Here is a 72,089-nt window from a genome sequence, read left to right on the forward strand (position 1 = left end):
CTGTACCACTGCTTGAAGAAGGTGTCTTCCAGAAACTGGCAGTAGGACTGGGAGTTGAGCTTGACTCCATCCTCAACCCGAAAAGGCCCCACAAGCTCATCTTTAATGATACCAGCCCAAACCAGTACTCCACCTCCACCTTGCTGGCGTCTGAGTCGGACTGGAGCTCTCTGCCCTTTACCAATCCAGCCACGGGCCCATCCATCTGGCCCATCAAGACTCACTCTCATTTCATCAGTCCATAAAACCTTAGAAAAATCAGTCTTGAGATATTTCTTGGCCCAGTCTTGACGTTTCAGCTTGTGTGTCTTGTTCAGTGGTGGTCGTCTTTCAGCCTTTCTTACCTTGGCCATGTCTCTGAGTATTGCACACCTTGTGCTTTTGGGCACTGCAGTGATGTTGCAGCTCTGAAATATGGGCAAACTGGTGGCAAGTGGCATCTTGGCAGCTGCACGCTTGACTTTTCTCAGTTCATGGGCAGTTATTTTGCGCCTTGGTTTCTCCACACGCTTCTTGCGACCCTGTTGACTATTTTGAATGAAACGCTTGATTGTTTGATGATCACGCTTCAGAAGCTTTGCAATTTTAAGAGTGCTGCATCCCTCTGCAAGATATCTTGCTATTTTTAACTTTTCTGAGCCTGTCAAGTCCTTCTTTTGACCCATTTTGCCAAAGGAAAGGAAGTTGCCTAATAATTATGCACACCTGATATAGGGTGTTGATGTCATTAGACCACACCCCTTCTCATTACAGAGATGCACATCACCTAATATGCTTAATTGGTAGTAGGCTTTCGAGCCTATACAGCTTGGAGTAAGACAACATGCATAAAGAGGATGATGTGGTCAAAATACTAATTTGCCTAATAATTCTGCACTCCCTGTATCAAGATACGCTTATGACATTACTCTTTTTTCATTTTTATTTTACGTATATTTGTAAAACATGTATAATAAATTATAAGTTAATTAAAACATCTGATTAGCATATTAAACATATATAATACTATATCATTTAATTACAAGTGTATTTTGGTATTAATATATAGATTAATACCACAATACAGTAAGAATTAAATTATACATGTATTATTTATGTATAATATGCTAACCAGGTGTTGTAATTAAAGGAACACTATAGTCACCTAAATTACTTTAGCTAAATAAAGCAGTTTTAGTGTATAGATCATTCCCCAGCAATTTCAAGGCTCAATTCACTGTCATTTAGGAGTTAAATCACGTTGTTTCTGTTTATGCAGCCCTAGCCACACCTCCCCTGGCTATTATTGACAGAGCCTGCATGAAAAAAAAAACTGGTTTCACTTTCAAACAGATGTAATTTACCTTAGATAAGTGTATCTCAATCTCTAAATTGAACTTTAATCACATACAGGAGGCTCTTGCAGGGTCTAGCAAGCTATTAACATAGCAGGGATAAGAAAATCTTAATTAAACAGAACTTGCAATAAAGAAAGCCTAAATAGGGCTCTCTTTACAGGAAGTGTTTATGGAAGGCTGTGCAAGTCACATGCAGGGAGGTGTGACTAGGGTTCATAAACAAAGGGATTTAACTCCTAAATGGCAGAGGATTGAGCAGTGAGTCTGCAGAGGTATGTTCTATACACCAAAACTGCTTCATTAAGCTGATATATAGTGTCCCTTTAACTTACAATATATTATACATGTATAATACATGTATAATATATTATGGTAATGTGTGATTTTAACCGTTTTTTTTTTGTTGTTGTTTTTTTTTACTTTTAGGCACTAGGGGGACTGCCTGAATACTCAGGCAGCCCCCCTGCAGGCAGTCTCATAGACTGCTTTGTGACCATGTGATTGTGACCTCCGTGGAGGGCCGAAATGGAAGCAGGGGGACTGCCTGTCTCGAGAGGCAGTCTCCCCGGACTGGAAACGCCGCGGATCGCCGGTCCAGGAAAGTCTGCAGGGACTGGGAGCTAACGATCGTTAGGGCATACTATGCCGCCCTGACAGCATTTAGGCTCATTAAATGTGGGGTGGCATAGTACGCCCTAACAGTGTTAAGGGGTTAATTGGCTGTCCTCTAACATCAATCACAAAAATTTGCTTATTTCATTGGACAGGGAATATTGAAACTGGATTGGGCAAGCAAGCATTACATTGCACAAAAGGAATTAGCTTATTGGTCAAGACTTCTGTCATCATTCACATAATTTTTCCTCCCTCTCTCTTGTTTTGCCACGTTTCAGAAATTTGAATCACTTTGGCACTGCAGAGCTGCGGAGCTTCGGCACTTCCGAACTACCGAACTTCGTCACTTCGGTGCTTCAGAACCTCGGCACTTCTGAACTGCGGTGCTTCAGAACCTTGGCACTTCGGACATTCATAAGCATCCAAATGCCTGAATGGCATGACATTTGTAGGAATGTACATTCGTAATGAAACAAATTGCACATGTCTATTTGCTGTAGCTTGTTCACCAATAAAGACAACCTTTGTGGGAAACTCATCTGTTTGTCTGGGTTCTCTCTCCTAATAACTAGTTTGGGGATTCACCTTCACTTCCTGGGGCACCCTTGTATAAAAACCCACAGCTTTGAATGTGTCAAAGATTGGGGCTGTCATTACTTGGAGGCTTTTTTCTCATATAATGGCACAGAAGCTATTAATTGCATTCTGTAAAAGTAAACACAATAAACTCCAAATGTTGTCTTATTTTGTGTAATAAAATGCATTATCACTTCTTTCGTAATATTGCGTAATATTTTTGCGTAATATTAGCACTTGTTTTACCCACATCCTTTTTACATGGAAAGGAATATAATCCCTGCTGGTCCAGCATCCCTGCTGGTTCAGTGGGAGAGTGTGCAGTCTTCCCCTCTGGTGGTAGGAGACCACATTAAATACTTTTTGGGCTCAGCACTCATGCATTGAGTCAGAGCGTTGCAACTGTTATCTGGCAGTAGCACTCTTTTTTTATTATTATTTACCAAGCGCCATCACTTAAATTTAAATTTAAGGGAACTTAAATGTACCGGGAACTTAAATTTAAGGGAACTTAAATGCACCCTGCAGTAATTTATTTGGTATTTGGCTTAACTGGCATTACCAAATAATGATTTTGCAAGCTCATCAGCTATTTGGCCTGGGCTCCATTGACAGATGGAATTCTAGGAATTTAATAGCAACTGCAGTTACCCTGATAGTTCAGCCACTGATGCTGTAGTTTGAAATGATGGGCTTTTCAATTGTTATTAGTAATTACATAGTTTTGCTTTTTATTGTACCAGTGTGAGTGTAAAATAAGATAAGAAGGGACCTGATAAGGGCCACTGTTATAGGCTGAGAGTATTCAGCTGACACTCCCTTCAAATATGAGTGGTCCTTCATGGTCCTGCGTAGCACACTGTGGCTATCTGATTTCTCATGACAATCTGGAGCAGGGCCGGTGCAGGGGGCAGGGCCGGTGCAGGGGGCAGGGCCTAGGGCTGGGACCTGTAGGGGGCGCCCACCGGGATATTTCCTGATGGGCTCCCCCTGTCTTGGGCCGCAGCGCTGGGTGAGCGGCTCTTGAGTCAGCACCCCAGCACCTGGTGGATCTGTCCAGGTGCCTGCAAATGGGAGGCGCCTGAAAATGGGAGGCGCCTGCAAAAAATAAAATTGTGTGAGTCTGTGTGTCAGTGAGTGTGTGAGTGTTTGACTGTCAGTGTGTGTGTGTCTGTCAGTGAGTGTTTGCCTGTGTTTGTGTCAGTGTGTGTGTATCTGTCAGTGAGTGAGTCTATTTATGTCAGTGAGTGTCTGTGTGTGCGTGTGTTTGTGTCTGTCAGTGAGTGTGTGTGTGTCTGTCAGTGAGTGTCTGTATGTATGTCAGTGAGTGTTTGTCTGTGCGTGTGTGTGTGTGTGTCTGTCAGTGAGTGAGTGTATGTCTGTCAGTGAGTATCTGTGTGTGTGTGTGTCTGTCAGTGAGTGAATGTATGGCAGTTAATGTATGTGTGTGTGTGTGTCTGTCAGTGTCTGTCAGTGAGTGTCTTCCTGTTTTTGTCAGAGCATGTCTGTCTATGTGTGTGCATGAATGTCAGTGAGTGTCTGTCTGTGTGTGTGTGTCTGTCAGTGAGTGTGTGAGTGTTTGACTGTCAGTGTCTGTGTGTGTGTGTGTGTCTGTCTGTCAGTGAGTGAGTGTACGTGTCAGTGAGTTTTTGTCTGTGTGTGTGTGTCTGTCAGTGAGTGAGTGTATGTCTGTCAGTGAATGTCTGTATGTGTGTATGTCTGTCAGTGAGTAAGTTTATGTCTGTCAGTGAGTGTCTGCGTGTATGTGTGTGTGTGTGTGTGTGTGTGTCTGTCAGTGAGTGAATGTATGTCAGTGAGTGTCTATCTGTGTGTGTGGGGGGGTCTGTCAGTGAGTGTGTGAGTGTTTGACTGTCAGTGTGTGTCTGTCAGTGAGTGAGTGTATGTCTGTCAGTGAGTTTCTGTGTGTGTCAGTGAGTGTATGTGTGTTAATGAGTGTGTGTCTCTGTGTGTCTGTCAGTGAGTGTGTGTGTCTGCCAGTGTGTGTCAGTCAGTGAGTGAGTGAGTGACATGAGGGGGCGGCAAAATGGATCTTTGCCTAGGGTGGCAGAAATCCTTGCACCGGCCCTGATCCGCAGGCATGGCTGAGGCCACGGTAGCCAGGTAAGTTGTCAAACCATTCATAAACAGCAGGATTATTTACACTGGGAGTGCATCATGACACTCCTGGCACCTTAACCACTGCAGAAGGCTGTTGCTTTGTTCCTTTAATGATAACACAAAATAATCACAGTACTATCCATAATGAAGCATAGTATTAAAAACCTCTTAAATGGCAGAGTAGAGAAATGTACTGTACACATAAAACTTGTGAAGAGACCAGGTACTTAACATTTTTCTCATGGGGACAGTCAATTTCGATCTAGTAAAAGAAAGAACTGACTATTATGCATCAGCTTTGGGTACTATTTCAGGCACTCCTCCAGTGTCCTGCATCTGTAAAGGTGGAAGCAAAACGGCAAGACACAGGTCCCAAGATTTCTCAGTGGGAATTGGTTACTTGTGTGGTTTACTACACTGTTGTGCTGGGAAAACAGAGAAAACAAGTTTTTATGTACACAAATTGAGGAATTATTTATTTCACAAGGGATTAAATGGTAGGAAAGATTTCAATTTCACTCATTACTTATGGCTGTAACCCAAGTTTCACTGTGGTGGTTTTGGAAAATCAATATTAAAGGAGCTAAAAGGGTTCCATGTATCAGAAGAAATAAAGCATGTTAGTAGAAATTCAATATTTGCATATCCCTTGTCAGACCATATACTTAGCAGCACAGGGATCTGACAATATTCACCATCATGTCCCTTCATTGGCTTTCCTTTCACAGCAGAATTCTCACCCTGACCTACAAAGACCTACTAATGCCACTACCCAATACCTGTTCTTTCTGATCAACAAATATACTCCAGCCCAACCTCCAAGATCTTACAATGACCAGCTCCTTGCATCTTTTGTTATCACCTCTTCTCATGGCAGACTACAGGACTTTTCTCATGCAGCACCAACCATCTGGAATTCACTTCCCCATGCTGTCAGACTTTTTCCTTGTTTATGTTCCTTTAAGTGATCCCCAAAGACATTCTTATACAGGGAAGCCTATCAATAACTAACGTATTCCGCTTAACCAATAAATGCGCTCTACTCACTCTGTATTAACATCATTCTCCCCTCTGTATTAACGTTTCTCATTCCTCCTATCCATGTAGATTGTAAATTCCCATGGGAATACAGCCTTCAACTCATCGTTATCTCAGATGTATTCTATAGTAAATAAAAAAAATAATTAAAAAATAAATAATATTAATGACTGAGGAAGTCATCCAGGGTGAAACACATTTCAGAAGATAATAGCTATTTAAGAAGTTGTTTTAGTTTCTTTTTAAATAATAATTATTAATACATTTTGTTTAAATAAAGTCTAAGTATTATCTCCCCATTGAGGACTTTCTTCACTACCAAAAGGTATCGTCTGCTGCTTAAAATCTTAAAATGTAGAGCCTATATGAAAAGGCTCTATTACATGTGAGTGTGATACTATTGTTACTTATAATATCTTTTAGTTGAACATATTACATTATATGTGCATTTCCATGTTATATTGCATATGCATAATGAAGATTACTTTTGACAAAGGGAAGAAGTCCCCCTATAAAGGACTCTAAGGCTAAAAAACTGAGCTATACCTTTGCCAGTAGTCTTATGAGTTAGCATTTTAGCAGAGTTTAGAACTTTATCTATCTCAGATTGTCTGCACTATTGTCTATTTTAAATGATTTTGTTTTTGAGGTGTCACCAATACACAAGAAATAATTGAGCAAGTTGTAAAGTATCAATTGTGTAACATAGTTTTATACTGATTTAAAGTAATACAACCACATTTTGCTTTTTTCACCTGCGGTTCCCAAACACGGGTGCCGCAGAATGTTTCTCCGGTGCTATGACTATAATGCTATGGCTATGACTATAGCACCGGAAAACATTACTGCTGAAAAGGGGCCGGTCGGGTGCCGTGGTCCTTTAAAACCGCGATCGTGCACCTGTAATGTCAGGCAGCTGGGAGCAAGTGGCAGCCTGCAGGGAGACAGCTTGGGAGGGAGAAGAGGCAGCTGCAGCATGAGGGGAGAGTAGCACGAAGAGCTCCAGACCCCTCACTCCCACCAGCCAGCAGGGCTCCAAGCCACCCTCCTGTGTGTGTATATGAGTGTGTATGTGTGTGTGTGTGAATGCATGAGTGTGTGTGTGTATGAGTGAGTGTGTTTGTATGAGTGTGTGTGTCAGGGTGTGTATCTGTGTGTGTTTTTGTGTCAGGGTGTGCATCTGTATGCGTCAGGTTGTGCATCTGTGTGTGTGTGTGTGTCAGGTTGTGCATCTGTGTGTGTGTGTATATATGTCAGTGTGCTTCTGTGTCAGTGTGTGTCTGTGTGTGCGCACGCATCTGTGTGTCAGGATATTGCATTTCTGTATGTGCATCTGTGTGTCATTGTGTGTGTTTTTATGTCAATGTGTGTATCTGTATCATAGTGTGTGAATGTATTAATGTTTGTATGTGTCAGTGTGTGTGCATGTGTTGGTGTGTATCTAAGTGTGTGCATGTGTTGGTGTCTATATGAATTTGTGTGTATGTATATCTGTGTATGTGTGTATGTATGTATGTATGTGGTAGTGTATGTGCATACATCAATGCATACACCAGTACAACGTACAAGCACACTCCTGCAATCTAACACAAATATTACATACAAACACACCCCTGCATTTAAACTCCAAAAGGATATAAAAACACACCCCTTCACTCAAACACAAATACTTCACACAAATGCACATCTGCATTTGAAAGTAAAAATTACATTTAAACACACCCCTGCAACCAAACGCAAACATTACATACAAACACATCCCTATATTAAAACACTAAAACTATATACAAGCACCTCTTCAAACACCACCACTGTACATTACACTAAAGCTCCAATAAATGCCGCAGCGCTGTACAGATTTACAACCTAGAAATTTTGACTTGGGGTGCCTTGTAAAAAATATTGAAAAATTAAGGGCGCCTTGAACCTAAATAGTTTGGGAACCACTGTTCTACACATTTGAGTTCTACTATAAGCATTGTAAGTTGCACCTTAAGAATTGTTATTAGGTAAACTGAAATTCTGAGGTTTGTTTTTTTTGGCCCTTTCATTGTGAATTTGCAGATTGTATGAAGAAGCAGTTTTCTTATTTATTTGGGAAACCACATGAGTTTTTATAAAATGTTATATTAAGCACTCCACCAACATAACATACATTTTACCCTTTTTTTTTTGTTACTGAAGGATAAACTTTAGATGTTTGAGCTGCTAACTCTAGCCATTGTAAACAGAAATATTAAAAACTATTTTTCTAAGTGCCTTTTGCACATTTAATCCAACCTTTTTATCATTATCACACTGCCTGAGAAAATGTTGGTATCCAATTGACATGTTTCACATGTATGTAATTAGATATGGGTAACAGTGAGGTCAATAAAAAGTTTAAATAGGGTGTGTGTGGGAGGGAGGGTAGTGGTTCTTGATTGGAAGGGTATGCGGAGCCACTGGGTCCCTTGTTGGAATGAAAACTAATTTATAACACAGTTAATTTGTTATTTAACAACCATTATTACAGTGTACTGAGCATCAAGGGGGGTTTAATAATCATTCGGCTGTTTTTACTTGTTTGTTTATTTTTCCCTTTGTTTGAACTACCCTGTTTAAAGAGCAAGGAGGAGTTGTGAATATATTACATTATCATGTGTTACTATATCAAGAATTTATCTTAAAGAGGCACTTAAAAAGATAACAAGTCAGTGCGACTGGGCCCCCTGTGTTCTGCCTGTCAGATGAAAGATTGAAATTGGTTGAGTCCATCTCTGTTTTTATAGCAAAATATCCTCAATGGAAGTACATATTTCCATCTGTTATTAAACTGCTTGGACAACATGTCAGATATTAATCAATTTAAAACTTTTGGATAAGCTTTTCATACGATTTATCTACAAAAATTTCCACAGAATTTAATGGTGACTTATGCAGCTAATTCGACCTCAATTTAATACGTTTTCTATTGGAAATATTTCCAAGTTATTTATTTGCAGAATTCCCCATTAGAGTCAATGGGATTTTTGTAGATAAATAATTTGGAAAGTTTTTCTAACAGTATTGAATTATTTGGGGAGCTTACTGAATCAAGGCTTTCTTAATTTGAAGAGATAATTCAAAATATTGAATCTGTGTCCATGGGCATCCGGAGGAATTTTCCGGGCTGGGGGGGAGGGGCATAATTGTAATGACATAAACGCTCAGACCCTTTTTGCAGGGGTGGACTGGGGATACAAAGCAGCCCTGGAAAATTAGCCAGCCCCATAAGTCATTGTTGCATGTAGTGTGTGTGTTTGTGTGTGTGTGTGTGTGTGTATATATACATCTTGAAAAAGGCCCTATAGGGGTCGAAACGTTGATTTACGATATTTTCACATGTAATTCACTTCTTAGAATAAAAGTAAGTTATTGAAAAAAGTCCTGTGAGTGCACCTTATTACAACATTGGAATATATATATATATATATATATATATATATATATATATATATATATATATATATATATATATATAAAGAGATAAACTTGGCACTTGGCACATCAAATTTTTTTTTCCAATATTCTTGCCTGGGTGCAAACCTCAACGTAGGTATAAATATTAAAATTTGTAATAAGGTGCACTCACAGGACTTCATCAATAACTTGCTTTTATTATTAGAAGTGAATTACATGTGAAGAAATATCATAGATCGACGTTTCGACCCATATAGGGTCTTTTTTCAAGATCATTGATCTTGAAAAAAGACCCTATATGGGTCGAAACGTCGATCTATGATATTTCTTCACATGTAATTCACTTCTAAGAATAAAAGCAAGTTATTGATGAAGTCCTGTGAGTGCACCTTATTACAAATTTGAATATATATATATATATATATATGTGTGTGTGTGCGTGTATATATATATATATATATATATATATATATATATATATTTATTATTGGTATGTATCATTTGCTGATTACAGACACACACACAAGCTAATTTACACACATGCACATGCTCCCTACAGACAATCTCACTGACACACACATGCTTACTACAGACAAACTCACTAACATATACACAAACTCACAACAGACAATCTGACTGACACACACACACACAAGCTCACTGACAAACATACTTACTACAGACAAGCTCACTGACACATATACACATGCTCACTACAGAAAAACTAGCTGACACACACATGCTCACTACAAACTCACACACACACAAGTTCACTACAGACAAGCTGACATTCACGCTCACTACGGACAAGCACACTGATGCAAACATGCTCACTACAAACTCACTGACACACACAAGCTCACTTACTATCAGGCACATACACACACACACACACACACACACAAAAGCTCACTCACTATCAGGCCCACACACACACAAGCTCACTCACTATCAGGCACACACACACACACACACACAAGCTCCCTCACTATCAGGCACACACACACTCACAAGCTCACTTACTATCAGGCCTATCAGGCAGACACACAAAAGCTCAATCACTATCAGGCACACACACAAGATCATTCACTATCACACACAGAAGCTCACTCACTATCAGATGCACACACACACAAGCTCACTCACTACCAGGCACACACACAAGCTCATTCTCTATCGGGCACACACACTGACACACACACACACACAAGCTCACTCACTATCAGGCTCACACAAACACATTGTCATGGAGTAACACTTCCGGGTTTGGCACTCAGCTGTGAGGAGCTGGACCCCGCCCCCCTCTGACACAGCTCTGATGGTATTTAGGGAGACTGGGCCAGAGGGAGGGTGCTTGGTGATTGATTGTTTGAGCTAATGTGTGAGCTGCCTCTGTGAGCTTCACAGGCTCAGCTACTGGGAACTGCTTCCACCAGACTTACCTCTCCACAAGCTCAGACAAGCCCTTCCAGCCTTTGAGCAAATGCAAGGATTGCTGCATGCCATAAAGGATTACTGGAGAAAGGATACTTTGCTACTTTACAAGTGGACCATATGTCTGGACTATTGGAGGACTACCCATATTAACCTTAAGTATATCTTTCACCTACTTGTCTACAATATCATTTATTAATGAACTATTGCTTGCTTACTCAAATCTTCATTGCTATGAAGGACAACTCCCATCATGCTTAACATGAAGGACAACTCCCATCATGCTTATTCACTATGAACTGTTCTTGCTTTGCAAATATCCTTAGCTAATTGATTATTGTTCCTATTGAAGATTATTCTCATGAACTAATGTTACTTAATGCATCTCTGAAGAAATACTTAATAATGAACTTTGTGTTGTTGATTACTTGCACTTCTTCTTATTGGATTATTGCCTAAATGCAATTCATTTAAGTTTAACACTTATTAAAACTCCGGTTGAATCAAGTTACCAGTGATTCTCTTTTTTCTTAAAGCTACAGTAATGATACTTAAGGATTCTCCATTTCTTCACTATTGTAATTAGGGAGTTTACAAGCTGCAGTTGAGTTCCAACCCAAATCACCCCTAGTAGCGTAACACACACACACACAAGCTCACTCACTATGAGGCACACACACACACACAAGCTCACTCACTATCAGGCACACACACACACACACACAATCAATCACTGTCATAGGCTGAAGCCTACCTGTCACAGAAGGCTGTGGGAGACTGGGAGGTGAAGTCTGTAAAGGAGGAGACTATATTTAAAATAAGAAAAACAACCACAATAAGAGGACATAGTCTTAAATTAGAGGGGCAAAGGTTTAAAAATAATATCATGAAGTATTACTTTACTGAGAGGGTAGTGGATGCATGGAATAGCCTTTTAGCTGAAGTGGTAGAGGTTAACGCAGTGAAGGAGTTAAGCATGCGTGGGATAGGCATAAGGTTATCCTAACTATACGATAAGGCCAGGGACTAATGAAAGTATTTAGAAAATTGGGAAGACTAGATGGGCCAAATGGTTCTTATCTGCCGTCACATTCTATGTAAACCAAACTAGCTAAGTTGGAATAATTCTCTAATTCCATTTTTGTTGTTGTTGTTGTTGTTATTTTGTTTTATCTGTTTGTTTATTTATTTATTTTCCCCAAACTTCACCATTTTAGCATACATTTTGCCATTCTTTTACTCTGTGGCAGTACTAGTATTATTTGATCTTATGTCATGAAATTTAGTAGTTTTTAAATATTAAATATTTCTTCTTTTTTTATTTTTTATTAAAGTTGGTAGGTTGGGGGGGGGGGGGGGGGAGCAAGTAGTTGGTGTTGCCTAGGGTGCCAAATAGTCTAGCACCAACCCTGGAGAAATGTGGAGTAGGGATAGACCAATTATCGGTTCCAATGATTATTAGAGTCGATATTTGCCATATTTCCAATTAATTATCAGTCTTGCAATTTACTGATATTACCAATCATTTACTCACTTGTCGTGCGCTTGGCCCCCTCTTCAATTTACTTGATAAAACCAGTGGCTTGGGACCGACATCCACAGAGGCACACCTGTGATACAATAGTACTGTTTCCTGGGATGACAGGTGAGTAGGTTACAGGAGCGGCCTGGCAACTTGTAGCCTGGGGGGGCAAAGACAATTTATTGTCCCATAGTGGAATTTTACCAACCCACCCGTTAACATCGGCACATCAGCGATAGACACAAGTATACACACAAAATAGATATGTTGATAAACTTGCGAGAGAATTAAATAGAAATAATTAAAGTGCTATGCACTTGTTCATTTGCATGTGAAAAGTGGTTATAGAGCAGCCTGGGAAACAATTGCTTTGCCACGTGACACTTGGACATCACTGATCAATAAGAGAGATCTCCCCAACCATGCAAGATTTTAATAAAAGGAGTTCTGAACGATTTTCCAGCAAGCGAATGTGATTGATGCATTAATTGCATAAACCATGTATATCAAGTCAATGAGCAGTAAATGCATATACTTGATATATCATGCCAATAAACAGTGCATGTGTGGGGGTGTAGTGTTTGTGTAGTGGATGCAGTGTGTGTAGCGGATGTAGTATGTTTGTTTGAAGGGGACACAGTGTGTGTGTGTGAAGGGAATGTAGTGTGCTTTTGCTTTTAACCCCTTAAGGACCAAACTTCTGGAATAAAAGGGAATCATGACGTGTCACACACGTCATGTGTCCTTAAGGGGTTAAAGGACTACTATAGGCACCCAGACCACTTCAGCTCAATGAAGTGGTCTGGGTGCCAGGTCCATCTAGGGTTAACCCTGAAGGTGTAAACATAGCAGTTTCAGAAAAACTGCTATGTTTACAATACGGTTAATCCAGCCTTTAGTGGCTGTCTCATTGACAGCCGCTAGAGGCACTTCCGCGCTTCTCACTGTGATTTTCACAGTGAGAAGACGCCAGCGTCCATAGGAAAGCATTGAGAAATGCTTTCCCATGGACTGACTGAATGCGCGCGTGCCGTGCATGCACATTCGTCGGAAGAAGGAGGAGAGTCCCCAGTGCCGAGGGAGCCCGGCGCTGGAGAAAGGTAAGTGTTTAACCCTTTCCTCCCCCTAGAGCCCGGCGGAAGGGGGGCCCTGAGGGTGGGGGGGACCTATTAACACAATAGTGCCAGGAAAACTATTTTTTTTTCCTGGCACTATAGAGGTCCTTTAATGCAGTCTGTGCCCTGGTGATGCCGTGTGTCTGTGTTGCATGAGATAGGGGATGCAATGTGTGTAGGCATGTATTGTGTGTGTGCTGCTGGTGCAGTGGGTGTCTAGGGGATGCAGTGTGTGTGCCCCATCTCGTTACACCTTTGTCAGACATTGTATTGGGATTTTGCGACTGTCGTGTTGCAGTCAAGTTTTTAATAAAGTATACAAAAAACCAACAAATAGGGTTTCAGCCGTTAATAAAGTAATGCAAGCATTGCGTGTCTAAATATCTCCTGGTTGGACAGCATTTATGTTTGCCACTTGGATTTTGTAGGTTTATTGTAGGTCTATGTTTCTGTAATGTGAGCACTTGTGCAGAGCAGATTCCATCACTGTATGTATAGGGGCCTTTGTGTGTATGGGAAGTACTGTGCGTGTATGTGGGGTGGTAGTGTGTTTGTGCTGGAGATGCAGTGTCTGTAAAGAATATATTGTGTATACTGATGATGCAGTGTGTGTTGGGGTATAGAATGTGATAGAAGATGTAGTGTGCGTGTAGGGAATGTATTATATTAGTGGTGGTGATGCAGTGTCTGTGTGAGTACTTTTGGATGTAGTGTCTGTGCTGGGGATGCAATGTGTCTGTGTGTGTGTCAGGGATGCAGTGTTTGTCACTGTGTGTGCACTGCAGCCAATTATGACACTTGCACTTGTTGTATCCATGGCGGCAAGGTAGTATCTCTTCTGGCTCAAGTGGAGTCTGAACTGACTCCTAGTGACTTCACTCCTCACGTCCCCACCACTGCTGGCTCAGTCCTAACACCTGACCTGCTCATGCCTGCCAACTCCTGCATCAAGTAGTTCTGTGTCCTGACGCCTGTAATGCCCAGTGGGTGGCCACTGCAGCACCCAGATAGTCAGATACAGGGGGAAATTCTGCATTCCAACCCGGGAGCCTGCCCTCAGCACTCCCACAAATGACTGAATGTAAAGTAGCACTGAAGTTCTGGCACACACAGAAATTAAGAAAGAGAGTCAGAAAGTTTTATTAGGAAATGTGTGCATTACCCTGAGTCCCCGGGTCAAGCCCAGGTTAGCATCCCTCTCCCGGTGCCACTAATTTTTTGTAAATTTTGGGCAGCGTCCCAGCCCTCCTCAACAGAGGGACTGATAGGGACTAACTTCCCCTAGGGGCGACAAAATGTAGCGTGTCAAAGTGCCTATGAATGGGCCGTCTCTGACTAGGAGTGTGATTTGTATCAGCATATTCAGTCAATTTCACATTTGTGTAAAAATAATGTTGCTTTTTCAAAACTTAAAATGTACAGAATATCAGCTCTGGAAATCAGCCTAAAAAGATGATCAATAATCAGCTCTGGAAAATTTATATTAGTTGATCCCTAGTGTGCAGCACTGAGCTGAGAATGAAAAATATTAAAATAAATCAAACTGGAAACATTCTCTTTTAACTATTTTATCAATTCAGCTATTTTAAAGTTACACACCAAGAACCATAACACTAAAGCGTGCTCCAACACTACTCCAACACTACTTCCTAGTAATGTTTGAGTAGTTTTGGAGCACTCCTGAGCTTACACTTGTTGCACAGGGCCAACTCATTGGCTGAGAGCATCAGCTGGTTGCTCTCACCAACTGAGCTAACCCCTGTACTACCAGGCTTAGCATTGGCAGAGAGCTTCTGGCTGGTCTGAAGGCTGTAGTGCAAGCAGGGATCAGCACCCATGTGTAAGAAGTCAAACAATACTAAACTAAAACTACTTACATTGGGGCAGTGGCGGAGGTACTTTTATCTGGTACAGAGTGCATTTGTCTGCAGTAGTAATGGTGCTTGGAGTCTTCCTTAAACTAAAAATGTACAAATCCCATGTCACTTGTTCACAATTCTTGACACAGTGTATTACCATAACTTTCAGGTGTTGGGGAGGCTTAAGCAAAAAAAAAAAACAAAAAAAAAACAACTGTCAACATTTTCAGCAAGGAAACAACCTAATACTAAAGAAGAGTATTGTGCATTTCAAGTACACTCAACTGCCATTTCAGTAAAACACTTGTTACATTTACTGAGCTGGAGCCTGATAGCCGAGTTTTAGATTTGACTTAAGTTGCAAGTGAGTTGGATCTGTTCCTTTGTATTGAGAGCCACTTCATATAACACCCCATACATTCATTCACACCTACTCTCCTGCATTCAAGCACATTCACTCTCCACTCATATACACCTCTGCATTTACAGGTCGAGCACACATGACCCTGCATTCATATACATATACCCCAGTGTTCACACACACTGACCCTCCACACTTACAAACCTGTGTTCACACACACAAACTACATGCAAATATGGCCCTGCATTTACACACACATACAAACCTCATTGATACAAACATGCCCCTGCATACACATACTGATGTCAGGGACATACTTGAATACTTAAAAACATGCACAAGCATTTAAGGTGTTTTGGAATGTTTAATACCTGATTAGTAATTCAAGACGCAAAATTTGGATGCCTGCATACCTTATACAAACACATTGCCCCAATTCACAAATACATACTGCCATGCTACACAAACACAGATAAAAAATACTACCCTATTTAAAAAATAAATAAATATACTTTGAATCCACAAATTCTGACACTACACAAATACATACATATATTCACTTCAATAGGTCCTCTCCCCTGTTGTCATTTTGGGCCCCCATCCGCCATTAATGGGTGGGGATTGGGAGGGGGGGTAACAATAGATCCTCCCCCCATTGTCACTTAGGGCTGCCACCTGCCGCTCATGGGTGGGGAACGAGCAGAGACAATGGGTCCTCCCACCCATTGACACTTGGGGCCCCCACCCGCCGCTCATGGGTGGGGGCTGGGGGGACAGTAGATCCTCCCCCCATTGTAACTTAGGGCTCCCACCCACCACTCATGGGTGCGGGCCGGGGAATGGAGGCAGTAGGTGCCCCCCCTTATTGTCACTATGTCCCTCTGTTAATTATTTTAAAAGGTGCCTCACCATGGTGCACTTTATTGGAGGGGAGACCTCAGGCTGCTTACTGTTTAGTAGACATGCCACTACTCGCGGCATAGCGAGTAGAGGCATTCGGGAGAATTACAAATACCTTTCAAAAAACAGCAGATGTTAATGGTTGCCTGCATTATGATAGTGCTCATCACCCCCAATGGAACAGTAATATTCTGTATGGTCAATCTTTACACCTAAGGTAAAACTGTATTTACATCTTTGACTTTAATAGGAAAGTTTTAGTCTCAGCCCATAAATTCTTGGAGAAAAGTTACACAGTTAGTTTTTTTCGAAAAGCTTGTTAATGCATGGAATAAGCTGACACAGTGGCAGAACTAACATGGTCACAGTCTGTCACTCCAGGGAGCCGGCCACCCTGACGGCTGCAACCATGGGCCACTGAGAGGAGCACAGTCACAGGGGGTCCACCTAGGGTACCCCTGAATCGCTGCTTGTACAGTGAGTCAGAGTAGGCACCTGCTTACCTGAATGGCAGGTGCCAACTCTGCCGATATATACCGAGGAGAGGACAGGAGGCAGGAGGCTTTCAGCGGCGAGAGAGCACTGATCTGCTCACGCGTCCTCTGTGATGCCAGGAACCGGAATATGACATAATTCCGTCCCTGGCATACTAAACAGTGCGCAGGAGGAGAGAGGAACTGTCACAGCACAGTCCCATGGAGATTACCCAGACCAGCTCTCCCAAAGGTAGGGTGGCTGGATGAGCCTCAAAAAAGTAAAATTAAGTGAGAGTGTGCAAGAATGTGTGTGTGAGTCTGTGTGTCTGTCAGTGTGTGTGTGTGTCTTTCAGTTTGTGTGTGTGTCAGTGTGCGTGTGTGTGTCAGTGTGTATGTGTGTCTGTCTGTCTGGTGTGTGTGTGTCTGTTAGTGCGTGTGTATCTGTCTGTGCCTTTCAGTGTGTGTGTGTGTGTCAGCGTATTTGTGTCTGTTAGTGTGTGTCTGTGTCTGTCTGTCAGTGTGTGTGTGTCTGTCAGCGTATGTGTGTCTGTTAGTGTGTGCCTCTCTGTTAGTGTGTGTGTGCCTGTCAGTTTGTGTGTATGTCTGTCAGTATGTGTGTGTGTGTCTGTCAGCAGTGTCTGTCAGTGTGTGTGTGTCTGTCAGTGTGTGTGTCTGTCACACACATGGGTTTTAGGTTGGGAAAGACACATAAGGGGCTGGGAGAAGGGAGAGACACGTGGGATTGGAGATTGGATTGGATTGGAGGGTCTGGGGGGGAATGATACACGTAACGGGGCTAGAGGGAGAATGAGACATGTGGAGGGGCTGAGGGGCATGAAGCACGTGGAGGAACTGGGGGGGATGAGACACGTGAAGAGCTGGTGGGGGGAATTAGACAGTGGAGAGGCAGGCGGGGGGATGAGACACATGGAGTGGCTGGCGGGGAGGGGAATGAGAGAAGGAGACACATGGTGTGGCAGGGGGGAGTGAGGGGGTGAGACACATGAGGGGGCCCCAGGGCAATTTTCGCAACGGGGCCCAGTGGTTTCTAGTTACGCCTCTGAGCAATGAGTTTCAATGTGACCACTTTAATAAAAATTTCAGAGATTTAGATATGGCTGAACACAGGACCATCTTTAATATTGAGTGGGCCCTGGGCAAGCATTGCATGGGATCCCCTGACCCCCACTCCCTGACATGCAATCACGCTCTCCACTTCCCAACGCAGTAGCGGAACCATTTTCCCATGCTTGCAGAGTTGTATTTAGCACTGAGCTGTGTTTGAATGGAAGCATGTTTTTGTATGGAGTATGTTTGTGTAAATGTAGGGGTGTGTTTGTATGTGGTGTTGGTGTTTGAATGCAAACATGCATTTTTTTTAATGCTGGGGTGTGTTTAGATATTTTTGGCGTTTAACACAAAGTTGTGTTTGTATGTATTGTTGACATTTCAATGCAGGACTGTGTTTGTATTTAGTGTTGAAGGTTGAATGCAGGAGTGTACTTGTGTGTAGTGTTGACAATTTTAATGATGAGATGTATGAAAATGTACACATACACTGCCACACACACACACTGTTATACACTGCCACACACATACTGTGATACACATACACACAGATACACACACACACACTGAAACACATGCAGATATAAACACTGACACTCAGACTAAGAAACATGCAGATACAGACTGACACAGATACACACACTAACACATACAGACACACAGATACACAACCTGACACACAAACAGAGACATATATACAAACACTGACACATATGGGTACTCAGACACACTGATGCAAATACTGACACACATGCAGATACACAGATAAAAACACTGACTACATACAGATGCACACACAGATATACACACGCAGGTACACACACTGATACACAAATACATACAATGATAACATACAGATACACACACTGACACAAATACAGACACGCAGATACACAACCTGACACACATGCAGATACAGATACACACAGACCACATAGAGAAACATAGATATACTAAATACAGATACACAGATATACACACTGACACACACAGATATACATACTGACAACATAGAGATACACACTGACAGATATACAGACACACTGACATAGTGACACACACTGACACACACTGACAGACATAATGATACACACACAGACGCACACACACACAGACACCCTAACAGACATACATACACATATTTGACTCACGGCAGTCCCTTTTTCCCAGCCTGCTGCCGTAAAACAAGGGGCCAGGTCGCGCTGTTAAAGGGCCGACCGGGCCCTCTTAGTGTGTGGTCTCCCGGTGCAGCTGGGGAGAAAAAATATTTATGCGGACAGCGGGGCCCACAGGGTAGCTGTTTTGGGACACCCAGGAGTAACTGTACCCAGGGCAGCTGCCTTATTTGCACCGCTTTAAAGGAACACTATAGTCACCTAAATTACTTCAGCTAAATAAAGCAGTTTTAGTGTATAGATCATTCCCTTGCAAGTTCACAGCTCAATTCACTGTCATTTAGGAGTTAAATGACAGTGTTTCTGTTTATGCAGCCCTAGCCACACCTCCCCTGGCTTTGATTGACAGAGCCTGCATGAAAAAAAAAACTGGTTTCACTTTCAAACAGATGTAATTTACCTTAAATAATTTTATCTCAATCTCTAAATTGAACTTTAATCACATACAGGAGGCTCTTGCAGGGTCTAGCAAACTATTAACATAGCAGGGGATAAGAAAATCTTAATTAAACAGAACTTGCAATAAAGAAAGCCTAAATAGGGCTCTCTACAGGAAGTGTTTATGGAAGGCTGTGCAAGTCACATGCAGGGAGGTGTGACTAGGGTTTATAAACAAAGGGATTTAACTCCTAAATGGCAGAGGATTGAGCAGTGAGTCTGCAGAGGTATGTTCTATACACCAAAACTGCTTCATTAAGCTAAAGTTGTTTAGGTGACTATAGTGTCCGTTTAAAGACGGCCCTGGGTGAACAATTACCAGAAAATATATTAACCACCTTACTAAAAAGGGGAGGAAATTAATTCTCAACTAATAATACATAAATAATAATAATTTATTATTAATACATTGTTAATTAATAAAAAATAAATTACATTAAAATAGAAACAACAAGGTAAAACTGGACATAGAATAACGGACAAGGACCTAACATGTAATAATATGGGACCAGTGTTTGTGACAAAGTTCAACATCCAATGTGGATGTATTTTGGATACTTTTTACAAATACTGACCGATACTTAAAGGGACACTCCAGGCACCCAGACCACTTCTGCCCATTGGAGTGGTCTGGGTGCCAACTCCCACTACTCCTAACCCTGCAACTGTAATTATTGCAGTTTTTTATAAACTGCAATAATTACCTTGCAGGGTTAACTCCACCTCTAGTGGCTGTCTACTAGACAGCCACTAGAGGTCACATTCTCCTTCATAGCACAGGAAACCTGTGCTAGAGCGTCGCTCATTTCCCCAGAGGAAAGCATTGAAATAATTTTTCAACGCTTTCCTATGGGGAGCGCTAATGCGCATGCGCGGCATTGCCATTTTCCTGGCACTGGGGTTTCCCTTTAAGAGGGATCCTTGGCTAGGCCATAGTCTTCCATATCTATTACTATTTAACTTTTTAGATGTTACTATGTTTTAAGTTGTTTGTTTAATAAATGTGCATATATTTGTTACATTGAGATTTGATATACAGTACTATTTTGTGCTACTCCCTCTGCTTTCTGCAGTGTTTGTTTTTGGTTCTCATTCAGTTAGTCACCATGTTTTGGAGTGGAGTTTTATTTGCACAGAAGTAGCATCTAATTTATGTCACTATAATATATTATTTATTATTAATTATTATTTTTGTCTTCCTGGTGGTATAATTATTTTTTGTTTGTTCTTTTACCAAAACACTGCACATTCAGACTTCAGACACCATGACCACTTCAAGTCACTGAACTGGTTAAGGGAATAACCCTTGAAATGCACATTACTGTGAGTATATTTGCTGTGGAGCTCTATTATTCACCCAACAATATATCGCTCCTAAACAGGGACAGTAGAATCAGGGCCGGTGAAAGGATTTTTGGGTACACAGGCGAAGATGATTTTGGCGCCCCCCACCCACCCAACCAAAGCATCCTCACCTGTGTGCCCCTTAACCCAGCTTTTGTTTATTATACCCCCTTTTAAATGTCTTACCCCTTTTAGTGTATTTTATCCCCTATTTTGTGTTTTACACCTCCCTTGTTTATCTCTTACTCCTCCCATCCCCTTTGTGTGTCCTTCTCTCCCAGCCCCTTTGTGTCTTTTAGTCTTACCAGCTCCTTTGTGTGTCTCTTTTTCCTCTTCTCCAGTCCCTCTGTGTCTCTCTCACCCCGAGCCCCTTTGTATTTCCACACCTAGCCCCTTCTATGTGGCGCTTTCATCCCAAGCCCCTCTGTGAACTTTCTCCCCCCAGTCCCATCTGTGTGTCTTTCTCCCCACTCAGCCCCCCCCCCCCGTGTTCCTCTCTCCTCCCCTCCATGTCCATTAGTGTTCCTCTCCCCCCTTACCTGTCTCTTGGTGCCCCCCATTCCCCTTGATGTTCCTCTCCCTTCTCTTTTAGTTGTAGCCCCTACCACAGTGTTCCTTTTCCTTTCCCACCCCTGTAACTTAGTGCCTAGTGCTTAGTGTTCCTCTTTCTCCACCCCAGTGTTCCGCTCCCCTCCCTCTTTTTATTTTTCTTTGCCCCCCATTCCATAGTGTTCTTTCCCCCCTCCCTCATAGTGTTCATTCCCCCTTCCCCTGTCCCATAGTGTAATTTCCCCCTCTAACCTGTCCCATAGTGTTCTTTCCCCCTTTCCCTGTCCCATAGTGTTATTCCCCGTCCCATAGTGTTCTTTCCCCCTGTCCCCTGTCCCGTAGTGTTCTTTCCCTGCCTCCCCTGTCCCATAGCGTTATTACCACCTCCCCTGTCCCATAGTGTTCTTTCCACCCCCTCCGCTGTCCCATAATGTTCTTTTCCCCCTTCTCCTGTCCCAGAGTGTTCTTTCATAGTGTTCTCCCCCCCACCCTGTCCCATAATGTTCTTTATCCCACTCCCTTGTCCCATACTGTTCTTTCCCCCTCCCCATCCCATATTGTTCTTTCCCCCCTCCCCTGTCCCATAGTGTTCTTCCACCCCCTCCCCTGTCCAATAGTGTTAATTACCACCCCACCTCCCCTGTCCCGTAGTGTTCTTTCGCCCCTCCCCTGTCCCATAGTGTTCTTTTCCTTCTTCCCTGTCCCATAATGTCCTCCCCCCCGTCCGATAGTGTTCTTTCCCCCTCCCCTATCCCATAGTGTTCTTTCCCCCTCCCCTATCCCATAGTGTTCTTCCCCCCACCCTGTCCCATAGTGTTCTTCCACCCCCTCCCCTGTCCCATAGTGTTCTTCCACCCACCTCCCCTGTCCCATAGTGTTCCTTAACACCCCCCTCCCCTGTCCCATAGTGTTTCTTAACACCCCTCTTCCCATGCCCCATAGTGGTACTTACCACCCCCCCCCTTGTCCCCCACCCACACCCCTCCCCTGTCCCATAGTGTTCTTACCCCCACCCCCTGTCCCATAGTGTTCCTTACCACCCCTCCCCCCATCCCTTAGTGCCCCTCTCTCCCCCCCCCCCTTGGTCCCCAGTAAGTCTCCTACCTTTATTGTAGCGTGGCCGAGCGGAGCAGACCACGGTACAGTAACTTTTGTTTCCTGTACCTGGCCTGACTGACAGGAAGTGCTCTCTCAGTGAACACTTCCTTTCAGTCTGGCCAGGTACAGGAAAATAGAAAATTTAATTCATACTTACCGATATTTTTTTTTTACAGCACTACAGACTTCCCAAAAGGCTCATGAATTCTCTGGACGTCACTGACTTGACTTCTATAAGATGGAGAATTTTCTGTTGGTTCCTTAAACCCCTTTCCATAGACAGTGACACTGTCGCTTTGATTGTATCAAACCTTGCTTCTAGATATATCATATTCTGGAATGGCAAAAGCTCACTTTTTTGCGATTGATGATCCATCCGAACTTTTGAAGTAGCCGAAGAACTCTGTCTTGGTGAGAAACAAGAAGATTCTTGTTGTTCGAAGGAACCAAGATAGCGTCCAGATAATGGAAAATGGAGATACCTTCTAGACGAATGAAAGCAATGAGGGATACCTACATTTTTGTAAAGGTTCTTGAGGTCGTGCAGAGACCGAAGGGGAGTGCCCGAAATTGAAAATGATGATCCTCTATTGCAACCCTCAGGAATTTTTGGTGAGGGATTGCAATTGGGACATGGAAATAGGCATCTTGAAGGTCTATAGATATCATCCAGTCTCCTGGAGATATGACCTTTATGATGGAGCTGATGGATTTCATTTTGAATTTTCTCACAGATAAGTGCTCATTGAGGTCATGAAGATCCAAGATCGGTCGCCATCTCCCGAAGCCTTTGGGGTTCAGAAGAAGCCCCAAACCTTTTTCTTCTTTGGGAACCTGGCAGATTACGCCTTCTGCAAGAAGGAGAAAGAGAGAAGAGCTTTTGCCTTTTCCAGGTCTTGTGGGATCCGGTTAGGAAGGAATCGTGGATGAGGAACAGTGGTAAATTCCAAGAAATAACCTGCTTGGATGATTTTTAGAACCCATTTATTTTGAGCCCAGACTCTGGAGAATTTTAGGAGTCTGGCTCCTACCCCCAAAAACTGGACTGGTGTCCCATCAGAACTGCTTTGAATGTCTGGATGATTCACCTCTGCCACAAGGAGAGGCCTGGAGGGAAAACGTAACTCTTCAAATAGGCCCCGCGTTCCATCTGCCATCAAGACCCAGGAGGCCGCCAACAGAGAGGAAAACTGAACAAAAGGTACCTGACACATACACCCGATCAGGGGCGGACTGACTGGTCAGGCACTTCGGATATGGTCCAAGGGCCCGGCCGGGAGGGGGGCCAGCCATCAGGGGGCCCGGCCGCCCCTTTAAATGCTGCAGCCGCCTGAGCGCTCTCTTAAGAGCCTCAGGCGACTGCAGCTTCTCACCTCCCCTCCCCTCCCCTGTAGCGTGGCCGAGCTGCTCTCCGGTCCGCGGTGCCGGCCGGAGTGATAGGAAGGTGCACACTGAGTGTGCACCTTCCTGTCAGTCCGGCCGGGTACATGAAACAGAAACTCCTGTTCCGCGCGGAACAGGAGTTTCTGTTTCCTGCACCCGGCCGGACTGACAGGAAGTGTGCACCTTCCTATCACTCCGGCCGGGCACCGCGGACCGGAGTGCAGCTCGGCCACGCTACAGGGGAGGGGGTAAGAACAAAGGGGGGGTTAAGAACAAAGAGGGGGGATAAGAACAAAGAGGTGGGGGGTAAGAACAAAGAGGAGGGGGGATAAGAACAAAGAGGGGGGGTAAGAACAAAGAGGGGGGTAAGAACAAAGAGGGGGGTAAGAACAAGGAGGGGGGTAAGAACAAGGAGGGGGGTGGTAAGAACAAAGAGGGAGGGGGGTGGTAAGAACAAAGAGGGGGGTAAGAACAAAGAGGGAGGGAGGGGGGGTAAGAACAAAGAGGGAGGGGGGTGGTAAGAACAAAGAGGGGGGTAAGAACAAAGAGGGAGGGAGGGGGTGGTGGTAAGAACAAAGAGGGAGGGGGGTAAGAACAAAGAGGGGGGGTAAGAATAAAGAGGGAGGGGGGTAAGAACAAAGAGGGATGGGGGTAAGAACAAAGAGGGATGGGGTAAGAACAAAGAGGGATGGGGGTAAGAACAAAGAGGGGGGTAAGAACAAAGAGGGAGGGGGGTAAGAACAGAGAGGGCTGGGGGGGTAAGAATAAGGAGGGAGGGGGTAAGAAGAGGGAGGGGGTAAGAAGAGGGAGGGGGTAAGAAGAAAGAGGGGGGTTAAGAAGAAAGAGGGGGGCAAGAAGAGAACGGGAGGGGGTTAAGAAGAAAAAGGGAGGGGGAGTAAGAAGAACGAGGGAGGGGGAGTAAGAAGAACGAGGGAGGGGGGTAAGAAGAAAGAGGGAGGGGGTAAGAAGAAAGAGGGAGGGGGGTAAGAAGAGAAAGGGAGGGGGGTAAGAAGAGAAAGGGAGGGGGGTAAGAAGAGAAAGGGAGGGGGGTAAGAAGAGAAAGGGAGGGGGTAAGAAGAGAAAGGGAGGGGTAAGAAGAGAGAGGGAGGGGAGTAAGAAGAGAGAGGGAGAGGGTTAAGAAGAGAAAGGGAGGGGGGTAAGAAGAGAAAGGGAGGGGGTAAGAAGAGAAAGGGAGGGGTAAGAAGAGAGAGGGAGGGGAGTAAGAAGAGAGAGGGAGAGGGTTAAGAAGAGAGAGGGAGGGGGTAAGAAGAGAGGGAGGGGGAGTAAGAAGAGAGGAGGGGTAAGAAGAGGGGGGAGTAAGAAAGGCGGGGGGGAGTAAAAAGAGGGAGGGGGGAGTAAGAAGAGGGGGGAGTAAGAAGAGGGGGAGGGGGGTGGGAAGGGGGGAGTAAGAAGAGGGGGTAGGGGGTAAGAAGAGGGGGAGGGGAGTAAGAAGAGGGGGGAGTAAGAAGAGGGGGGAGTAAGAAGAGAGGGTGGGGGGAGTAAGAAGAGGGGAAGAGTAAGAAGGGGGAGTATGAAGAGGGGGAGGGGAGAGTAAGAAGGGGGATAAGAAGAGAGTGAGGGGGGAGTAAGAAGGGGGGTATGAAGAGGGGGAGGGGGGAGTAAGAGGAGGGCAATTGCCCCCTCCCCTGTCCACAGGCACCGTGCGGGCAGGGGAGGGAGGAAGAGAGGACCCTGGAGCTCAGCCTTCAGCTCCTCTGGGTCCTTCTTGCGCGAGCACAGATCGTTGCCGCGGTTACCATGGCAACGTTATGGCTCTTGCGAGAGTAAACTCTAGCCCTGGAGCTACGGGCTAGAGTTCACTCTCAACACTGTGACCACCAGGGATTCCTGGTGGTCGCAGTGGTGAGAGTGAACTCTAGCCCCATAAACACACTGCCCCCACACACCATACACATTCACACACTGCCCCCATACACCCACACACCATACACATTCACACACTGCCCCATACACCCACACACATCATACACATTTACACACATTGCCTCACACACACACACACACATACACTGCCCACCCATACACACACAGCCCCCATACTAACATTGCCACACACATACACAGCCCCCTCATACACACATTGCCCCACACACCCTACACATTCACACACTACACCCCCTCACACACACTGAACCTTTCACACACACTGCACCCCTTACACATTGCACCACTGCTCCTATACCCTACTACAGCCTCATATCCCAGCAGACCCCAGGTAAGTTGTCAACTGTTCTTAAAGGGAAACTCCAGTGCCAGAAAAACGATCCGTTTTTCTGGCACTGGAGGGTCCCTCTCCCTCCCACCCACCAATCCCCGGTTACTGAAGGGGTGAAAACCCCTTCAGTCACTTACCTGGGACAGCGGCGATGTCCCTCGCCGCTGTCTCCGCGACGCTCCTCCCAGTGATTGCGTCGGCCCGTGGGCGAGACTGATCTCGCCCACCGGCCGAGGAGACGTAATGCGCATGCGCGAAAATGCCGCGCATGCGCATTACGTCTCCCCATAGGAAAGCATTGAAAAATCATTTCAATGCTTTCCTATGTGGTTTTGAGCGACGCTGGAGGTCCTCACACAGCGTGAGGACGTCCAGCGACGCTCTAGCACAGGTTTCCTGTGCTAGAACCCAGGAAGTGACCTCTAGTGGCTGTCTAGTAGACAGCCACTAGAGGTGGAGTTAACCCTGCAATGTAATTATTGCAGTTTATGAAAAACTGCAATAATTACACTTGCAGGGTTAAGGGTAGTGGGAGTTGGCACCCAGACCACTCCAATGAGCAGAAGTGGTCTGGGTGCCTAGAGTGTCCCTTTAAACGGTTTGACTACTTACTCTGAAAGGGGGGCCCGGCCCTCCTGGCACCATAACGACTACACAGAGCAGTAGTGGTTATTGTGCATGGATTATTTCTTTAAATAATCTACAAGTGCCCCAGTAGCCAGCCAGCCAGCCAGCCCACAGGCCACCAGTTAGGCTTACAGCCAGCAAGCCCACAGCCTGCCAACCACAGCCAGCAAGCCATAGCCTGCCAGCCAGCAAGCCACAGCCAGCAAACCACAGCCAGCAAGCCAACAGCCTGCCAGCCGTAGCCAGCAAGCCCACAGCCTGCCGGCAGTAGCCAGTAAGCCCACAGACTGCCACCCAGCAACAGTAATTAAGGTAAGAGGAGCCAACTTGGCCTAGGTATCAGCGAGCTATGTTGTGTTGCTATATTGTGAATAGGAACCAGAGTGTTGGAGAGACCCCCTCCAGGCCCCATTAGACTCTATTGTAGTCTCTAATGGGACCTGGAGGAAGTTCTTTCTAACACACTCTCTAAAGGACACTGAGATAGCCTCTGCTAGAATGCTCCCCCCCTCCATGGCCCATTAGCCCTCAATTGTAGTCTCTACTGGGGCCTGGAGGCGACTGTTTGCAGCAGGGACACTGAGATGGCCTCTGTTAGAAAGACCCCCTTCCAAGCCTATTAGACTCCATTGTAGTCTCTAATAGGGCCTGGAGGGGATTCTTTCTAACACACTTTCTAAAGGACACTGAGATAGCCTCTGCTAGAATGCTCCCCCCCCTCCATGGCCCATTAGCCCTCAATTGTAGTCTCTACTGGGGCCTCGAAGGGATTATTGCACTTTTCTTCCTTGTGTATAAAGATTGTGTAGGGTGTGGCTGGAGGCGGTGCATGGAGGCGGGACATGGGTGGCGCTTGCTGCGGAGTATGGGTGGGGCCTGTAAGGGGGCCCTTGATTTATTTTGCCCAGGGGCCCTGAGGGTTCTCAGTCCGCCCCTGCACCCGATCGGTGTGTGTGCCTAAAGAGAGAGTCCCCCTAACTATTGAGGAGTTCCATGGGCTCTTAGTATCATATATAGTACATGTATGAAGTGATATACTCCTTTTTAATCCCAAACAGTAAATATCCTTGGGAAAACCAGAATAACCTCAACACTTCAATAATATAGGTGTGCCCTTACACGGGAATTATCACCACACTGTTACTGGCACATCCAGCTGCTACCTATAAGATCACTGCAGCATGACTCCCCGGTCGTGAAGGGGAGAGTCCTTCAGGGGGTCGCCGTGTCCTGAGGCTTCCATGGGAAGAGAGGCTGAACTGTTAGACCCAAGTAAGCTACAAAAGAGGAAAGAAGGTGTTAAAAACATCCTATGTCCATGTGAGTGGACAGGAAAAAAAGACTGAGGACTTAAGGGAGGAATTTTCTGCCGGTCACTTTGATCTAGCGCCCCCTGAGCCGCTTGTGCCGCCTTATGGAAGAGCCGGCCCTGAGTAGAATAGAAAAAAGGGACAGATTAATTTGGTCCCGAAATGACGGTTTCTCCAAAATAGGGTCTTTGCAAGTATGCAAGAAACTTAAATAAATTAATTAATTAATGTTGAATGTAACTTTCTAACCAGGACACACAAGTTCTAATGACATTTGTAAGACATAAACATTCAAAAAAACAACGCTATTTTCCGTTTGGATCTATGACGGAATTCCAATGAACAAGCAAAAGCAGTGTAATGTGAAACAAAGTGTAATGTGAAACAAACAGAGTAGGCAGATTGATTGCACTAAAAGAGTCCTTCCCCTTTTGGAATATCCTCGCATAGTTAGACCAAGCTCATGTCAGCCTACAAAAGGAAACAAAAGGGGAAAACAAAAAAAAATTCTTCTGACTTTACTGGAGAAACCAAAGCCTCTTATGTCATTTCCCTTTAAATGAATCAACCTCAGACAGGGAAATTCCGGTAAAGGGGGAGGGGTAAAAGAACACTGTTTGGGATGGGAGGGGACATCTTATAAAAAATCCTTTGAAGGTAGCACCGAGTCAGTATAGTAAACTTGCTGCTGGTATTGAGCTCGTGTGATAGGTAATACACGCAGTGACTGTAGTTAGGACCTTAAAACACAACTATCCGGACTTTGGAAACTTTTCAGGACTATCTTCTACCAGCTAACTCCGACTGCGTCAAACATGAACCCCACGCTGTTCGTGCTCGTGTTCCTGGTGTCTGCGGCAGCCGCTGAGTCGGTAAGTGACGCAGCAGAGCAACGTGTTTTTTCTGAACTTTGCGCAATGTGGGAAGGGGGGGGGGGCGCGATTTGCCTTTTCTTTTCATTTGAATACAAAGGTGGTGTGTGTTGTGTGGCGTTTTTTTTGTTTGTTTGTTTTTTAACGACGGTGTCCCTATGGACTATGGACCCTAGTGGTCCACATTGCACGCATTCCAATGGAGGCCAATCCTTTAACCATAGTAATAGGATCCTGCGTAGTACAACCTCCTCTGTATCCAGGAATGAGATCCCCCTTTTTAGTTATGTCCCTCTACAATCCCCCTTTCCTCCCCCCTCTTCCTCCAAAAACAACCTAAAAAATCCTAACATCTAGGGGTTTTATAACTAAACAAAATATTTTTTGAGAGAACTGAACACAGGAAAATAGTCGAGTTGTACTGGAATGTGTGGATTTGTTTATTTTTTTAAATTCAGTTCTTTCAGCCTAAACTCTTTCTATTTGGGTTTAATTTCGCAATAGTTTTCTATTTATTTGGATAATTTGTAGTCCTAAATACGTGTGTATATGCACGGTTGTTATAGTTTATTCCTATAGTGTACTTTTTACTTCTGTGTGTGGTTATAGCTACTATAACCGCTTTTAAAAAATAAATAAATTATTATGGAGTCGTGACCCCTGGTTTGCTTGTCTTTTTTTTTTTTTTTTTTTTTTTTTGTACAAGTCTTTGGTTAGTAAACGTCTTGATATCTGTTACTAAGTGAAGCTGACAGAGAAGTGGTTAACGTTTATGATTTGATATATATTTGATATATATAAATAATAAAATAATAATATACGTTGGCCATTATTATTTTCAGGAATGCTAAACAAGAGAGGCTCCATTTAAGCCATGTCTGCCTCTAGTCGCCACTCCGTATCTGAGATATAGAGCATGAGAGTGGAACCCTGACCTGTCTTAGTGTTATGGGAGAATGCCATCACCTTTCTGATGCATGGGATGTGCTTGGTTAATGGTCTGTGGGTAAAGTTTTTGCTAGACATTATCTTGCTTCTGTTTGTCCCAAGCCTTCTGCTTTTTCAACTGTTTTGTAGCTTTTCAAGTTAAAATATGGCTTTAATATGACAAACTATTGTATGGGGCTTGAATGACAAACACTGCCCAAAATAATTATGTTGGAGCATCTGAGAAAATAAGATGGTGGTGTAAAATGCTGCACCCAATTTATTTACAAGTGTAGTCTTGTGAATGGAACTCTTCGCAAGGCATCCTTAAAGGTATAGTCACCAGAACCACCACAGCTTAAAGTAATGGTTCTGGTGTCTAGCTTCATTTGGTTCAACAGCAAAAACATGTGAGGAAGGCTGAACTTGATGGACGCAAGTCTATTTTCAACTATGTAATATAGCATGTCCCTGCAGTGTTGGCACTATCGACACTGCCTTTTCAGAGAAAATGCAGTATTTATATTGCTGGCTAATAACCTCTCTAGTGGCAGTAACTAAGAAGGCCACTAGAGGATCTTCCTAGTCTTGTGCAGCACCAAGTGACCACTCTCCATAGAGAGGCATTGATTTAATGTATCTATAAGGAGATGCTGATTTGATCAGTCAGGCTTTTGCTGCATGTGCAATATGAGAAAGTATTAGACTGACTGAGATCAAGATTAGTGCTTTGGCACTATGGCAAAACCAGGGGGATCCTGGTTCCGGTGAGACTGGCGCAGGAGAAAAGCATAAAATTGCCTTTACTATAGAGGGGCCATCACCTAAACCGCTATCCTGACTATATGTCAGCACCAGCTATCTACTTCTTCCTATAAAAAGATTTTGTAATGTAACACTTAATACATTTCATATATAATCTAATTTTACTTAATAGCTGTACACTCCAGATGTCTGGAGTGACTTAATTTTAAGATTCCCAAACGTCATGGGATATTGGTGTTGCAACATGGCCTTTCCATGTATTGCGTAATGTCAAAAGCAAATCCTTTCCTTTTCCCTCCACATCCAAATATGGACTTCCCCCTCCCCTCCCTTTTTTATTTTTTTTCTTCCACCCACCTCCTTTTTTTTTTTTACCAATACGTAATCTTAAAGTTTCAAGTTGTTAAAGTCTGGAGACTTACTTGCTGGATTCTGTGTAGTTTCCTTGTCCCAAAACTGCTTTTGATTTTGTTTAGCTCTGATAGTGTTTGTTGGAAATGTAATTTTTATTTTTTTCTCCTCTCTATACTGCCTGCAGTTGCAATTTCTATAAGTTAATGTGAAATCTGGAGGACACTGCAGTATTAATTGCTTTATTTATTAAGATTTAAAACCAAGATCTTGCATCTGGCTGTGTTCCATTCGGATGCAGTGGAGTAGAGACGTTCTGCATTTCCTTTGACATATGCTCCAGTGCTTCTTTAGACACTTAAATGGCACCAGCTAAAATCACCAGGACTTTTAAAGTCAGTTTGCCATTTCAAAAAGAAATACTCATATAGACTGGGGCCAATTTAGGGGAATTGTTTTGTCTGCAATCGCTCATTTACACATAAATGACTTTTTCCCCTCTTTTTTCCATCTGCCATGCTCTCTATATGTTAAAGTGATATCAAACAGGCACAACATTAATTCTGAAATATAATCTGGGGGTGCTGTTTTTTTTTTTTTTTTTTTGTGTGTGTTGCGTATGTTTGACTTATTTTTGCTAAATTGAAGTTTGACCTCTGGTTAAAAGGAACAGGTTTTGTTTCTTCTTAAAGATTTACAGGTGGGTATGTGCATTACATAGTAGTGTTGCTTTAGAAAGAGAGGAAAAAATAAAGTTTTTAAAGTCTTATCACTTTTAGCGTTTTGATATCTAACTTTTGTGTGGCTTTCTAAAACTACAGCTAAATCCGATTTGCATCAATTTATTTCTCTAAAAAGCAAATTTTTATCTACATCTATGCTTTAGTTTCGTCTACATCAACATGGCATTTTATCAAACATGCCCTTTAACCTTTTGGACTTCTTGTTTTATTTTGTAATACCTGGCTAATGTGTATATATGTGAAGCAGATGTACTGTTGCGACTTAAACTCCACCTTATGATTGCTTAGTCACCAAGGCTTAAATATGTTAAACTTAATTCTTTGTTGCAGCTTGTATCTGGTGTCAGAATAGATTTATAAGGCATACTGAACTATCGATACCCACAAAACTAGCTTCCAGCCTTTTGCACAAAGTATAGTCTAGCTTGTGACTATTGGTGTTTCAGTAAATGTCCCCTGGTGTCTGAGATGTTGAACGCATGATAAATGGCCTAGGATGACAGAGTGCCACCAAAACACATTTCTCTATAGGAGAAAAGTTGACAGTATGAAAATGATAACCAAAACAAATGATCTAATAACAAAAAGTTTTTTTTTTTTTTTATACCCTTTCTTTGGTAGTTCCTGTGCAGGGGTATGTTTAGGCAACATCTGGAACTCCAGATGTTTTTGAATACTTAGCCCTGACTAAGGCACTATATTGTTAGAAATACAAATATGTATTTCTAACTCTGTAGTGTTCCTTTAAATAATTATTTATTTTTTCTGCTAAACGTATATTACCAGAGTCTTCATTGCATTTTTGTCACCCTGTGCCAATTGATTGCACAACTCTTTACCATTAAAGGTTTATGATTTTACAGTGCTTGTGGAACATAACTAATGTATTGAGTAAATATCTCAAGGTTTTCTGCATGTACAACAAAAGATACAAAGTAGTCCTCATGGATCGCTGTTTACACCCTGATCTTCCATGAACTTGTCATTGTTTAAATCTTTTAAAGCCTTTATGAGTAATGGTAAGATTAATACCTGAGTCACAATATTCACCTAAAATGATTGTAAAAACTCTTGGCTATATTTCCTGTGTACTATCACGCCCTTGGCTGATTTAACACTACATGTTCGAAGGACAGGGGATCAATCTAATTATTGAAGTAAAGATTCCACACTTTTTTTTTTTTTGCAAGAACTTTACCATAAGTCAGTCATAGCAAGTTATTTTGGAATCCTCTCAGGTCATATACTTGTTATTCAGAACATTCAAGAGGTATTGTTTGCTTTCATTGTACTTTGTTTAACAAAATGATCCATAAATATAGTTTGCTAGAATAATTGCAAGTTCCCTGTAAGGAACTTCTGTAGCCCAACAGGGTCACGGATCTTGGTATCAAGATCTGGTCTGTGTAGGCATTTTGAGTAGTGTGTTTTAATCCATTTGGTGCCAGTGTGGCAATAAATAGTACTTCCAATTACATGGAACACTAAGAATGCGTTCACTAAATCTGGTATTGTACAAAATAGAAAATGAAAATGTCACCTTTTTTGACAAAATTCTTAAAATTTCAGAATTTTTCAGCTCTGCTCCTTTGCATAAATAGCAGTTCTCTTGACAGTTCTGTGCAGTTCCTGACTTGGTGAGCTCCCTTTTTTTTTTTTTTTTTTCTCATGCTACTGAGGGAGGTTAATCCTTATAAATATCCATTGCATTGCTCAGAGTATACACCTTTCCTGATTAACTTGATTTCTGAAAACAACTTCAAATGCCAATGCAAATTATGTTAACCTACATAAAATATCTAACTATAAAATCAATCTTCCTCTATCATAGTAATACTACTCCATATTTCCCCACTAAAAGGGGTAGAATTATCTCTCAAACGTGAGGTCATTATTTGTTTTATGCAAAAATTTTAAAGAATGCTGAATTACATCAGTCATATCTGATGGGTTTTCAAGAGTATTTTCAAGGGTTTGTACAGTGAAGTCCTATACAAAGATCTGATTAACAACAAGCTTGATATGTGGCACCAAATGAATATTAATATGGGCCAATTATTTTCCATTCTAGAAGGTCTGGAGCTTGAGCTATATTTTCAATTGCATATTGGTCATTTTTCGTTTCATGGCTTCAGTTAGTTTTGTCAGCAGAGTTGTTTCCTCTTTAAACCCTCTCTACGGATTGTATAGTACTGACTGTAAGTTTGAACTATCCCAGGAGGTAGAAGGGTGTTTTATGTATACCAAGGGTATAGAACGTTCACTGTGACAATTTCTCCAACATCTGAAAAATGTAAATCTCAGCAAGCTTTTATGTCAAATTTCTCTGGTGGCTCATCGGCCTAGATGCTTATTAAAGGGGAACGCTTAATTCTCTGGAAAATAAGCAATTGCCTAAAATATGAAAACTCCTCTATTACTTGGGTTAACTTTTTAAAGTGTGAGGTTCTGTTTTTTTTAAATGTATATTAAAGATTAAGTGAAATGACAATCCAGCGCAGTACAGGCACTACCATACCACCATGGCACACATTGCAAATGAGGAGAACAGAAACCTAATTTAGCTTTCTCTTTAAACTATATTCATTGGTAGAAAAGGTTACCATATCAAATGGTGATGGACAGGACAAATGTGGGGGGGGGGGGCGCTAGAGAAACAAAACTTTTTTATTTTAGTGTTTGTGGGGTTTTTTCTTTTTTTTTAGTCTTTTTTTTTTTTTTTTTTTTAACACTGGTTTTATGACCACTTTGAAGAGAGGAGCTAATTTTATAGTTTGACTAGACAACCCTCTAATAAACTGCTACATCCTGGTGAGGAGACACAAAATGACTGAATCAAACGAGGAAGTCTAATGTTGGTCTATACCAGACAATTCAATTATCTAGCAAATAATCACACTTTACTCTTCAAACATTGAATGTCATATGGTGTTTACTAACAGTTGACTTGTTTTATTATTCCATTCAAGCTTTTTAGCTAAAGTGGATTTGTTCCATAGACAACTAAATGTGTCTAATTAGGAAAGTGACAATTTCCTGTAAGATTAGATCAGTTCCTAGGTTTACCATGCAGTAATATCTGTGCTGTTTGACTGCATTATTAAGCAGTCTATTGCCTCTGTTTCATTTCAGCTTTTTAGCTTCCCCCTTCATTTTGGGGGCCCTTCTTTTTCAAAAGCTTGGCATCCATCGGTTTTAAAATTTCTTTCTTTAAACTTCTGGAATAAAAGGGAATCATGACATGTCATGTGTCCTTAAGGGGTTAAAACAGCCAGAATACACTTTTTTTTTTTTGTTTTTGTTTTTTACATTTTTCACCTTCTCTGAATATTTCCATTTGCCTTTTTTATGCTGTGTGGGGAGGAATCCAGTAGGAAAAAGCATAAACATGAGGACTTTTCCTTTATGCAATGACATGGCTGAAATTTAAGTTCCAAACAAAACTGAAAATGCATGTACAGGAGGTAATATGCTCAGACAAGCAGTGCTACATGAAATGTCCATTACTCATCTATTTTTGGGTGCAATAATAGCAAAGTACACCCTGCTTAATCAAACGGGAAAATCTGTACTGTTTGACATTTTTTGCGACATTAGAATTTTTAAGATTTCAGCAATCTTGGTGTTCACTAATGTGTGAAATATCAGCAATTCAAAAGGCATTTAAAATTTTAAGCCAAAATAGTCCAACTTAAAATATAGCTGACTTGGCATTTTTGTAGTTTTGCAATTCCAGAATAAACTCATATTGAATTTCTGACACTTCACACTTTAGTAGAGAACAAATTTCCAATTCTTGGTAGGAAAGTCTGCTCATCTCTGCCAAAATTGTATATTTGTTTGTGCTGCACAGAGTGCAGTGGGGAGGCAAATTAGAAAATGTATAGTCCTAAAAAATGCTAGTTGGGTTTTTTTTTTCTTCTCCATTTCTCCAAGATTATAAGTACCTTCCACTATAGTGACCTCTATTCACATTTGCGGTTAAACGTTAAATCTAGTTGGCTTATCTTGTTTCCAGCACCAAAACACCACTGTTGCAGCTGCCCAATCTGCCTCTGTCTTAGTGAGCATGCTGAGGTTTTCTCGTAGAGAAGCATTGAGGTTGAGAAGTGCATGCGCAGTAAAGGCTTCGCTTGTCCAATCAAATGTTCTGTGAAAAACATTGAGCAGTTTGTTTTTTCCGTTGCCATAACTAAATCAATCTAGTGTGTCAGAAAGACAGTCACTTTTACCTCTATTTAACTTTTAGCTCCATTCAAGAAATAAACAGAACATAAACAAAATACCCATTTTGTAAGCCTGGTCTCCCCTTTCAGTTCATCTCCTTGCCCTTTGCTTGTCTATTTCCTTTTATGGAAGCAACCGTCTTTTTTTTTTTTTTTTTTTAATTCTTTTTCGTGTGCAATGAAAAGTACATGTGCAGGGCCACAATAGCCTCCAAACGATAAACATTATCATAAACAGTTAGCAAGATTTTAGGCACACATTTTTCTAATTATATACAGTCTCAATGTTATAACGAGTGGATTGAGGTGTAGAACTATTAGGGTTATAGACACCCTTCTATATAGGTCGCCCTGAGTACTGCGGGGCCGTTGGTGGAGGGGGGATGGGTAGTGGCGGCTATGTCTGAGAGCTATTCTGTTCCCCTGTCGCGTCTCACTTGCCGTGGGTAAGCTATGTGTCCCCTGGCCTCGGTGTGAGTGTTTGGGGCTTGTGGTGACAGTTGCGGATTCACTTTGTGTTGCCCCCTATCAAGTCTGGGTCCCGTCTCATGTCTCATCTGATCGTGGTCATTAAAGTACTCCAGCGTGCGCGACATTCTGGGAGTCATAGAGTGTTATGTAGTCCTAGGGGTGGTTGCGTGTTACGCTGGTCTAGTTACTACTATTAAAGGTTGGGTCTAGTTGTGTGAAAGTCGCTGTGTTGCGTCTGGGTTAAACTGTGCCCATGGGGCCAGAGGCTAGAAGTGTGTGCGCTGCAGTCATTTCCCTTTAACCCCAGGGAGGGGGGTGGGGAGGAGGTGTCACCGTGGCAGTGATTGTCAGCTCCCTTGGGCCTTTTGCCCGTAACAATAATCGTTGGAATATGACAGACTGTAAAGTTATGAAACATAAAACATTGAAACTTTTTAAAACTTAAGGCCTATAAGGCTGTATGCAGATAGAGTTCGTTCAGGTTTTAGTGCCCCGGCTTGGTCCAGGTGTCATGTGAAGATCTGCGCCTGTTGTCCCTTGTTGGGGTGCAAGCCTCGTTGTTGGGATCTGTGCAGGGTTCAGGAGTCCCAGGGCGGCCATCAACGCTGGTCCCTCCGTGTGGTCAGTAGCTTTGTAGTGTTTGTCGTCTTTGGTGATCCAGAGTGTCCCTGGTGTCGACCACCTGTAGGCTATTCCTGCTGCTTGGAGTTGTTTGGTGATTGGGTGCATGCTCTTGCGCCACATCAGTGTGGCTCTGCTGAGATCCTGAAAGAAGGATAGTTTGCTGTCCTTAAACTCAAATGGGGTGTTGCCTTGCATAGCTGCCATTAGTCCAAGTTTGTCAGACATAGATTGGCATCTTAGTATTATGTCTCGTGGAGCTGTGGTGGGTGCCTGTGAGGATTTGGCTATCATGTAGACCCCGTCGAAGTGAGAGGTTTTAGCATGCTTGGTTGGGAGGAGTGTGGCCGCAAGGCGCCTGGTATAGTGCGGTAGCTCCTCCAGCGGCACCGTCTCAGGTACTCCCCTGATCTTGATGTTTTTGCGGCGCCCTCTGTCTAGTAGATTGACTTGTCTGGACATTGCCGCTTGTGTGGATTGTAGGTTGTGCAGCTTCTCCCCCATTATTTTATAGTTCTCCCTCAGTCCCTTGACCTCCTCCTCGATTGCCTGGGTGGGTGAGGACACTGCGTGTACATCTAGCTTTAGGACTGCCAGATCTGCTTCCCACGTGTCTCAAATTCTGTTGCAGGCCTGTCAGCATTGCCTGTATATCTTGTTTTGAGGCCGGTGCAGTGGCTTCTGACCTCTCTGCTTGTGTGGGATGATGGGGACTGGGGTGTGGGCTTTCCTGCAGTTCCCCCTCTTCTGAGGGTGGCGAGGATTCTTCGTGGGGGGTCTTCCCTGCGCTTGGGGCCAGCAGCATTTGGCCTATATCACGCTGTGGTTTCGGGGAGCTTTGGGGTGGTTTTTGGGACCTGCGCCCCATCTCATCTGAGTTCTGTGCGCTGGGGTACCAGTCCTCCAGGTCTGTGAGGTTCCAGGGCCAGTATTCCCCTGCTGTGGTCTGAGGCCTCACTCCCGCCCGGTAGGCCTTGCCGCCACGGCGTTTATTTTTGGAGCCGGGCGTCTGAAAGAATGGCATCGGCGGTTACAGTGGGGTCTGCTGGGCTCCGTGGCGGTATTTGTGGCACGGGGTAGCCCGGGATGCCTCGGATTTGTGCGGATTGCAGTGCTTTCAGCCGGAGCTCTGCGGCCGCACATCTGCTCCGGTCCGGTGTCAGGCTCCGCGCCCCCCCCCCCCCGTTTTGGTTTTTTATCTGCGAGTTGTGCATACTTTTTATCATTCCATGTATGGCTAACAATGAAATTACATTTTTGTATTGTTCCTTTTCCAAATTCCAAGCCATATTGCTTGCATAAAACCTGTTTTTAGTTGCAATTTCTCTACCTCATTCTAGTTTTCTCAAAACCCTTGTTGCTGTCAAAGGAGTCTGGCATGCATAAAATTGGTGACACAAAGTAAAGGGGCCGAGAAGGTGCAAAATAAACACATTTAATCTCTTCCATGCCAGCGAGGGCTGTATGCTATGCAGGAATTGCTAAGTGTTTTTTTTTTGTTTTTGTTTTGGGGGGGGGGGGGAGGAAGTGGTTAAATTTATATTTCTGATGCCTAAGGTACAAAGTAAAAAAGGAATTGTATTGAGCATGAGTAGACTGAAAAGGACACATCTAAATCCTACAATATTCTTTTTCACAAATGTAAAGCTGAGAAAATCTAAATTCGTTCCCAATTATTTTTAGGTTTGTTAATTCACAATTGGATCACTTATTTATAGTATAAACACAGCCAGGTATAGACTGAAAGATGTAAAGAAAAGTAAGCAAAGAGATAAATACATGTACAAGAGAATAAAAAATGGTAGTAATATAATTAATACAGTACAGGTATGACAGATTGTGTTATAAGATTTTACAAGAAAGTAATGTGTGTGTGTGTGTGTCTCATCACTGTACAACTGGAAAATCTACATATGCACATTGATAATCATCCCCACTGATAAAAATGAAATAACAAATGTGCATTTGCTGTTAAATCTAAAAATGTGTACACCTGACACTCTAAGAGGAGCAGAATTGGTTCCTGTGGAACTTTTAAATTTCAGAATTGGCGTTCTCATCTCTATGCAACTGTAGCAATATAAGATGACTGGATGAGGGAGCACACCTGTTGGGTCACAGTGAAGGTCGCTCAGATTTCATGCAGTCACTTTGATCTCATGGCTGTAGATGTATTCGTTCTAGTGTATAGAATGATGTTCAAAGGATACTGTAAAAATATCTATCAACCCTTCTCCCCCCAAAAATAATTTTGAAGGATATCTACCATATATACTCGAGTATAAGCCGACCCGAATATAAGCCGAGGCCCCTAATTTTACCCCAAAAAACTGGGAAAACTTATTGACTCGAGTATAAGACTAGGGTGGGAAATGCAGCAGCTACTGGTAAATCTCTAAATAAAATTAGATCCTACAAAAATATATTAATTGAATATTTATATGCAGTATGAGTGCAGCGTGTGTGTGTATGAGTGCAGCGTGTGTGTATGAGTGCAGCGTGTGTGTATGAGTGCAGCGTGTGTGTATGAGTGCAGCGTGTGTGTATGAGTGCAGCGTGTGTGTATGAGTGCAGCGTGTGTGTGTATGAGTGCAGCGTGTGTGTGTGTATGAGTGCAGCGTGTGTGTGTGTATGAGTGCAGCGTGTGTGTGTGTATGAGTGCAGCGTGTGTGTGTGTATGAGTGCAGCGTGTGTGTGTGTATGAGTGCAGCGTGTGTGTGTGTATGAGTGCAGCGTGTGTGTGTGTATGAGTGCAGCGTGTGTGTGTGTGTGCAGCGTGTGTGTGTGTGTGCAGCGTGTGTGTGTGTGTGCAGTGTATGAGTGCAGCGTGTGTGTGTGTGTGTGTATGAGTGCAGCGTGTGTGTGTGTGTGTGTATGAGTGCAGCGTGTGTGTGTGTGTGTGTATGAGTGCAGCGTGTGTGTGTGTGTGTATGAGTGCAGCGTGTGTGTATGTGTGTATGAGTGCAGCGTGTGTGTGTGTGTGTTGCAGAGCCGGGGGGGGGGAGTGGGCTATTTTTTAATTTTTTTAATTTTTTTTATTTACTTATTATTTTTTTTTAATTTTCATATTTTTTTATTTATTATTTGTAATGTTATTTTTTTATTTTTAATTATTTTATTACTAAATATTTGTTTTGTCCCCCCTCCCTGCTTGCTAGCTGGCCAGGGAGGGGGGCTCCTTCCCTGGTGGTCCAGTGGGGTTGGTAGTTCAGTGTGGGGGCTGCAGAGATGTTACTCACCTTTCCTGCAGCTCCTGTCAGCTCTCTCCTCCGCGCCGTCCGGCCAGCTCCCTCTGTCAGCTCACACTGTAAGTCTCGCGAGAGCTGCGGCTCTCGCGAGATTTACACCGGGAGCTGACCGAGGTGCTGAACGGACGGCGCGGAGGAGGAGAGAGCTGACAGGAGCTGCAGGAAAGGCAAGTAACATCTCTGCAGCCCCCAGTCTGTATTATGGCAATGAAAATTGCCATAATACAGACTATTGACTAGAGTATAAGCCGAGTTGGGGTTTTTCAGCAGAAAAAATGTGCTGAAAAACTCTGCTTATACTCGAGTATATACGGTAACTTTTTTAGTAAATTCATAACCTGGTAACGCCAGAAACTCTGTCTCTGGATTTTGAGTGCGTTTTACATTGTGATGGGGTGTACATGTACTGAAATATAATTTTTATAACCTTTTCCTTACATGAATCCAGGCACTCCAAATGAATTCCAAGAAATAGGCAATTTATTAGAACCAGCAGCTACATAGCGACGTTTCAACCCCTCAGGGTCTTTTTCAAGCTTGAAAAAAACCCTGATGGGTTGAAACGTCGCTATGTAGCTGCTGGTTCTAATAAATTGCCTATTTCTTGGAAATCATTTTCTACATTTTACAAGTTTTATATTTGGTCCATTCTGGTACTGGGACATATCCAGTGAAAGCACCCTGGATTTCTGGACAAAGGGTTGAGTGCACTTCCACCAATTTGTTAATTTAAAAACCATGGCCCAGCTAAAGCTGTCTTTTTTTTTTTTTTGTAAAATAGTTTATTGGGTTTTTTATCGAAAATACATATGATATAACACACATTCTGTACATTGGAGATACATCGGAGACAGGTTAGCAGAGTTAATGTTACAAAGTCCATAAGGTAAAATTATGCAGTTGATGTTACATGTGCATTTCCATTCACAGTACATTTCAATACACGAAATATAGCTCGAGATATGATTTTTTCCATTAACATGTACTTATGTTGTTGGACTAATATTACCACAGTATACTATTTTCAACAGTAAAGGTGGAGTGCTATCACTATCTCGCTTTTACCATGGGTTGCCTATGTTTGCTCCCCTCGTACATCAGCATTAAGTCTGGGGGTGGAGCCCCCTGTCGCCTTTGTCGTACCATGGATCTGTTTCCTATTCAGCTTCTCCATGTTGCTATCCTGTCTCCCCAATAATTGAGATGCTATATGTGAATGATGTAACATAAAGGGGGGTAGGGGGTAAAAAAAAAGAACTGGGTGTGGGCTAGGGCGGGAGTGAGGGGGGGGGATGAAGGTCAGTCCGATCTATCCCTTCGTTTCAGTTCTACCTGCAGGCTAGTTGTCAATGTTAGCTATAGTTTGTGAAGGTAAGACATGTTGTGTATACCATTTGTCCCATATTTGCCATGCCATCACCCAGTATTGTTGCGGAGGTCTTAACTTCCTGGCTTCTATTTCATACCTTTTGGTTGTTTGTATTGTATTTATGCATTGCGAGAGATCTGGAGGTTGTGTGTTTAACCACCTTTTGCTAATGGCCATCAGAGCGGCGACAATCACATGGTACACTAGGTATTGCTCCATTTTGTTGTAAGTAGGTGGCACTGTTTGTAGTAGGAATGTTTCGGGGGAGTGTGGGTGTACCTTCCCTATTAATGCCGTGATCATGGATGCAATTTCCCTCCAAAATTTTTGGAGTAGGGGGCAAGTCCACCAAATATGGAGCATTGTCCCTGTTTCTTGGAGGCATCTCCAGCATACCTCTGGTTTGATCAATTTTATGAAGTCTGGAGGGCACCATGTACCATCGATAGAGTATTTTTCTGCAGGTTTCGATATGTGCTGTATTGAGTGTAAGGTGTTTGTGTGCTCGTAATACTTTCAACCATGTCTCCTTGGGTATGATACAATCAATTTCCATTTCCCAAGCTGTCATAAAGTTCAGTTTGTCCAATCTATCCCCCTTCGTGAGTATCTTGTATATTAGCGCTAGACTCTTTTTTGGTGGGTTTGGTGTTAGACATGTAAAGCTGTCTTTTTAACGCTCACTTGATTGTATTTTGTTAATTATGTAAAATGGCTGCTATGAAAACTCCACTTGACTTGAAATCAGATTTTAACTGAACACTTTTTTTTTTTTTTTTTTTTTTTTTTTTTTTTTTTTTTACTAGAATAGCTTTGCTGGTGGTTAAGTTAAATGACAATTAGAATGCCAATGCATTCTACACTATTTAAAATCCTAGATTTGACATGCATGGGAGACTTTGACTGTTTTCTTCTCAAGACTCTTTGGCTTCTCATTACTGGACTTTTGTAACTCTAACTTTACGGCATGGGGTTTTTATTGACTTTGCTAGTGGAGTACGGTTTATGATGAAAAGTTAAATATTAGCCACACTGATTAAATCATAACTTCTGTGACGTTAACATTTAATTTGCAAGGTATGTGAAATGGTTTAACAATCCATTGTGATATCACTGGCTTTGTGTCATATCTCCTCATGGAGGTCTTCAAATTATGCAGAATGAGTGTTCTTTTAGGCAGTGGTAAACTGATTGTGATCAGTCTCTTATCTGATGAGCCACATCACTGATTCATGAGTAGTGGCTTGTATAACCAGGAACAAAAGGAAAGCGAGCATATTCTCCCAAGTTTAACCTCTGAATAACTGTGGTTATGCATAAAAAAAAGCCAATACTAGAGCTCCAGAAAAGTGTGGACTTCTTTTTGTGTGTACCAAACTCTGTATATAGCAAAGAGGCCAGGATATCTGGATCAAATTGTTCTTTTTTTTTTTTTTTTTTTATCCACCCTCTTGTATTGTCTTAAGTTGCTATACCACAAAGGAAAAAGTCTTCATGTATTCAGGAGAGAATTTGTTAGGTGTGTATGATCTAATACAGGTGTGGCAGGAATAGAAATGTATGTTTGTGTGTCTTTTTTTTTTTTTTTTTTTTATATAATATCCTAACAGAAAACTTGAGACACCGTTTTAATGCCATGATTGGAAAACTGGTAATGGTGCAATGTCTGGTGGTTGGGGGGGGACCGCATTGACATTGGAAAGCCTGGAACAGAGTTCCAGGCTGCCCAGGTCATGTGTCATGGCATTTCTGTAAACACTGCACATACTGTGGTGGTTGGAGTAACCCTGTAAGATTGCCTATGGTGAAACAATAAGTTGTCGAGGTTCTCAAACTATAATAGTTTGTAGTCATGCATGTTTTACTAAAAAGCCATTTGGCAGTATATGTAAGGCTATTCTCGAAGACACATGCATATTCATGAGACGGGTCAAACAGAATTTCCCCTAATAGTTTTCCCTGTTAAATTGCCCACTTGAAATTTCCAAGTTGAGTAGTATATTCATGTGTGAAATTTTTTTTTTTTTTTTCTTTTCTCAATAGATACGGGAGACAGAAACCATGGACCGAAGAGGATTTTATGAAGATATTGAAGCCTCTGGAAATTATGATGACGATGAAGATATTGATGAAAGCACATATACCACGGACTCCAAAGATTCTGATTACGATTCTTATGAGTCATCTGGTTCTGGCGATTCAGGTATTTAAATTTTTTTTTTTTGCTTTTGTTTTTTTAAATCATCTTTGAGCCAAGTCGCACCTACATTTTAATTGTCCGACTTAAACGTAGTGAACAATCTTATATTGGTTTATGGTCTAGCCTTTGCATTTGATTTGCTCTATAAGCTGCTCCACTCATGCCCCTGGCTGGAGCACAGCAGCAGTCTTTTCAAATCCTCAAATCAACTGAGAATCCAATCCTGGTTTTACGTTTTCATTACAAATGGGCATTAAGTGAGGGGGTCCTTCAAATTATAGTGTTTTTTAGTGTAAACTCTGAAATTTCAGAGTGGTTTGTTTCCCATCCAGAATGCTCCATTTAAATTGCTGCAATACACGTTGAAACAGATTTGCTTTTAGAAATGCACTGGAAAATTACACAAGGTGTGGCAAAGGGAGGCCTTGAAAAACAAGATTTTATTGTAAGGAACAGCTGTATGCTACATAAACATGTTTTCTCTTGGGTTCATAATATGCATAGCCTCGGACTGCCTTTATTATAAATGAACTTTTTGCATTTTACCAGTTTGACATGAAACTGGAAATTGCCTAGATGTATAGTTTTCTTTTGTATAACACTGTCAACTTTTAGAAAGTGCATTGGTCAATTGAGTAATGCAATTTATGTAATTGCTACAATAGTTTAAGAATGTCTGGTGTGATTCTGACTCTTGTGTTCAGATGTGACAACAGAACTTTATGGAGCTATATCAAAACGAGGCATCCTTAACCCACCATGGCACAATACTGTCCCATTCTGGAGTGTGTTAAAATGGCTACAGTGTTCAGAAGCTATCAAATGTACTAATAAAGTGGAACTGCCGTGTGTGTGTGTGTGTGTGTGTGTGTGTGTGTGTGTGTCTCTCCTCGTGTCTCCTCACCAGGCCAGTCCACATATTAATATAACAGATACATCTGTATGATTCTGGTTGCAGCCCCATGTAAAAATGCCATAGGAAATTCAGGATCCTGTTCAACAACTGATTTTCAATCCTCTTCCACATAGCATGTTGGAAACCTTTCTTAAATATTGACAATAGCCAATCAGGAAAATAATTTTAAATAAATAAATCTTGCTTAGATTCTATTATACAATTTTTTTTTTTTATATTTTGCCTTATTTTCCCCCTTTTTTTTTTTTCTTCTTGTAGATGATGATGATGATGAAGAGGAATCCACTGTGGACATAACTGTAAGTACATTTTTCTTAAGTGTAACCTTTTTACCTTTTTATTTTAAAAAAGTGGATGGTAGTGTTGAAGTAGGCTCATAGCATTTGCTTTGTGATTTGCCTACCTAGTTGTGTTTGTGGCTACCTTACCTCTTCCTTTAGGTATCTAGAAGGGTTTGATCTGGCATTAGCTGTCCAACGTTTTTACGGTCATAATGGATGGTTGTAGGAGTTGCATTTGCTTTAATTGTGTTGATCTAGGCCTTATGAATAATTTTAGTGCCTCTGTATCTTTCCTCTAGAATAAAAGCCTGATTGACCCTCCTTAGAGGGGGTGATTGCCACAGTGTTGTGTCTGTCTTAAAATAAAAAAAATCCCTCCACCTCCCTCTCGGTCTTTAACATATTATTTTGTGATTTTTAGACTACTTTGGGTAACAGAATTCCTGAAGATGACATAATGCCAAAGGATAAAAATGACTATGATGTGAGCGACACCAATGATATAATTATTCCAAGGAAAACAAGTGATCAGGGGAATCTTGAACCATCAAATGAAATCTCAATGGCAAGCACTGGTAACGGAGGCTTCTTCAACAGAAAAGAAGTTGTGGTTGGTAAGTAGTTTTTTTTGTGTTGTCCTGGCCTCAATGGTATCAATCTATTAACAATAAATGCGTTCAAGGGTCTACTAACAAATGTTTTGTTTGGTTCCTTATTTCCTGTGCAAATCTGAAAGCCTTAGTTTCAAGAACTTGCCTTCATTCTACTGTGCTTTTTTAAAACTGAGGTTATCATGCATTTTCTTTATACATTTTACAGCTGCTTGTGGTATTCAAATACCATTAATATCACTCTGGTCATCTAATTTAACAAATAATTAGACGAATACTCTGCAGCATATGTAAATTGGTCACACACTAACTCGAGCAACAAACCCCACTAGCTACAATGAAGCACAACACAGTAACATAAAAGGAAATTGCACATATACTAAAGCAACACACATTTACAAATAAGCACACAAAGCGTAAAGTTTGCAGGTATATTTTAACCTCTGCTCTGTGACCTCATTAGAGGTGGTGATTGAGTCTAGCTCATTAACATATAAAAAGCTATGTAGTCTGAAGCAAGAGGACACCTATCCTTGTTCCTAACAATTGCATTACAAGATGTTACCACACTGCTTCTATTGCTACACCTTCTGTTTATAGTCTGTTGCATGTGTGTTTATTTGTTTATACTGACACTGTTTACTTTTTTGTCTCCAGCTCTTGTCGCAGGTACACTTGTTGGCCTAGTATTTGCAGTGTTGATAATCGTTGTCTTGGTTATGCGTCTGCAAAAGAAAGATGTAAATGGCTGCGATTCTGTCAAGAAACCAATCTACAAGAAGGCTCCAACAATTGAGGCTTAAACGACCCTCATTCTGATGAGACTGATAAAAGCATTTGAAAGCTGAGAAATTCTTGTCTTACTACAAATGCATCCACGTTCCTGATATCTAAAAGTGATTTTTACAAAATCTTTTATGAGAGTTTGACTAAATATCAAAAAGCATACGCTGGTCATAACCTCTTAAAACACAAACATTCCCAGTTTTTTTTATTTTTTTATTTTTTTTATTTTTTTTTTAAATCCAGAGGTACTTGTGGGGAAAAAAACACCATACACTAAGTTAAGAAGGACCTTTGTGCCGCCACCCATACTTAAACACTAATTCGTATAGGTTAAGAGTAATTTAATGGTCACTGTACTGAAAAAAAAATTTTATATGTATACTATGTAATTTTTTTTTTTCTCTTGCATTCTGCTGTAGGTATATAATGTATACCTGGTAATATACAGGAGTTGCTCTAAAAATGCTCCTGCTTGCCTCCTTGTTTCAGGGAACAAAATAACCAGCTACAACGTAAACATTTTTTAATCAAGGCAAAATAAGGAGCAATGTACACAATCCACTATGTAATGGTACTATTTTGACAAATACAAATCTTCTATAAAAGCCAGTATAGCATCTGACTAGGTACCAGATGTTTTCATATTTATATATTTTTTTAAAAATATATATATATATTTTTTTTTTTTTGTACTTTACAAAAATTTCTAAATTCCACATACTTTAGAACAGGTATAGGCAACCATCAGCACTCCAGATGTTTTGGACTACACCTTCCATGATGCTTTGCCAGCATTATGGGGATGTAGTCCACAACATCTCGGTTGCCTAGAAGTTACAAAGTATTTACTGTTGGCAAATCCTGATCCATTTTGAGGCCCTCACTGCAGAATTTTTTTTTTTGCTTTCTTTTTTCCCCATTAAATAGTAGAATTATGTAATCTTTATCGGTACATTTGAAATTTCACCGTAGGAATTTATACCATTGATACATTTACAGTTTTGTTGCTTCCTGTCTAGTGACTGCATGAGTGCTGCTTTTATTTATTTTTAATTTTTTTTTTTTTCAGATGGATTAAAAAAAATAAGCTTGTTAAAATTTTTTCCCAATTTGATTCTTAAAGTTCACGTGTGCCTTTATTTTGTTCTGTTTTTTTCTTTTCTTTTTTTTGTATATAGTACTACAATATAATTTGGTACATCTGGCATTTGTATGGGAAAAATAGAATTGTAGGAATAGAAACCTTAAATCTTCTTTTAAAGATGTTGAGGTTAAACAGTCATAGTTTAATAACATGTTTTTAATTTTTTTTTTATAGTAATTATACATTATCTTTAATATCGTCGTTTGTAGAAATTTTTTTTTTTAAATAAAATTCTACTTTTTTAATTTAACTTTTCAGGTTTTATCTTGCATCTACCCTTTATGTATATATGTTCAGCTTTGTGTTTTTTTTTTTTGTTTTGTTTTTTTTATCAAGGGCATTCTTCTGAGAGGGCAGTTAATAAATATTACTATTTTTATATTTTCCACTTTGTTTTCATTGCATACTGGTTACTTTTGTAGACTGTTCACGTCTTCAGATTATCAAATACCTGTGTAAAATTTCAATGTAGCAGCTATTAAAATATTTATATTACACAACTTGTATGGAAGGTTTTTTTATTTATTTTTTTTAAACCATCTTACAAACCTTAATATGTATTCATGTAAAATAATTTCACAAATTTCACTGAGGGAATCCAGCAATAACTTATATTTTTTTTTTTTCCTAGATTTATCTTCTGCTCTTTTTTTTTTTTTAAATTCTTTATTTTTGAGTGCAGAGTTAATTACAGGCGTAAGCAGTGACATATTCAGAAAAACATAGCATTTTAAGCATTTGGGACATGTAGTCAAGAGGTACTGCACATTTTTTTTTAAAAGAAAACAAAATAAGAACATTAGTTAGGTAGACTATGGCAAAATATTGACGTACATAGTTTAAACAGTTAGATGTAATTCTATGCTGGTTTATCCTGGTTCTAAACAATTTAGCTGCTCTAAGCTGCAAGGAACTGTCAATTACAAAAAGTCGTGCTGCGGCTGAATAACTGGCTTCAACATTGATGCTTCAATGGTTACACATGTTTATAAAATGTAGATTATATTGGCAGGCTAAGAAAACGATAGACATATGAACCGTGTAGCAGTTATAGCCTGGGCGGTGGGGTTGTGTCTTTTCACCGCTTGTCCTCCTCCGGTGCCGTCAATCTGGATCATCCAATGCCGGCTTTGGATGTTTGGCAGGCGGGCCAGGTGCAAAGCCGGTCTGAGCTGTCACTCTGCGTGGCAAAGCCTCTGGTCTCAGGCAGGCGAGTCGGCTCTGAGGTAGTCCTCGGAGTCTTTCTTGTAGGCGCAGGTTTAGATTTTGGCCTCGTGTGGGAACCACTGGATGGTTTCTGCGTTGTCGCTTTGGGTGAAGAGCGCTGCTTGATCCGTCGCCATGTTGGGGCTCTCTCTTCTGACGGAGCTGGGGGCTTGGAAGGTGGACTCCGCGGCATGCGGTAAGTGTCCGTTGGTAGAGGGGCAGGGCAGTTCATCAGCCGCTCCAGTCGCCTCCAGAAGTTGGAGAAATGTCTGTCCAGCCTGGAGAGGATGTCCTCTCGGTCAGCGCCGGGTTGTGGTGACCACGCGGTGTCCGCCATATTGGGTACTGTGCCGCTGTCTCCTGTCACCCAGGCCACCTCCGTTAGTGCTGGGTATTCCTCCCAGTGGGGACCGGGATCACCCCCCCGGTCCATAGGGGGGGAGTAACGGGGCCCTGGTACATGCTTAGTCGCTTTCCGGTCTCTCCGGTCCAGGGGCTCGGCCGCGTCCCCCGCCCGGCCTACACCAGGCTGCATCTGCCACGGTGAAGCCGCAGGTCCCCCAACAGGTTTTTTAACGATTCTCCGCTTGGTCGGTATGTTGGGTTCATAGGGCCTCGCTCGGGTTCCCCCCTTTGGGGTAATAACAGGCTTAGTTTTGCTCCTTTTGCCAAAGTCGCAGAGGAGCTCCTCCGTGGCACGTCTGCTCTCCATGGCGGTCAGGCCCCGCCCCCTATCTTCTGCTCTTTTAAATCTTAATTACTATTTTTTTTTTAAATAAATATTTATTTTCCTTCTCTTCTACATTGCCTAGCTTGTGGCTACACAAGGGCTACTTAATTTATTTATTACTGGTATTTATAAAGCGCCAACAGATTCTGCAGCGCTGTACAATATTCACAGACGATACAAGAGGTAGAGAGCCCTACCCGTAAGCTGAGATCTAGCCATTGGAGCTTTTTTATACAAAGTGCTTAGCAAGATGGCCTATGAGCTTACAGTCTAAAGGATAAAATGGGGATTTGAGACTAGAGGTACCAGGGGTAATTTGAGGTCATGGCTGAAAGAGTTAACAGAGAAGCAGCTATTGGTAAAATATAAAGGGAATGAAGAGGCAATCGTGTGAGAATCTCAAACAGCTGGAGGAGCATGCTATATATTTAGGGTGAACCTGGGTGGGAAGTGGTGAGAAAAAAAATGCAGAGCTTCACGGAGTTTAAGTGAAGTGAGGCCTGAAAAAGAGTTGAAAATTGATGCATGACATTCCATTGCAATGATCAGCTTATCTTGTTTCACATATAAAGGTTGATATATTTCAAGGAGTACTCAGTTCCACAACTACTAGTAGTCATGCTGGTGTGTGTATTCTGAAGTAAGATTTAATGTGTTGGAAAGAATGTTCCAAGGTTTGGATATAAGGTTTGTGTCACTTAGTTTTTATTTTTCGAATGTCTATTGGCTAATGTGTATAGTTAATTTTTAAACCAAAGAACAATTTGGGTAGATAGTGGCTGCGAGGCGTTTCCAAATGTGGAGTAACGTTTTCTTGGCCATTGCTTCCAACGCTGTAAAAGTAAATGACCATAATTATTTGATAGTAGGACACAATGTATTCCAAATTCTGGTGTCCAAGGAAGTTGTGGGAGTAATCGAGGTGTGATACATTTGCTAATCGTTTAGAAACCCGTGGGAAAGATAAGCATGCGATGGGTGACATTTCCAGCAATGGTCAGTTGGTTGTATGCCCATAAGAAAATGTAATTTTTGGGTTAAATAGGCATAATGCTTTAATATCTATTTTGTATGTGGCAGCAGATAGTTTTGAGTGTATGTAATCAGTGGAGACAGTCACTACTTAAAGAGTTGTACGGTCTAAGTTGGTAATAGGTCAATCTGGGCATTAAAGGGACACTATATAGTCACCAGAACTACAGCTTAATGTAGCTGTTCTGGTGCATATAATACTTCCCTTCAGGCATGTTAATGCAAACCTTGCCCCCTAGGGACTCCTCCAGTTGCCACACCTCAGATGGCTACTGGTGCTTCATAGTAGGTAGCCCGAACATTCGGCATTTCCATGCTCTGCATGGAGACGCAGAATTTTCATCATAGATGCATTGATTCAATACTCTATTGGGAGGTGTTGATTAGCCGAAACGGTAATGGGCCCCATTCCACCTCCTTGCCAATTTCAGCCAATCCAATGCTTGGCAAAAAATCATAAATTCTCATGTCACCAAGGGGGTGGGACCAGCACCAGCAGACCCGTGTGGTGCTGGACATATGGTGAGTTTTAACTCCTAAAGGGGCTTAGGAAGGCAAGCCACCTAAATTTTGATTTAAACAATACAGGGTCAGGAACACATGTTTGTGTTGCTGACCCTATAGTTTCTTTAATAATGGGAGATTTTTTTCAGTTCTATCCTGGAGAGAGAACCGTACAATTGGTATCGCAAAAGGGCAGTTTAAAATGTTCTCCATCGTTCTCACAATTGAAATGGAAGAGATAAAGAGCAGTTGTTAAAGGGACACTTCAATGCCTCAAACTATTTTTGGTAGGTATGCCCCAGGGCAAAAATGCATTTAATGAAGTTCAATGAGATGTGTTTGCAAGGGAGAAACACTGCAATTGAGTTTAGCTACACTATAATAAACAACCCTATATAAACAACCCTATAATAAACAATAGACTTTTGCAAATGTCCAAGCGGCAGTCATAACAAATGGCATGTAGTTGCCCATTTTTGACAGGACAGGTTTAAAAAAAAAAAATGCAGTCTCCTCCCCTACTAGCTTTAAAAGGGGCAACTCCACCCTGAGCTTCCCAGTATATGCCTGTCCTTGAGCAGTCAGGTAGCAGTTGTTGATGCATTTCACTTACGGATCGCAGAGTGCTTTGCACAGAGCGATCTTGGCGCCAACTGTGTAATTTAGAGCCTAATGGCTGGATATTTAAACCCAGCGGTAACTATCTGGCCACCGTGTGTGTTTTGGATTAGTTACCAGTATGCTCTCACCAGAGGTTTATTAATGTGAGACAAGTAGCTTTTACCTTCATAGTTTTGCCTAAATATGTTACATTTTGGATATGTGACTGCCAGGTGCAATCCACATTAGCATCTGTGTGTTGCACCATTTTGTCCTACACACAGTGAGGCAATTGGGTAAGGATGTTGGGACAGATATATATTATAGCCTCGTTATCCATCTAGAAAACACAAGAACAGTTGAAATGAGATCTTTAAGCACACATTGGTTTGTTTCAGTAAGCTTGTACCAAAAATCTAGGCTTTCCAAGGCTGGCTTATCTACGAATGAAAAGGTATACTGGTCTAAGTTTGCAGAAAGGCTGGGTTTCCTATGAAAGCCAACCTCATTGTGGAACACATGCACGGGTTGCTGGTGTCACCAATAACCAGAAAAGGAAGGTACACACAGGTTGATTATTTTCTCTACCAGAAAATGTATGTGCAAGTTACTTTCTGTTTTGGTGCAGAATACCCACCTATGTACTGCCTAACTGCCTGTTTGTGTGCAGTGTTCAGACCACTAGTGTGGGTTTTTTGTTTTGCTTTCTTGTTTTTAACCCCTTCCCAACGCTAGAAGGAAACTTTACGTCATGCTTATCCTACCGTTAAGGACACATGACGGAAACGTTCAATCACTTACTAAAGCTAACCCCAGATTGTGGCGATCGCAGTTCTAACGCTTTTCCGGTCTGCCACGAAATTTGAGGCAGATCGGGAGTACTCGATCGCGCTGTCCCTGCAGCTGTGATAGCTCTGACAGGCTGAATCAGCACATGTGCTTCAGGGATTCCTGATCCGCCTCCCTGTGCTTCCGCGTTCAGTGTGAACTGCAGGGAGACAAATCTGTGCTGCTGATATTCTCCCTGTTAAAATGATATATATATATATTATATATAATTTTATTCTCTATCCTTTCCCCGGCTTTAATAAAATTAACTTCTTCCCTGCCAATTGATCACTGACTACAGTGATCAAAATACAGATTTAGAATTATATATTTTGCTAGCTGGGGTAGGTGGATGTTATGGGAAATTGGGGGATTTACTGTTGGTGCTGCTTACTGCTAATTATGGGTTAACTGTAAAAAAAAAAAAATTTGAGTAAAAAAAAAAATTTAAGTAGAAAATTGTTTCCATACTTACCGTTATATTCTTTTCCTGGCTATTATACATGGCAGCATCACATATGGGTAAGCTCCTCCCAGCTGTCAGGACAGGAATAATTAAACTATTAATTCCAATAAAAGCCCCCTCCTTTCTAGACCCCTCAGTCTTGTTAAATAGCCCCAGTTGAAGAATCCAGAAGGGAGGGAGCGTGATGCTGTTATGTATAAGAAAAGAAAAGAAAATAACGGTAAGTATGGAAACCATTTTCTACTTTACTGGCCATACATGGCAGCATCACATATGGGTATTACCCAAGCTCTGAAAAAGGGTGGGGTCCGAACAAATGGTAGTGAATACAGTACGCGTTATTGATGCTGAAAATTCCAAATATTTATTTGTTATTCCCTGCCACTGAAGCAAGAACACCCTTCGCAAAGCGGGCCTCGTTCGAGGAAGACAAATCCAGTTTGTAGTGGTTGACAAATGTTATTGGAGAGGACCATGTAGCTGCCTTACAGATGTCATCAACCGGCTCCTCCACTATTGAAGCTTCGTTAGTCTGATTCGGAAAGAATGAAGGTAGAACAATTTATTGTTGAATGTGGAATCTGGAAACTACTTTTGTAAGGAAGTCCGGTATAGTAACCAGCACCACCCTATCCTGATGGAAAACAGTATAAGGTTCTTCAGAGCACAATGCTTGGATCTCTAATACTCTTCTGGCCAATGTAATAGCTACTTGGAATAGAGTTTTCATGGTAAGTAAATTTCAATTTCTTCCAGTGGCTCAAATGGAACTTTAATGGGAGCATTAAGTACTAGAGGTAAGTCCCAAGGAGGCACCACCTGTTTGGTAGGTGGTCTAATCCTCGAAACTGCTCTAACAAAAATCTCAATTTGAGAGGATCCAGAGCCCATCTGGAATTTGTCAAGGCTGATATCGCCGAAACGTGGACTTTCAAAGTGCTCAGACTAAGTCCTTTATCCAGACCCTCTTGAAAGAAGTTCAGGATGCCTGCTACCCTAGGTGCATCACAAGGTATTACCTTATCCACCATCCAGGAACAGGACATTCCCCATATGTTATAGTAGGAGGCCGACGTAGAGCATTTCCTGGATCTTAGGGTATTAGAGACAGATTCTGACAGGCCCAATTTCAAGAGGTTGTTTTTCCTCAAGAACCATGCCACTAACTGAAGTGAATAGGGTTCTGGATGCACCACTGGACCCTGGACGAGCAAATCCCCTCTCAGAGGAAGTATTATTGGGACTCTTTGGCTCATTCATAACAGGAGCGGCAACCAAGGTCTCCTCAGCCATGATGGGATGGTTGCGATCACTGTGCAATTTTCCTTCCAAATTTTCCTTAGTACTATGCTGATTAGTGGTATTGGTGGAAAAAATGTAAGCCAGTTTGAACTCCCACTTTTGAGAGAGGGCATCCTGGGCTTCGGCTTGGTTGTCTTTCCATCTCGAGTAGAATCTGGTTGTTTGCGCGTTCCTCGCCGTGGCAATCAAGTCTATTTGCGGTGTCCCCCATGTCCTTACTATCTGAAGGAATACTTCCCTATTTAGAGACCATTCCCCTGGCTCCATACTTGCTCTGCTCAGAAAATCTGCTAAAGTATTTTCTGTTCCCGGTAAGTATACTGCTTTCAGGTCTTTCAGGTGAATCATGGCCCAATGCATAATTGGTTGTAGTTGTGAAAGCAGCTGATGGCTCTTCGTGCCTCCTTGGTGGTTCAGGTAGGCAGCAACCACCCTGTTGTCTGTTCTTACCAGCAGCCTCTTTCCCTTCAGGTAAGTTGCAAAAGACATCAGTGCTTTGAAGACTGCCCTCATCTCCAGAATGTTCCATACTCCTTGCGCAACAAGGTTCTTGTAGTGAGCTCCCCATCCTCTTGTACTTGCATCTGTAGTAATTACTTCCCGTTGGGGATCTTCCAGGGGGAAACCTTTGGTCAAGTTGTATCCTTCTGTCCACCACCTTAGGTGAAGCTTCAGGTCTTGTGGAAGTATAATCCATTGATCCCAGTTCAATGCAGACTTTTTGATCTGTGTGAGGAAATTCATCTGAGCCTGTCTCGCCTTCCAATGTGCCCATCTGACTAGACCTATGGTCGACGTGAGGGATCCCACGACACTCATATAGTCTTGTCCTTGGAAGTATTCCTAAAATCTTGATCCGAGCGATGCGATCTTGGGAAAGAGAGAGAGTTGAAGCTTCTGTGTCTATATTCGCTCCAAGGAACACTATGTGTCTGGATGGAATGAGATTGCTTTTTTCTCTGTTTGTGAGCCACCCAAATTACTATAATGTTAAGATCACCTCTTCTGTCTGCTTGACTGCTATGTGGTATTCCTGTGCTACTACCAGGATATCGTCCAAGTAGTGGAATACTTGGATTCCTCTTTTTCTTAGGATTGCAATGACCGTTATGAGGACCTTCGAGAATGTTCTCGGTGCCAAACTGAGACCAAATGGCATGCCCTGGAACTGATAGTGTTTCCCCCACAACCAGAACCTTAGGAACTTCTGATGTGATGGATGTATCGGGATTTGGTAGTATGCATCTTTCAGGTCTATCGGATGTTAGCCAGTCGCCCCGATTTATGGCCTGTTTTATGGATGCGATAGACTCCATCTTGAAAGACATATTCTTGAGGTATAGATTTATTCTCTTCAGGTCCAGAATCAGTCTAAATTTTTCGTTTGGATTGGGAGCCAAAAATACATTCGAATAGAATCCTCTGCATTCCTCCATTCGAGGGACTTGCTTGATGACCGCTTGAGTGATCAGCTGCTGAAGGCAGTTTTCCATTGCCTTCCGTTTCACACCTGCAAACACCCTTGATTGATGAAACATGAATTTTTTTGGAAATTCTTCGAATTCTAGTTTGTATGTTACCCATACCGGAAAGAAGTGTTGTAGACGGCCCCCTTCTGTTCCAGTCTGGACGTCCTGACCTTCATAATGATTTTGTGCTCTGACGGGTACCTCTACCTCTAGATCCTCTATTGGAGGAAGAGGATTGAAATCTCCACTGGGATCTACAATATTCCCTTCCTGGCTTGTATGACCTGCTATCGCGAAATGACCTCTCTTTGTAGAACTTGTCCTTGTAAGGTGCACTGTAGGGTCTTCTGTGTGACTGGTAAAAATGCTTTCTTCCCATCTGCGGCTTTTTGGATGGCATCATCCAGGACTTTACCAAATAATCTTTCTCCTTGGAAAGGTAATGCACAAAGGCTGGCTTTCGAGGGTAGTCCGCTCCCCAGGAATGGAGCCAATGTGCTCTTCTAGCTGCCACAGATAATGCAAGGCTTTTTGAGAGAGATTTTGTGACATCTAAAGCGGATTCAGAAATAGTCTGTTACCAGTTTAGTGTCTTTAAGGGATTCCAATAAATTTTCTCTGCTCATGCCACTGGTTATGTCTTCTTCTATATTCCCAATCCAGACCTTCATGCTTCTCGCTACTGATGTTAAAGCTGCCGTTGGGTGTAAACCCAATCCAATTGCCAGATATTGTTGACCAGATTAGAGTCCATTCTTTTTTCCATATGCTCTTTCAGGTACGCCATGCTATCAATAGGAAGTATGGTCTTTTTTGCTAATCGAATCACCGCAGCGTCAATCTTTGGAATGGTTTTCCAATGCTTTACTTCCTCTGATGCAAGCGGGTACATTGTTTTCACTTTCGCTTGAAGAGCGAGTCTCTTTTCTGGTTTGGCCCATTTAGAATTGATCAATTATTTTATAGTCGAGTGCAGCGGAAAAGTAGGTCTGATAGATCTCAAATCTTCGAAGAAGACATCTGAAGCTGATACTTCCCTGCTATATTCTTTGATTTTTAATGTACTTAACCAGAGAAATAAGCTTGTCCACTTTCCTGGAGTCCAGAGACTTCCAGTATTCACAGTACTCCTCATCATCTGAAAATGGATCATGTAGCTCCAGGCTGGATCCCGAAGAGACAGAAGCCTCTCTATACCTTTTGGTTGCCCCTTTAGATGCTGACTGAAACCCTTCAGAGATGGCATCTGAATTCCATTTCTTTAAGTCTGTTTGGGATGAACTTCTTTTAGTTTGCCTCTCCGCTATTTCTTCCATACATTGGAAGCACAGGTTCTTCCCCTCTGGGGCTTTTGAACTGCAGCCCATGCAGCGATTAGTTTTCTGCGTCCTCTTCCTTGGAGATGAATCCTGAGAGGTTCTAGGGCTGAAAAAAACAAGGCCATATGTTAATACTTTCAGGCCGTCAATGCACTTTTTTTTTTTGTACCCCCATGAACTGGACTCACCTTTTTTTTTCTAGTTTTGCTTCTAAGGGAGGTGGGAGAAGAATCCATCTAATATAAACAAAGTAACTAAATTAGAACCATCCCAGATAATTTTTAAATATTTTTGTAATATTTCCAGCTTTAACTAACCTTGTGGAAGAAACCAGGACGCTAAGGCAGCTACAGTGAAACAAATGCCTGAATTTTACATTTCCCGGGTAAAATCTAGCCGCAGTATACTTTTATACCACTAGATCATAGCTTACCGTGCATGCGCGAAAGTCCCGCGGCCGCAATGTTGGAGCTTCAATTGCCGAATAGCTGAAAACAGGAACCATAACCTGCTGGATCCTGTGGATTCCCTGTAAAAGGTAAGATGGCTTCCCACTCTCCCTAGACAGGGGTAAAAACTGACTATTAGACATTAGTCTAGTCCCTGCTGCTGGGGATGATCGGATTGGTGATAGTTCCCACGGTGGAGTGCCTTTACTAAAAACAGACTTAAACCAGTTAGTGCTGCCAGTGCAGTCTGTTTACTGGTTTCTTCAGGGGGAGAGAGGCTGAACTCCCCCTGGAAGAACCATGCTAAACACGGTAGTGAGCCCAGAAAAAAAAAATATTGTTTAAAGGGACCTTAAAATCCCTGTCTGTCAACTGGGACAGGAAAAAAAGACTGAGGGGTCTAGAGGGGAGGGTGTCACAATAGCTTAAGCTTGCATTTAAAAACAAAAATAATTCACTGTAATAGATTGAATAGCAGTTAGTTGTCTGCCAGCTTCTGTGTCAGGCTCACAGTGGATACTGTGCCCACTTGCCCAGTGCCACCACTCATATCTGGTGTCACAATAGCTTAAGCTTGCATTTAAAAACAAATTTTTTTTTCACTGTAATAGATTGAATAGCAGTTTGTTGTCTGCCAGCTTCTGTGTCAGACTCACAGTGGATACTGTGCCCACTTGCCCAGTGCCACCACTCATATCTGGTGTCACAATAGCTTAAGTTTGCATTTAAAAACAAAAACTTTTTTTCACTGTAATAGATTGAATAGCAGTTAATTTTCTGCCAGCTTCTGTGTCATGCTCACAGTGGATACTGTGCCCACTTGCCCAGTGCCACCACTCATATCTGGTGTCACAATAGCTTAAGCTTGCATTTAAAAACATTTTTTTCACTGTAATAGATTGAATAGCAGTTAGTTGTCTGCCAGCTTCTGTGTCAGGCTCACAGTGGATACTGTGCCCACTTGCCCAGTGCCACCACTCATACCTGGTGTCACAATAGCTTAAGCATGCATTTAAAAACAAAAAATGTATTTTCACTGTAATAGATTGAATAGCAGTTAGTTGTCTGCCAGCTTCTGTGTCAGGATCACAGTGGATACTGTGCCCACTTGCCCAGTGCCACCACTCATATCTGGTGTCACAATAGCTTAAGCTTGCATTTAAAAACAAAAAAAATCACTTTAATAGATTGAATAGCAGTTAGTTGTCTGCCAGCTTCTGTGTCAGACTCACAGTGGATACTGTGCCCACTTGCCCAGTGCCACAACTCATATCTGGTGTCACAATAGCTTAAGCTTGCATTTAAAAACAAAACTTTTTTCACTGTAATAGATTGAATAGCAGTTAGTTGTCTGCCAGCTTCTGTGTCAGGCTCACAGTGGATACTGTGCCCACTTGCCCAGTGCCACCACTCATATCTGGTGTCACAATAGCTTAAGCTTGCATTTAAAAACAAAAACAAAAATGCACTGTAATAGATTGAATAGCAGTTGTCTGCCAGCTTCTGTGTCAGGCTCACAGTGGATACTGTGCCCACTTGCCCAGTGCCACCACTCATATCTGGTGTGACAATAGCTTAAGCTTGCATTTAAAAACAAAAATGCACTGTAATAGATTGAATAGCAGTTGTCTGCCAGCTTCTGTGTCAGGCTCACAGTGGATACTGTGCCCACTTGCCCAGTGCCACCACTCATATCTGGTGTCACAATAGCTTAAGCTTGCATTTAAAAACTTTTTTTTTCACTGTAATAGATTGAATAGCAGTTAATTGTCTGCCAGCTTCTGTGTCAGGCTCACAGTGGATACTGTGCCCACTTGCCCAGTGCCACCACTCATATCTGGTGTCACAATAGCTTAAGCTTGCATTTAAAAACATTTGTTTTCACTGTAATAGATTGAATAGCAGTTAGTTGTCTGCCAGCTTCTGTGTCAGGCTCACAGTGGATACTGTGCCCACTTGCCCAGTGACACCACTCATACCTGGTGTCACAATAGCTTAAGCTTGCATTTAAAAACAAAAACAAAAATGCACTGTAATAGATTGAATAGCAGTTAGTTGTCTGCCAGCTTCTGTGTCAGGCTCACAGTGGATACTGTGCCCACTTGCCCAGTGCCACCACTCATATCTGGTGTCACAATAGCTTAAGCTTGCATTTAATAACAAAAAAAATCATTTCACTGTAATAGATTGAATAGCAGTTAGTTGTCTGCCAGCTTCTGTGTCAGGCTCACAGTGGATACTGTGCCCACTTGCCCAGTGACACCACTCATACCTGGTGTCACAATAGCTTAAGCTTGCATTTAAAAACAAAAACAAAAATGCACTGTAATAGATTGAATAGCAGTTAGTTGTCTGCCAGCTTCTGTGTCAGGCTCACAGTGGATACTGTGCCCACTTGCCCAGTGCCACCACTCATATCTGGTGTCACAATAGCTTAAGCTTGCATTTAAAAACAAAAACTTTTTTCACTGTAATAGATTGAATAGCAGTTAGTTGTCTGCCAGCTTCTGTGTCAGGCTCACAGTGGATACTGTGCCCACTTGCCCAGTGCCACCACTCATATCTGGTGTCACAATAGCTTAAGCTTGCATTTAAAAACAAAAAATATTTTCACTGTAATAGATTGAATAGCAGTTAGTTGTCTGCCAGCTTCTGTGTCAGGCTCACAGTGGATACTGTGCCCACTTGCCCAGTGCCACCACTCATATCTGGTGTCACAATAGCTTAAGCTTGCATTTAAAAACAAAACTTTTTTCACTGTAATAGATTGAATAGCAGTTAGTTGTCTGCCAGCTTATGTGTCAGGCTCACAGTGGATACTGTGCCCACTTGCCCAGTGCCACCACTCATACCCGGTGTCACAATAGCTTAAGCTTGCATTTAAAAACAAAAAAAGTATTTTCACTGTAACAGATTGAATAGCAGTTAGTTGTCTGCCAGCTTCTGTGTCAGGCTCACAGTGGATACTGTGCCCACTTGCCCAGTGCCACCACTCATATCTGGTGTCACAATAGCTTAAGCTTGCATTTAAAAACAAAAAATTGTTTTCACTGTAATAGATTGAATAGCAGTTAGTTGTCTGCCAGCTTCTGTGTCAGGCTCACAGTGGATACTGTGCCCACTTGCCCAGTGCCACCACTCATATCTGGTGTCACAATAGCTTAAGCTTGCATTTAAAAACCAAAAAAAATCATTTCACTGTAATAGATTGAATAGCAGTTAGTTGTCTGCCAGCTTCTGTGTCAGGCTCACAGTGGATACTGTGCCCACTTGCCCAGTGCCACCACTCATATCTGGTGTCACAATAGCTTAAGCTTGCATTTAAAAACAAAAACAAAAATGCACTGTAATAGATTGAATAGCAGTTAGTTGTCTGCCAGCTTCTGTGTCAGGCTCACAGTGGATACTGTGCCCACTTGCCCAGTGCCACCACTCATATCTGGTGTCACAATAGCTTAAGCTTGCATTTAAAAACAAAAACTTTTTTTCACTGTAATAGATTGAATAGCAGTTAGTTGTCTGCCAGCTTCTGTGTCAGGCTCACAGTGGATACTGTGCCCACTTGCCCAGTGCCACCACTCATATCTGGTGTCACAATAGCTTAAGCTTGCATTTAAAAACATTTGTTTTCACTGTAATAGATTGAATAGCAGTTAATTGTCTGCCAGCTTCTGTGTCAGGCTCACAGTAGATACTGTGCCCACTTGCCCAGTGCCACCACTTATATCTGGTGTCACAATAGCTTAAGCTTGCATTTAAAAACAAAAACATGTTTTTCACTGTAATAGATTGAATGGCAGTTAGTTGTCTGCCAGTTTCTGTGTCAGGGTCACAGTGGATACTGTGCCCACTTGCCCAGTGCCACAACTCATATCTGGTGTCACAATAGCTTAAGCTTGCATTTAAAAACAAAACTTTTTTCACTGTAATAGATTTAATAGCAGTTAGTTGTCTGCCAGCTTCTGTGTCAGGCTCACAGTGGATACTGTGCCCACTTGCCCAGTGCCACCACTCATACCTGATGTCACAATAGCTTAAGCTTGCATTTAAAAACAAAAACTTTTTTCACTGTAATAGATTGAATAGCAGTTAGTTGTCTGCCAGCTTCTGTGTCAGGCTCACAGTGGATACTGTGCCCACTTGCCCAGTGCCACCACTCATATCTGGTGTCACAATAGCTTAAGCTTGCATTTAAAAACATTTTTTTTCACTGTAATAGATTGAATAGCAGTTAGTTGTCTGCCAGCTTCTGTGTCAGGCTCACAGTGGATACTGTGCCCACTTGCCCAGTGCCACCACTCATATCTGGTGTCACAATAGTTTAAGCTTGCATTTAAAAACAAAAAAATCACTGTAATAGATTGAATAGCAGTTAGTTGTCTGCCAGCTGCTGTGTCAGGCTCACAGTGGATACTGTGCCCACTTGCCCAGTGCCACCACTCATATCTGGTGTCACAATAGCTTAAGCTTGCATTTAAAAACATTTTTTTTTCACTGTAATAGATTGAATAGCAGTTAGTTGTCTGCCAGCTTCTGTGTCAGGCTCACAGTGGATACTGTGCCCACTTGCCCAGTGCCACCACTCATATCTGGTGTCACAATAGCTTAAGCTTGCATTTAAAAACAAAAAAATAGTTTTCACTGTAATAGATTGAATAGCAGTTAGTTGTCTGCCAGCTTCTGTGTCAGGCTCACAGTGGATACTGTGCCCACTTGCCCAGTGCCACCACTCATATCTGGTGTCACAATAGCTTAAGCTTGCATTTAAAAACAAAAAATATTTTCACTGTAATAGATTGAATAGCAGTTAGTTGTCTGCCAGCTTCTGTGTCAGGCTCACAGTGGATACTGTGCCCACTTGCCCAGTGCCACCACTCATATCTGGTGTCACAATAGCTTAAGCTTGCATTTAAAAACAAAACTTTTTTCACTGTAATAGATTGAATAGCAGTTAGTTGTCTGCCAGCTTATGTGTCAGGCTCACAGTGGATACTGTGCCCACTTGCCCAGTGCCACCACTCATACCCGGTGTCACAATAGCTTAAGCTTGCATTTAAAAACAAAAAAAGTATTTTCACTGTAACAGATTGAATAGCAGTTAGTTGTCTGCCAGCTTCTGTGTCAGGCTCACAGTGGATACTGTGCCCACTTGCCCAGTGCCACCACTCATATCTGGTGTCACAATAGCTTAAGCTTTCATTTAAAAACAAAAAATTGTTTTCACTGTAATAGATTGAATAGCAGTTAGTTGTCTGCCAGCTTCTGTGTCAGGCTCACAGTGGATACTGTGCCCACTTGCCCAGTGCCACCACTCATATCTGGTGTCACAATAGCTTAAGCTTGCATTTAAAAACCAAAAAAAATCATTTCACTGTAATAGATTGAATAGCAGTTAGTTGTCTGCCAGCTTCTGTGTCAGGCTCACAGTGGATACTGTGCCCACTTGCCCAGTGCCACCACTCATATCTGGTGTCACAATAGCTTAAGCTTGCATTTAAAAACAAAAACAAAAATGCACTGTAATAGATTGAATAGCAGTTAGTTGTCTGCCAGCTTCTGTGTCAGGCTCACAGTGGATACTGTGCCCACTTGCCCAGTGCCACCACTCATATCTGGTGTCACAATAGCTTAAGCTTGCATTTAAAAACAAAAACTTTTTTTCACTGTAATAGATTGAATAGCAGTTAGTTGTCTGCCAGCTTCTGTGTCAGGCTCACAGTGGATACTGTGCCCACTTGCCCAGTGCCACCACTCATATCTGGTGTCACAATAGCTTAAGCTTGCATTTAAAAACATTTGTTTTCACTGTAATAGATTGAATAGCAGTTAATTGTCTGCCAGCTTCTGTGTCAGGCTCACAGTAGATACTGTGCCCACTTGCCCAGTGCCACAACTCATATCTGGTGTCACAATAGCTTAAGCTTGCATTTAAAAACAAAACTTTTTTCACTGTAATAGATTTAATAGCAGTTAGTTGTCTGCCAGCTTCTGTGTCAGGCTCACAGTGGATACTGTGCCCACTTGCCCAGTGCCACCACTCATATCTGGTGTCACAATAGCTTAAGCTTGCATTTAAAAACAAAAAATATTTTCACTGTAATAGATTGAATAGCAGTTAGTTGTCTGCCAGCTTCTGTGTCAGGCTCACAGTGGATACTGTGCCCACTTGCCCAGTGCCACCACTCATATCTGGTGTCACAATAGCTTAAGCTTGCATTTAAAAACAAAACTTTTTTCACTGTAATAGATTGAATAGCAGTTAGTTGTCTGCCAGCTTATGTGTCAGGATCACAGTGGATACTGTGCCCACTTGCCCAGTGCCACCACTCATACCCGGTGTCACAATAGCTTAAGCTTGCATTTAAAAACAAAAAAAGTATTTTCACTGTAACAGATTGAATAGCAGTTAGTTGTCTGCCAGCTTCTGTGTCAGGCTCACAGTGGATACTGTGCCCACTTGCCCAGTGCCACCACTCATATCTGGTGTCACAATAGCTTAAGCTTGCATTTAAAAACAAAAAATTGTTTTCACTGTAATAGATTGAATAGCAGTTAGTTGTCTGCCAGCTTCTGTGTCAGGCTCACAGTGGATACTGTGCCCACTTGCCCAGTGCCACCACTCATATCTGGTGTAACAATAGCTTAAGCTTGCATTTAAAAACCAAAAAAAATCATTTCACTGTAATAGATTGAATAGCAGTTAGTTGTCTGCCAGCTTCTGTGTCAGGCTCACAGTGGATACTGTGCCCACTTGCCCAGTGCCACCACTCATATCTGGTGTCACAATAGCTTAAGCTTGCATTTAAAAACAAAAACAAAAATGCACTGTAATAGATTGAATAGCAGTTAGTTGTCTGCCAGCTTCTGTGTCAGGCTCACAGTGGATACTGTGCCCACTTGCCCAGTGCCACCACTCATATCTGGTGTCACAATAGCTTAAGCTTGCATTTAAAAACAAAAACTTTTTTTCACTGTAATAGATTGAATAGCAGTTAGTTGTCTGCCAGCTTCTGTGTCAGGCTCACAGTGGATACTGTGCCCACTTGCCCAGTGCCACCACTCATATCTGGTGTCACAATAGCTTAAGCTTGCATTTAAAAACATTTGTTTTCACTGTAATAGATTGAATAGCAGTTAATTGTCTGCCAGCTTCTGTGTCAGGCTCACAGTAGATACTGTGCCCACTTGCCCAGTGCCACCACTTATATCTGGTGTCACAATAGCTTAAGCTTGCATTTAAAAACAAAAACATGTTTTTCACTGTAATAGATTGAATGGCAGTTAGTTGTCTGCCAGTTTCTGTGTCAGGGTCACAGTGGATACTGTGCCCACTTGCCCAGTGCCACAACTCATATCTGGTGTCACAATAGCTTAAGCTTGCATTTAAAAACAAAACTTTTTTCACTGTAATAGATTTAATAGCAGTTAGTTGTCTGCCAGCTTCTGTGTCAGGCTCACAGTGGATACTGTGCCCACTTGCCCAGTGCCACCACTCATACCTGATGTCACAATAGCTTAAGCTTGCATTTAAAAACAAAAACTTTTTTCACTGTAATAGATTGAATAGCAGTTAGTTGTCTGCCAGCTTCTGTGTCAGGCTCACAGTGGATACTGTGCCCACTTGCCCAGTGCCACCACTCATATCTGGTGTCACAATAGCTTAAGCTTGCATTTAAAAACATTTTTTTTCACTGTAATAGATTGAATAGCAGTTAGTTGTCTGCCAGCTTCTGTGTCAGGCTCACAGTGGATACTGTGCCCACTTGCCCAGTGCCACCACTCATATCTGGTGTGACAATAGCTTAAGCTTGCATTTAAAAACAAAAACAAAAATGCACTGTAATAGATTGAATACCAGTTGTCTGCCAGCTTCTGTGTCAGGCTCACAGTGGATACTGTGCCCACTTGCCCAGTGCCACCACTCATATCTGGTGTCACAATAGCTTAAGCTTGCATTTAAAAACATTTTTTTTCACTGTAATAGATTGAATAGCAGTTAATTGTCTGCCAGCTTCTGTGTCAGGCTCACAGTGGATACTGTGCCCACTTGCCCAGTGACACCACTCATATCTGGTGTCACAATAGCTTAAGCTTGCATTTAAAAACAAAAATGTGTTTTCACTGTAATAGATTGAATAGCAGTTAGTTGTCTGACAGCTTCTGTGTCAGGCTCACAGTGGATACTGTGCCCACTTGCCCAGTGCCACCACTCATATCTGGTGTCACAATAGCTTAAGCTTGCATTTAAAAAAAAAAAAAAATCATTTCACTGTAATAGATTGAATAGCAGTTAGTTGTCTGCCAGCTTCTGTGTCAGGCTCACAGTGGATACTGTGCCCACTTGCCCAGTGCCACCACTCATACCTGGTGTCACAATAGCTTAAGCTTGCATTTAAAAAAAAACTTTTTTCACTGTAATAGATTGAATAGCAGTTAGTTGTCTGCCAGCTTCTGTGTCAGGCTCACAGTGGATACTGTGCCCACTTGCCCAGTGCCACCACTCATATCTGGTGTCACAATAGCTTAAGCTTGCATTTAAAAACTAAAAAAATATTTTCACTGTAATAGATTGAATAGCAGTTAGTTGTCTGCCAGCTTCTGTGTCAGGCTCACAGTGGATACTGTGCCCACTTGCCCAGTGCCACCACTCATACCTGGTGTCACAATAGCTTAAGCTTGCATTTAAAAACAAAAAATGTATTTTCACTGTAACAGATTGAATAGCAGTTAGTTGTCTGCCAGCTTCTGTGTCAGGCTCACAGTGGATACTGTGCCCACTTGCCCAGTGCCACCACTCATATCTGGTGTCACAATAGCTTAAGCTTGCATTTAAAAACAAAAATTTATTTTCACTGTAATAGATTGAATAGCAGTTAGTTGTCTGCCAGCTTCTGTGTCAGGCTCACAGTGGATACTGTGCCCACTTGCCCAGTGCTACCACTCATATCTGGTGTCACAATAGCTTAAGCTTGCATTTAAAAACAAAAAAAATTCACTGTAATAGATTGAATAGCAGTTAGTTGTCTGCCAGCTTCTGTGTCAGGATCACAGTGGATACTGTGCCCACTTGCCCAGTGCCACCACTCATATCTGGTGTCACGATAGCTTAAGCTTGCATTTAAAAACAAAAACATTTGTTTCACTGTAATAGATTGAATAGCAGTTAGTTGTCTGCCAGCTTCTGTGTCAGGATCACAGTGGATACTCTGCCCACTTGCCCAGTGCCACCACACATATCTGGTGTCACAATAGCTTAAGCTTGCATTTAAAAACAATTTATTTTTTCACTGTAATAGATTGAATAGCAGTTAGTTGTCTGCCAGCTTCTGTGTCATGCTCACAGTAAATACTGTGCCCACTTGCCCAGTGCCACCACTCATATCTGGTGTCACAAAAGCTTAAGCTTGCATTTAAAAACAAAAACAAAAATGCACTGTAATAGATTGAATAGCAGTTGTCTGCCAGCTTCTGTGTCAGGCTCACAGTGGATACTGTGCCCACTTGCCCAGTGCCACCACTCATATCTGGTGTCACAATAGCTTAAGCTTGCATTTAAAAACATTTTTTTTCACTGTAATAGATTGAATAGCAGTTAATTGTCTGCCAGCTTCTGTGTCAGGCTCACAGTGGATACTGTGCCCACTTGCCCAGTGACACTACTCATATCTGGTGTCACAATAGCTTAAGCTTGCATTTAAAAACAAAAATGTGTTTTCACTGTAATAGATTGAATAGCAGTTAGTTGTCTGCCAGCTTCTGTGTCAGGCTCACAGTGGATACTGTGCCCACTTGCCCAGTGCCACCACTCATATCTGGTGTCACAATAGCTTAAGCTTGCATTTAAAAAAAATCATTTCACTGTAATAGATTGAATAGCAGTTAGTTGTCTGCCAGCTTCTGTGTCAGGCTCACAGTGGATACTGTGCCCACTTGCCCAGTGCCACTACCCATATCTGGTGTCACAATAGCTTAAGCTTGCATTTAAAAACAAAAACAAAAATGCACTGTAATAGATTGAATAGCAGTTAGTTTTCTGCCAGCTTCTTTGTCATGCTCACAGTGGATACTGTGCCCACTTGCCCAGTGCCACCACTCATATCTGGTGTCACAATAGCTTAAGCTTGCATTTAAAAACATTTTTTTTCCACTGTAATAGATTGAATAGCAGTTAGTTGTCTGCCAGCTTCTGTGTCAGGCTCACAGTGGATACTGTGCCCACTTGCCCAGTGCCACCACTCATATCTGGTGTCACACTAGCTTAAGCTTGCATTTAAAAACAAAAAAAATCACTTTAATAGATTGAATAGCAGTTAGTTGTCTGCCAGCTTCTGTGTCAGACTCACAGTGGATACTGTGCCCACTTGCCCAGTGCCACAACTCATATCTAGTGTCACAATAGCTTAAGCTTGCATTTAAAAACAAAACTTTTTTCACTGTAATAGATTGAATAGCAGTTAGTTGTCTGCCAGCTTATGTGTCAGGCTCACAGTGGATACTGTGCCCACTTGCCCAGTGCCACCACTCATACCTGGTGTCACAATAGCTTAAGCTTGCATTTAAAAACAAAAAAAATGTATTTTCACTGTAACAAATTGAATAGCAGTTAGTTGTCTGCCAGCTTCTGTGTCAGGCTCACAGTGGATACTGTGCCCACTTGCCCAGTGCCACCACTCATATCTGGTGTCACAATAGCTTAAGCTTGCATTTAAAAACAAAAATTTGTTTTCACTGTAATAGATTGAATAGCAGTTAGTTGTCTGCCAGCTTCTGTGTCAGGCTCACAGTGGATACTGTGCCCACTTGCCCAGTGCCACCACTCATATCTGGTGTCACAATAGCTTAAGCTTGCATTTAAAAAAAAAAAATCATTTCACTGTAATAGATTGAATAGCAGTTAGTTGTCTGCCAGCTTCTGTGTCAGGCTCACAGTGGATACTGTGCCCACTTGCCCAGTGCCACCACTCATATCTGGTGTCACAATAGCTTAAGCTTGCATTTAAAAACATTTTTTTTTCACTGTAATAGATTGAATAGCAGTTAATTGTCTGCCAGCTTCTGTGTCAGGCTCACAGTGGATACTGTGCCCACTTGCCCAGTGCCACCACTCATATCTGGTGTCACAATAGCTTAAGCTTGCATTTAAAAACAAAAAAAATCATTTCACTGTAATAGATTGAATAGCAGTTAGTTGTCTGCCAGCTTCTGTGTCAGGCTCACAGTGGATACTGTGCCCACTTGCCCAGTGCCACTACCCATATCTGGTGTCACAATAGCTTAAGCTTGCATTTAAAAACAAAAACAAAAATGCACTGTAATAGATTGAATAGCAGTTAGTTTTCTGCCAGCTTCTGTGTCATGCTCACAGTGGATACTGTGCCCACTTGCCCAGTGCCACCACTCATATCTGGTGTCACAATAGCTTAAGCTTGCATTTAAAAACATTTTTTTCACTGTAATAGATTGAATAGCAGTTAGTTGTCTGCCAGCTTCTGTGTCAGGCTCACAGTGGATACTGTGCCCACTTGCCCAGTGCCACCACTCATATCTGGTGTCACACTAGCCTAAGCTTGCATTTAAAAACAAAAAAATCACTTTAATAGATTGAATAGCAGTTAGTTGTCTGCCAGCTTCTGTGTCAGACTCACAGTGAATACTGTGCACACTTGCCCAGTGCCACAACTCATATCTGGTGTCACAATAGCTTAAGCTTGCATTTAAAAACAAAACTTTTTTCACTGTAATAGATTGAATAGCAGTTAGTTGTCTGCCAGCTTATGTGTCAGGCTCACAGTGGATACTGTGCCCACTTGCCCAGTGCCACCACTCATACCTGGTGTCACAATAGCTTAAGCTTGCATTTAAAAACAACAAAATGTATTTTCACTGTAACAGATTGAATAGCAGTTAGTTGTCTGCCAGCTTCTGTGTCAGGCTCACAGTGGATACTGTGCCCACTTGCCCAGTGCCACCACTCATATCTGGTGTCACAATAGCTTAAGCTTGCATTTAAAAACAAAAATTTGTTTTCACTGTAATAGATTGAATAGCAGTTAGTTGTCTGCCAGCTTCTGTGTCAGGCTCACAGTGGATACTGTGCCCACTTGCCCAGTGCCACCACTCATATCTGGTGTCACAATAGCTTAAGCTTGCATTTAAAAACAAAAACATTTGTTTCACTGTAATAGATTGAATAGCAGTTAGTTGTCTGCCAGCTTCTGTGTCAGACTCACAGTGGATACTGTGCCCACTTGCCCAGTGCCACAACTCATATCTGGTGTCACAATAGCTTAAGCTTGCATTTAAAAACAAAACTTTTTTCACTGTAATAGATTGAATAGCAGTTAGTTGTCTGCCAGCTTATGTGTCAGGCTCACAGTGGATACTGTGCCCACTTGCCCAGTGCCACCACTCATACCTGGTGTCACAATAGCTTAAGCTTGCATTTAAAAACAAAAAAATGTATTTTCACTGTAACAAATTGAATAGCAGTTAGTTGTCTGCCAGCTTCTGTGTCAGGCTCACAGTGGATACTGTGCCCACTTGCCCAGTGCCTCCACTCATATCTGGTGTCACAATAGCTTAAGCTTGCATTTAAAAACAAAAAATTGTTTTCACTGTAATAGATTGAATAGCAGTTAGTTGTCTGCCAGCTTCTGTGTCAGGCTCACAGTGGATACTGTGCCCACTTGCCCAGTGCCACAACTCATATCTGGTGTCACAATAGCTTAAGCTTGCATTTAAAAACAAAACTTTTTTCACTGTAATAGATTGAATAGCAGTTAGTTGTCTGCCAGCTTATGTGTCAGGCTCACAGTGGATACTGTGCCCACTTGCCCAGTGCCACAACTCATATCTGGTGTCACAATAGCTTAAGCTTGCATTTAAAAACAAAACTTTTTTCACTGTAATAGATTGAATAGCAGTTAGTTGTCTGCCAGCTTCTGTGTCAGGCTCACAGTGGATACTGTGCCCACTTGCCCAGTGCCACCACTCATACCTGGTGTCACAATAGCTTAAGCTTGCATTTAAAAACAAAAAATGTATTTTCACTGTAATAGATTGAATAGCAGTTAGTTGTCTGCCAGCTTCTGTGTCAGGCTCACAGTGGATACTGTGCCCACTTGCCCAGTGCCACCACTCATATCTGGTGTCACAATAGCTTACGCTTGCATTTAAAAACAAAAATTTATTTTCACTGTAATAGATTGAATAGCAGTTAGTTGTCTGCCAGCTTTTGTGTCAGGCTCACAGTGGATACTGTGCCCACTTGCCCAGTGCTACCACTCATATCTGGTGTCACCATAGCTTAAGCTTGCATTTAAAAACAAAAAAAATTCACTGTAATAGATTGAATAGCAGTTAGTTGTCTGCCAGCTTCTGTGTCAGGATCACAGTGGATACTGTGCCCACTTGCCCAGTGCCACCACTCATATCTGGTGTCACGATAGCTTAAGCTTGCATTTAAAAACAAAAACATTTGTTTCACTGTAATAGATTGAATAGCAGTTAGTTGTCTGCCAGCTTCTGTGTCAGGATCACAGTGGATACTCTGCCCACTTGCCCAGTGCCACCACACATATCTGGTGTCACAATAGCTTAAGCTTGCATTTAAAAACAATTTATTTTTTCACTGTAATAGATTGAATAGCAGTTAGTTGTCTGCCAGCTTCTGTGTCATGCTCACAGTAAATACTGTGCCAACTTGCCCAGTGCCACCACTCATATCTGGTGTCACAAAAGCTTAAGCTTGCATTTAAAAACAAAAACAAAAATGCACTGTAATAGATTGAATAGCAGTTGTCTGCCAGCTTCTGTGTCAGGCTCACAGTGGATACTGTGCCCACTTGCCCAGTGCCACCACTCATATCTGGTGTCACAATAGCTTAAGCTTGCATTTAAAAACATTTTTTTTCACTGTAATAGATTGAATAGCAGTTAATTGTCTGCCAGCTTCTGTGTCAGGCTCACAGTGGATACTGTGCCCACTTGCCCAGTGACACTACTCATATCTGGTGTCACAATAGCTTAAGCTTGCATTTAAAAACAAAAATGTGTTTTCACTGTAATAGATTGAATAGCAGTTAGTTGTCTGCCAGCTTCTGTGTCAGGCTCACAGTGGATACTGTGCCCACTTGCCCAGTGCCACCACTCATATCTGGTGTCACAATAGCTTAAGCTTGCATTTAAAAAAAAAATCATTTCACTGTAATAGATTGAATAGCAGTTAGTTGTCTGCCAGCTTCTGTGTCAGGCTCACAGTGGATACTGTGCCCACTTGCCCAGTGCCACTACCCATATCTGGTGTCACAATAGCTTAAGCTTGCATTTAAAAACAAAAACAAAAATGCACTGTAATAGATTGAATAGCAGTTAGTTGTCTGCCAGCTTCTGTGTCAGGCTCACAGTGGATACTGTGCCCACTTGCCCAGTGCCACCACTCATATCTGGTGTCACAATAGCTTAAGCTTGCATTTAAAAAAAAAAAATCATTTCACTGTAATAGATTGAATAGCAGTTAGTTGTCTGCCAGCTTCTGTGTCAGGCTCACAGTGGATACTGTGCCCACTTGCCCAGTGCCACCACTCATATCTGGTGTGACAATAGCTTAAGCTTGCATTTAAAAACAAAAACAA

The 72,089-nt window shown here is 42.1% G+C and overlaps 1 protein-coding gene across 1 annotated transcript; it reads left to right on the forward strand.

Moving 5' to 3' along the window:
• The first annotated feature begins 28,650 nt into the window (after positions 1-28,650).
• LOC134565742 (syndecan 4-B-like) lies at positions 28,651-47,034 on the forward strand. Its single transcript, XM_063425389.1, has 5 exons — positions 28,651-28,892; positions 43,657-43,815; positions 44,999-45,028; positions 45,432-45,624; positions 46,279-47,034. Exons 1-5 carry the CDS (start codon positions 28,836-28,838, stop codon positions 46,422-46,424), a joined length of 585 nt encoding a protein of 194 aa, XP_063281459.1. The 5' UTR covers positions 28,651-28,835; the 3' UTR covers positions 46,425-47,034.
• Positions 47,035-72,089: the final 25,055 nt, after the last annotated feature.

This window comes from Pelobates fuscus, chromosome 6 (assembly GCF_036172605.1).
Source record: "Pelobates fuscus isolate aPelFus1 chromosome 6, aPelFus1.pri, whole genome shotgun sequence".
In the NCBI taxonomy this organism is placed as follows: Eukaryota; Metazoa; Chordata; class Amphibia; order Anura; family Pelobatidae; genus Pelobates; species Pelobates fuscus.

Coding starts and splice junctions, on each gene's coding strand:
- LOC134565742 (XM_063425389.1), top strand. CDS start 28,836: ATGAACCCCACGCTGTTCGTGCTCGTGTTCCTGGTGTCTGCGGCAGCC. Junction 43,816..44,998: donor CATCTGGTTCTGGCGATTCA/GGTATTTAAATT, acceptor GATGATGATGAT/GATGAAGAGGAATCCACTGT. Junction 45,029..45,431: donor AATCCACTGTGGACATAACT/GTAAGTACATTT, acceptor TGTGATTTTTAG/ACTACTTTGGGTAACAGAAT.